We start from the raw sequence: 71,105 nt of genomic DNA, 5'->3' as shown, positions 1-71,105 counted from the left end.
ATCTGACAAACCTTAGTTTTAGGATCTCTTCTTTTTCTTTCTTTTTATTTAACGTTGTTTTATTTAAACTCTGTTTCTTTTTATTTACTTATTCTATTTTATTCGTTTGTGATTCTATATGCATATCTATATATATATTTGTATCACATATGTTTGCAAAAATCTTTTTTATTCATCATATTTCTATGTTTACATCATATTTCTTTACATCATAATATCTAGAATGGAGGATCCCTCCTCATTCTTCTGCACTCCTGGCGCTGCTCTGACCTATCTTTCTCCAGACGCTCCAGTCCATGCTGGATGTTGTTAAGGCTGACCTTTAGCTCATCCCTCTCCAGACTCTCTTCTGAAGTCTTGAGCTTCTCTTCCAAGATCTCTTTTTCTTCCAGCAGCTTGAGTTCAAGCCGGCTGAGTTCTTGCACCTCCTCCACGAAGGCAAGAAATTCCTTCAGGTCTCTCTCCAACTCTGGACGCAGGTCCTCTTCCAGCAGTGTCCGTGTTAGCTCCGAGATGGTCGTTGTACCCTCTGGATGCCTGATGTTCAGGAACAAGTCCTCTTCAAAGGCCTTCTTCCTCAGCTCTTCTAGTGCTACGTTGTATGATGCCATTTTTTTTAACTGAAAATTGTTCGAGGTGTGAAGCTTACCTTTCTCTCCAACGCTTTATATAGGCTTCACTTTCTCTCTGAAAGTTAATGCTCCTACGGTTTCTCGAGGTTAAGTTCTTGGTAACTGACCCTTCTCTTTACTCACTTGACCGGTGGTAAACGTTCTTCTCTTGCATTAACTCTTCTATTTATTTCGCCTAACTCTGATTCTTGCATCGTTTTCATTTTCTTTAAACTTAGACCTTCTCTAAGGGGGAGTACCTTGTACTTCAAGCTAAGTTTTTCACACCCCAAGCTTTTTGCTTATGAAAAAAAGGGGGAGTAAACCCAGTTTTTGATGTGTAAGATGTGTTAGTGTGATTTATTTTTCTTTTGGAGAATTTAAGAGTTCCACCTTCATGACCATAGATATGTCACTGGGCAAATACAAGGAATACATTTCACTTCTTCTGAAGTGATTATAAGTTGACTCTGATACCCAAGACTCTGATACCTTGTCCATGACTCTGATTACTTATGCGCTCTGTTTACTCGATTTTCATCTATGTCATAAGTTTTTCACTCTGAACTCTTATATTATTTAGCTCAGAATCTAGACTTTACTAACGTTTTCATCAAGTATTAGATTCAGGGGGAGCTAAGCTCAGAATCAAGCAGTGGCTTGAATGCAGAATGAGCAAGATAAACTATTCACATCAGGATAAGTATTATTCTATATCTCTAAACTCTGAGTGAATTCAGTTTAATGTTTAAGAATTGTTCATCAAAAATCTTAGTTTTGTCATCATCAAAAAGGGGGAGATTGTAAGATCAAGTTTTGATCTAGTAGTACAACTCTATGTTTTGATGATTACAAGTTAACCTTTTGATATGAACAATTGTGGTACTCTAACGTGTTTTTCTGAGTGTGCTATTTACAGGCTCTGACCTCAACTCAATCTCACACAAATCAGAAGCACTGTGTATAAAGAGTGACCCAAGCAACGCTTTCGCATTCACCATGTTCAGTATGAACAGTGGAAAAGCTTCAGAAGTTCTGAAGTTATACAAACTCTGATGAGGACTCAGTCACTAGAAGCTCTGAAGATCCAGAAGTTCTGATAACCAAGAAACACTGAAGGTTCAGATGTTCTGATGGTGTAGAAGACTCTGAAGATCCAGAAGCTGAATAGTGGAAACTCTGAAGTCCAGAAGCAAGAAACTCTGAAGGCCATGTTCTTCCCTCTGAGTTCAGAATCAGAAGAAACAATGGTCAGAGGATCTGTGCTTTCCCTCTGACTCTGATCAACCGGCTTCACAAGTTCCAATACGAAGCATTCCTCTGATCAGAAGTCTCCTAGGTTAAAAGGTCAAGTCGCTATCCAAGTACAAAAGCAAGTGTACCTTCCTGACGACCTACCTAACGTTCTCAGCCACAGCAGAAGCTGGATTTTCCAGAACTGCCCTCCAACGGTAGCATTTCCCATGCATTGCTCAACCCTAATCCTTGGAGTATATATAGAGGCTGAAGATTGAAAGAAGCGGCTAGAAGCAATACATACGCGCAAGACATATTCAAATTATTCTAAGCTTTCTTTCATCTGAAATTCATTGAGTTTACTATTAGCTTTTTAGAAGCAAATCTCTAGTAAACAATTCTTTGATAAACAGTTTGTTTAGTTCCTTTAGGAGATCAAGGTTGATCGGATCCTAGAGAAGACTAAGAGAGTGAATCTTAGTGTGAGCTAAGTCAGTGTAATTGTTAGTCACTTGTAGGTTTCAAGTGCAGTTGTAACTCTTACCTGATTAGTGGATTGCCTTCATTCTAAGAAGGAAGAAATCACCTTAACGGGTGGACTGGAGTAGCTTGAGTGATTTATCAAGTGAACCAGGATAAAATCCTTGTGTGCTTTTCTATCTCTTATCTTTTGCACTTAAGTTCTCGAAAGATTTGTCAAAATCTTTAAGGTGGAAGTTTTGTACTGAAAACGTTATTCAAACCCCCCCTTTCTACCGTTTTTCATACCTTCAGCACTGACATACATCTTTTAAAGTTATCTTTCGTCTGACTAAAATCACTCATGCCTTCTTCATTTTATGAGAGTTATGATTCTCTCTCATTTCCCTTCTGATGGAAAAAATTAAATTCTACACTATTATATCTTTCATTATCTTCTAATGAATGTACCTTTATTTAAACTTTTTTACGCACATATGATTTAATAATAAACTTATTCATTTTTCACTTATTTGTTTAGAAATAGCTACTCTTGAGAGGGTCGTTGATTGGATCAGGGTCGTTTATTGCATCTCCAATGTTATTGGCTTTTGCCCTTCTTTCCAACGTTAATTTCTCTTCCTCTTCCACATTCAGCAGTTACAACTTCTCATCAACCTTTTGGGCTTCAAAAATCTTCCACCGTCCAAACAATTTAATTCGCATAGTTTCTTCATCTTCCATCTTCCCATGTTCCACTTTATCACCCACCTCTTCATCTTCAACTATCTCCCTATAAAATCTCTTAAACAAGTTTTCCTCACATCAAAGCAGACACACAATAGAGAAACACTATTCTACCATCCCTCCGCACCACCTGCGTTAATTTCGACATCAAGGTATGACTCAGTCACCTATGCTTTAGTCAATTGATTATTTTCAGTTTCCTATCTCAATAATCTTTCTCACATCAAAACCATATTTGCCATCAATTGCATTCTTTTATTCTTGGTTTATGTATTTACTTTTTAACTTCCTTGCTTGCTGAATTACTATTTTTTCCCTTGGCATTTAATCATAATTGCAAGCCCTACTCTCAACGAAGGAAGCTGTGGTTTACTTGATGATGTTCAACTTTAGGTATCACCTTAATGTTTGATAATTTTCTTTGTTCATTTCATATATTTTAATACTAATGTCTTTCCTTTGTTTCCTTTATCTTTTGTCATCATCAAGTTTTAGTTTTACTTATTCCCCTTTTATAGCTTTTAATTTTCAATGGGGTGTATATGCATGATGATGATGATGTGAAAAGTTGATGTCATATAAAAAAGCAACTTGCAGGATGACTGAATCAAAACAATTCATTAACAAAAAATAGTTCATCTAACATTATTCATGTAAAATAGAGGATTTATAGAATACCTGTCCAAGCAGAAACTTCACTTCTGAACCATCGGGTCCCAATTTAAACTTGGGGTACTTAATTCTTTCTTGGACATCTTCATCATTTTCATCACAACCAGGGGTGTATTCAAGTCACCTGAACTCCCATCTTCATTCTCAAAATCATCAAATTGAGTAGGTTCAAATTCATCTTGGTCATCTTCATCTTGATCTTCTATGCCACCCTCATCATCTTCATAGTTGGACACAAATGCCATCCAATCCCACCTCTCATCAAAATCACTGTCATCTAATGACACATCACTGTCATCCTTTTCTCCTTCCCTCTCATCTTTTCCATCTGTATCAACACTTCCCTCAGCAACAACCACATCCTCCTTACTTCTCTCAGCAACAACCACAACTTCATCACTTCCTTCACCCACAACCACATCTTAACCAGCCCTTTCACCCTCTTTAACAGCTTCAAGACCCTTCCACCTCTTGAATAGCTTCACCAGCCCTTTCACCCTCTTTAACAGCTTCACCAGACCCTTCCACCTCTTGAATATATTCATCAGCCCTTTCACCCTCTTTAACAGCTTCACCAGACCCACTTCCCTCTTTTATTATCTCACCCAACACTGCCTCAGCATCATTAACCCCAATATCAGTCCTTTCTTTCTCCACTAAAGGTACTAAATGTTCAACATACAAAGTGTGTTCATTATGTCCCTTCACATCATTAAGGAATTGGATTACATCCTTGTCATTGTTGAATGGTCTACATCCATTCAAAAGACCTATTCGAGGGTGTTTATACCACAACTTAAAGTCACAGTCATTATACCCCAAATTCTTCACAATATTACCCACATCAATTGAGTTAATATTGTCTATATCCCACCCAGGTAATGTGATACATTCTCCATTTACATACCTAGCGGAACGATTTTTAACAAACTTATCCCCATGCCAAATATGAACAGTAGATACATTCTCATCATAACTGGACCTACACATAAACAAATTTACAAAAATGTCATAAGTCCTAAATAAACAACTCATTCATACATGCCTCACTACCAGAAAGTAACAACCAAACTGAAATAAGTCTAAAATAAACAAGGCTACTCATCTGTGCATCACTTTCAGAAATAGACAACCAAAATGAGTAAAAGATTCATGAAATTACCTTATCTGGGTGTCATTATTTTCAGGGACCACAACTATCCCTTTCTCGTTCCCACCAAATGTTCCATTCTCCCATGTGCTTTCTTCCTGGACCACAACGTTCCCTTTTCCATTCCCCTTTGTTTTTTCCACGATTCCCTATCCCTGTACTCGCTGTCGGGTTCCCTTTCTCCTTGTTCTGCCTCGGTTTTCCTCCACTTCCTTTGCCTCCTCGACCACCACGCGTTGAGGACCCTGCCATGTGAGAATCTCGTCGGAGAATCGGGGGCAAGAATCAGTCGATGGTTGTTCTTCTAGGGTATACAACCGCAACCTTCAAGCTTTGTCTCTCTGAATTGGATAAGGTGTTGAAATTAGGGTTGAAGATAATTTGGGGATTTATTTTAGGCTGCAGCACGTGCATGTCACGTAAGCTCTATTTTTGTTTTAATTTTTTTTATTCCCTTTTATCCACGTGGAATTCCAGGAAAGTGGGTTCCGTTAAGTTTTTGACGGATTTGACGGAAGGGTAAGCGGTGCAACGTTTTGAAAGATTAGGGTCTCGGTTCGTAGAAAAATAAGAACAGGGTCAACAAGCAAAAATGTAAACTTGGGGGGTCCAAAAGTGCATTTAAGCCAAAATTAAATTACTATTCTTAAAATGAACTTATTTTGTTTGTAAAATAAATATCAATTCGAGAATCAGTTAATTTATAAACTAACAATATTATTTTTAAAATAAAAAAACAAAAAGAAAAATTGATAAAAATATTAATATAAAACAAAAATCTTAAGTATAAAGGAAAAAAAACACAAAATATATGAGCTCCAAACCAGAAGCTCTAATTCTTAAGTTGCTGAGCTAAGCAATTTCATAGTGGATACTAAGCATAGCGGACGGAAACATAAGCGAAAAACTAGACAATAAAATTAGACAAAACATCTGTCACAATTTTTTCATCTCACATTCAGGTTATCCGGAGATTTCTGTAGTCCAATCTACTTATATGTCTACTTATTTGTCTTTCCCATATATGAAAGCTAAGGGATCATGAAAGTTGGGAGGTAAAAAATGACGTGTGACTTAATCACTCAAGTGCAAGTTGAAATGCTTCTTATGCTGCTAGCTACTATCAGGGACTTCATACCATTGTATTTTTATGATAATCTTTACAATTCTATATTGCTTAAATTGCATATCAATATTACCAGTCTTAATGCTAAATCAATTGGTTCAACTGTAAAAAATATTTCCTCTCCAATTGTGTCATTTAAATGTATTTAAGTATATAATTTAGTGGTGACATATTATGAATTAATTAAATATCAATTAGGGAATTACAAAGTACATGATTGTCGTAAGATTTGAGTAAGTCATGCAAATGGATAATAAAGGCACATAAGTTGAAGGAGAGTATTTTAATATTAAATATGATATCGATGCAAAAATGACCTTCTCACTATCCCTTCCACTTGAAATTCTATTTGGCAGTTTCAATCCTCCCTTAAATGTCTGTATTTTCTGAGATCTTCCCCTAATGGATGCCTTTCTTGGTCGTGTTCTGGTTGATTTACTACCCCATCATTCGCTTCTACCTTCAGCTGAGGCGGTTGACTCGGTTCATCCTAGTGCTGTTGTTGAGGTGCTTGGTTTGTCCCCCTCTATGTCCGAGTGTCTGGTCCCGGTTGGAGTTGGTGGGGTAGCTCAACTTCGGCCCTTTGATGTGGCAGTTGGTTTGGTTGCACCGTCTTTGGATGCTTTTGTTCCTGATGCACCTTCTATTTCTCTTCCTCGTCAGATAGGTCGTCCAAAAAAGGTTAAGAGAGGTCGCAAGCCCCGTCAGGTGCCCTCGGTTACTTGTGAGAGTTTGGTTGCGGATGATGGTGGAGGTACCTCCTCGAGTGTGATCATGCCCTCGGTTTTTCCTGCTCCATTGGATTCAGGGAGCGCTCCAAGGAGTCGCTACTAGACGCGTGCCACGAAGGCGTGGTTGGTCGACAAGCTTGTGGGTTGTACTTTTGATGATGGGGACGAGGCGGCTATTCGCGGCCTGTCACATGAGATGGAGGAGTGGTGGCCACCTTGATTGTTGTTTTGCTCTTGGTGTTGTCTTCTGGTTTAGCTCTTCGGTTTAACTTTCGTTGGTTCTTTCTCTTTTGTTCTAGAAGTTCTTTTTGTCTATACTTTTTAGGGTGGTTAAGTGGTTGTATATCTCTATAGATGTTTGAGGTTTTTTTGTTTTTGTTATCCTCAGACACTTTTTCTCGAGCTTATCCTCTTCTTTCCTTATTATAATTAATATATTTGGATTTCCAAAAAATATCCTCACATACATGTCACACTATCTCCTTCTTCTATTTACCTCAAAATACATAAAAAAAAATAGTTATTATTTGGTTCATATGAGTTAGGAGATTCCACAAGGCACATGTTTTAAATAAGGTTGGAGGGGTTTTATGTTCTTTTGACAAGATTGGTGATGATGCTGAAGGACATTTACATGGTGTGGCTGGTCAACGTGCTCATGGGCTGGTATTAGATAATTATTCTTTAGAAAGTGATAATTTATTGGCTCATGATTTGGCCGAAGTTGGTTGCAATTCTGGTTAGGTTCAGGATGGCGATATTGTTGAAGATATGAATGCTGATCATGATTGCAGTTTAGCCAAATCTGATTCCGATTTTCTTGTTCCAAGGAGACGTGGTCGCCCTAGGAAATTGGATAATATAGGAAGAAAAAAGAAGACTCTAGTCGCTGTAATCGCACAAGATTCTGGGATGCCGGAGATACTGGTTGTTACTTCAATCAGAGAGAATTAGTTGATTTTGCTCTTCAGGATGTTGTGTGCTAGATCAGAACTAGTGCGCGGGAATGACATTTGAGGGCGTATGGTGATAAGCTAAATATTGGTGGGTGGTTTTGTATTTGTTGTTGGAAGGTTCAATTTTTCTATGTGGTTTTAGAATGTCTTAAAATTTCAGTGGTACAGGGATCGTAACAGGCTTGCCTTATTTGTTAAAATAAAAAGGTGCAGCAATGTAAAAGACTTGTGATAGTGGGGATGGCAGATTGCCTACTAAATTGCTTTGTTGTGCCAGTTTATGGGCTTTTTTTTAATAGTGGGTCTTGTATCTTGGGGGGTTTTGTTTCAAAGACATTCTTAGGGTATGTTTACTCTTTTTCCTTCACTAGATTTTCATCCTAAATGGTTTATTCTAGTAACGTTTTAATGAGGCACCTATAGTAAGTTTGGCCTTTCAAAGGGGAATTTTGTATTATCTGTGTGGATTGGTCTTGCATTGGTAATCTCATATGTATGAGAGGGTTGTTCTTATGCTTGTTTTCTCATTAAAAAAAAAAACTTTCCATTATCCCTTTGCCTTGAAAATTAAATGGTTTTTAATTCTATTAAGACTTTAATTATTTACCTAGAATTTTGGGTAAATGAGTTTATTATTGTTTAGTTCATTTAAGTTAGAGAATTCCCTAGTACACAATTAATATTATGTTTTTTTTTTTTTGGTAAATGAGATGAACAAAAAAAAGAGACTATCCTCAAATAGGAGAAACCCGACGCATCCGCGAGAAGAAGCAAACTCAATCCTGGAATCGGATCCTCAATCACAACCAACGCATCCCCTTGACCAGCTTCGTGCTTCGCCAAGAAATCCGCACAAGCATTACCTTCCCTCAAAGTATGATGAAGGTTCACCGTCCAAGCTCGGCCCAAAAGATCCTTAATATCCCAAATCAACGAAGCATAAAGATGAGTAGAGGGCGGCACCGACTCAACTAGCGTCACTGCAGCCAAAGAGTCAGATTGACAATCAACTCTTCTATAACCCTGCTCCCAAACGACGGTCAAACCATGGAAGAGAGCTTGCAGCTCAAGATGAAGAATACACGCGTCATCCATGAAGCCAAAGAAGCCGCTCTTCCACTGACCTTGGTCACTTCGAATGCAGCCGCCAAAGCTATCCCGACTCAGGACACCCATAACGCTGCCATCAACGTTCAACACCATGCAATTACTGAGAGCTGGCGTCCACCGCACCAGACGCAGAACTCGAACGGAAACACCCTCAGACGTGCCAAACCCACGCTCTATATCTGATGCCATTGCAATGATTCTCGAAACCATTCCCTGCCAAGAGACCGATTTCTGCTCCATGCACCAAATATTCCTTGCTCGCCACAACCACCATACCGTCGAAATCGCCAGAGGAGTAGCATCAAGTAGCAAGCCACGAAGCCAACCTCTCATATCAGGCAGCACAAACAAGCTACCACCAACATCAAATCCCATCCGCTGCTAGGTGCTCCGCGCCACGGGACAATCCCTGAGGCAATGCAAAACTGTCTCCCCACTGCCATGCCACGCCGGAAACGACACACATTCGTTGGTAAAGCTTCCTGATGCGCGAGCCAAAGGAACACCGAGCACTTGAGGGGAATTTTTAATTTCCAAATCCAAGAACAACTTGCATTAGGATCCACCGGCTCTATCACTGACGGAATTCTCTGCTCCATGAGCCAAAGATACCCTGTTGCTGTCGAGTACTGCCCTGACACATGTCCAGTCCACCGAAAACCATCCTGGACATGACCATTAGGTCGGCACGCAACACTATTTCAAGATTCCATCTCCAATTCTCCCATACATCATTGAGGCGGAGCTCACAATCATGTATGTCCATGAAAGGTACCGAGCAGCACAGCGGAGCAGGAGAGCACCAAGAAGATTACCAGAAACTGGACCTGTCGTTGCCAACCTGAAAATCGAAGCCGGGAAGAAGAATATCACGAGCCTTGACAAAAGCTTTCCAAACAGGGGACCCAATTCTATCACCAGTGAACAGAAACTCCTGTCCAGGAAAGTAAGAAGCTTTTATCATGTGCACCCACGGTTTGTCCTTATTAGTCACCATCTGCCAAACTTGTTTTCCCAAAAGCGCCACATTATGATCTCGAGCTTTCCGAAGGCCAAGGCCTCCAGCACGCTTCGGCCTCGCCACTTGATCCCAACCCACCAAATTAATTCCATGACCATGCCGATCTTTCCAAACGAAGTTTTTAACAACCGAGTCCAACCTATCACAGATGCCTTGGGATAACCACACTTGACTCATGCAATAAGTAGGCATAGAAGACACTACAGATTGATCAAGGGTTAAGCGGCCCGCTCGATTAAGAAGCTTGCACTTCCAATCCGCTAACCTCCCATTGATCCGATAAAAAATATAATCAAAGTCACTAGCTTTAACACGCCGTTGGAAAATGGGGAAGCCAAGGTACTTACCAATGACAGACGTAAACTGAATACCGGCAATGCTAGCCAAGGTGCTCTTCTTTCGATTACGCATGCCATTACACCCCAAGATTTTTGACTTGTCCTCATTAACTTTCATGCCAGAAGCTCGACAAAACAAATCCAAAAGCTCTTTCAACAGCCGCACCTGGTTGTTCCTAGCCTACACAAAGAGGAACACGTCATCTGCAAAGAAGAGGTGAGACAAACCAGGGACATTCTGAACAATACAAATAGGATCCCATCTCCCCTCCAACACAGCTGAAGAGATCGCCGAACTGAGCCTCTCCATGCAAAGCACAAACAAGTAGGGAGAAAGAGGATCACCTTTCCTAAGACCTCGCTTTGCAGCAAACGCGGCACTTCGCTCACCATTCCACAAGATAGATAACTGAGAAGCCTTCACACACTGCATAATCAAATTTATACAGACAACAGGAAAACTAAAAGCCAGAAGAGTCTCCTCTAAAAATCTCCAGTCAACACGATCATAGGCCTTCTCCAGATCCAGCTTGAACACCAAATTCCCCCCTTTTTTCCTCACCTTCCTCTGGTGATAAACAACCTCCTGCAGAGCAATTGCATTATCACTCGTGCACCTCCCTGGAATAAAATTGCTTTGCATAGGGTTAATTAATATTATGTTTTGATCTAGAGAATTATTACTCCCTCTGTTCCTAAATATAAGACCTAGTTTCAACATTTTGAAGTTCCTAAATATAAGACCTAGTTACAATAATCTAACAAAAGGTTTTGTACTCTTCCATTTTTACCCTCCACATTAATTATATGTTTTCAATTCCCAAGTTTTGATTACCACTTACCATTAATTAGTGAGAGAAAATGACAAAGGGTAAATATGGAGGAATGTATGCATTTTTAAAAAATCAATACACTAATTGAGCACATTTAATGTTTTCTTAATAAGCGCAATTTTTTGTATTAGGTCTTATATTTAGGAACGGACAAAGGGTAAATATGGTGTTTTTAATACTAATTATGTTATCACTCCAAAAAATAACCTTTTCACTAACCATTTTTCCTATAACTATATATATTAGTAACACTGCTCATTCAAAATGTGCACTCGTATAGTCTGTCCTGACGTATTTACATTGAATAAAAGCTTGAACTTCTAATCATTTTGCTGGTACATATACCTAGAGGTTAGATACTGACGTTTTAGCCTAAAATGTCTAAATGTGCCATAACTTGCTCTTTCATTTTGTAATGATTTCCTCTTGATTCCATCCTACTTTATTTCTTTTTTTTGAAAAATGAAAGATGATATTAATAACGGGCTTGGCCCAAGCTGATACAAACAATATACAAAAGAGAGGAAAAAAAAACAGCTAAAAGAAAATAGAGAAAAAACATGACGAAATAAATTAACAAGGGATGAATTCACACAGAAAGTAAACAACAGTTAACTAACGAACGCACTGTCGCGGGTGCGTGTCAAAGTATTCTGCTTTGAATGCAGTACAAGGTGTTGAACACCATGATCGATCTCACAAGAACTTGATGAAGTATTAATTGATATTAGAGTAAAACTAAAGCAAATAAAAAAGGGTTTGGTTGATTATCAAGTAGAAAAATAAAAGATTGAATTATCAGATAAAAGAAAACGTTAACCCTCGGATTATAACATTCAAGTGTAACAAACCTTCATTGATCATAAAAGATTAATTCAGCCTTTGAGTTGAATTCCAACTTACAATCGTGAGATGAAACCATGATTCTCCACTGAACAATCGTTCAGAATATGATTCGTTCAAGTTAAGAAGTTTGGCGATCGCCGCTTCAAAGTACAAGAACTATCTATGCTCACAGAATCCTCAACGCTAACAACCGATCAGCGTTAGAGATCTACGTTCTTAGAGAACAAATTCACGATCGCTTCATCGTCTCATCGTCAGTTAAAGAATCCTGTAACTGACTCAACTTGCTTGCATAATAACAATTAAAACACAATATTACTTGAATCCAAAATAATATTGAAAGCAAGAATTAAATAACATAAATAAGCTTGAATAAAAAGATGAAATATATTAAGAACGGAACCTAAGGTTTGCAAACACAAGAATATTAAAAATCCTAAGACTAACTAAGGACTTTAGTAACTCATACTAAAAAAAAGGGAGAGATGAGGTTAGATCTTAACAAGAGCCTCAACTAGTCTATTTATACTAATAGATAAACTTGTATATCAAGTAACAATCTTTGTTTTTTCTTAATCTTTCCTAAATCTTCTCTAAATCTTCACAAAATCGGGCACAAGGGAGGAGTGAGCTGCTAAAGACTCAGGTGTTCGCGAGACAGAGAATAAGGCCGATTCTTCAATTGAGGTAAACATGAGAGTTGTAGAACTTTAAGTGAGCTTCGCGGGCCTTTAAGCGGATCCTAATTCGGAGTTCTGTAGCCCAGGATATGATTATTTAAGTGCAGACTATTCCAGACTCGCAAGATTAGCGACAGTAACTTTGTAAGGGAATTATAACCAAGTTAGAGGTTGATTCTTGAATTTAGATGAACATGAAAGTTGTAGGGCTTCAAGTTATCTTTCCAACGACATATTAGACGTCCCATTCGGATCACTTTAACTCGAGATTCAACCTGTTCTAGAAAAACAATCTCAGAAACTAAAAGTGTAGAATTAAGCACATTTCTATGAATAATCCAAATAAGCACTAATAGTCAAAACATGACTAAGACATAAGAATTAAGCACAAGGATATATATAATGAAGCTTAGAAAGACACACATAAAGTGCATCAATTATGCGTTTATAATTAACACAACACGCATCATTCAAAAACCCCTTCATTCCTCAGTCTCGATGTCAACATAGAAAGCTATTGAGGCAGGTTCTCAGTGCACCAACAAAGGTTGTTGATGTTAAGTTCAAACGCATCATAACGTTTTTAAAATCTTATTTTGATCATAACAATTTTATAAATAGAAGGCTTATTTAAAATTCATTCACTAACAATATCTTTTATTTCAGGAGAACATTGTAATATGAAATAGGCTACAACGTTCAATCATTTACCAAGAAGGATTTTGTGACTATCGTACCATCTCACCATTTAATGACACATCACTAGTCAGATTTGCCAAGCAATATTTCGAGCGCCAAAGAATCAATTTGATTTCAAGCAATTGTCTCACATTCATATCTAATAACAATAGTTCGAATCTCGTTCAAGTTGAATCAGATGAAGACAAGCTTGCTTTAGCAAAAGGCACGCTGACCAACGAGGAAAAAGGACAAGTCGTTAACATCAAATTGCCAAATTGTCTCTTATCTGAAAAGTAGCCCAAAGTCTATCACCACCTACTAGCTGACAAACATCACCTTTTGAGCTAAAGGATAGACTTGCTTCAGAAGTAACATTTAATGAAGCCACCAACCAAGCTTTTGAATCAACGGTCCGATCTCACCTTACAACGGCTATCTCAACGGTTGGAAATAATCTCACAATGGCTACAACACTAGCAAGCGAGTATTTAAGCCACTCTTGAAGATCTGAAGAAAGAGGAATTAACTCTGAGAATCCAAGCATTCAAGCATTCATTTCAAACTTCTCAACAGCATTCAAAGCTAAAGCAGAAATTCCCAAGTGTCAAACACAAGCCATAAATTCTGCCAAGTGAAAGAGAGGAACCTCGTAGCTTAAAAGTGTCATATCTTTTATTCTCTTCTCACTTTTGTAGTAACTCTGAAGTGATCTCAATAGTCAAATATGAATCCAAACACTTAGAGTTCCAGTGCCATATAGTCTCTACCTTCACTCTTGAAAGAAGATAAACCTTGTAGAGTGTAATAAATGTTTGTAAGATTTAGGAGAAGTCATGTACAATACTTATAGGAGGAGTACTGCAGAATACTTGGAGAAGTCCGTGATAATACTTGGAGAAGTCCTGGCTAATACTTGTATTGGAGAAGTCCTTGATACTTGCTAGTGAAAATCTTGGTGGTGGCCAAGTACTAGACGTAGCCCAATCGTTTAGGGTGAACCAGTATAAATCTCTGTGTGCCGATCGTTCTGTTTTGTTTACTGTTTTACTTCCGCTGCACTAAACAGTTTGTGAAAAGTCACTCTTAAACGTTTTGCCTAAGAACTAATATTCTTTTCATAAAACAAAGTTTAAAAAGTAATTTCCAAGAACACAATTCAAACCCCCCCTTTCTTGTGTTACTTTATTGCATCTCAGTTGATTCTGTTGCAACCCGCTTTGGCCAAAGTGTCTGCTTCAGTGTTTGATTCCCTGAAGATATGAGACACACTGGTACAATTAACCTCCTGGATTAACTGGTGCATGTGATTCAGTTCATTTGGCAGTTTCCATGGCCGATTGCTCTTGGAATTAATCCACCCCATTGATAAAGCAGAATCACTTTCCAGCACAATGTTTCTCAACAAGAAATGGTGGCAGAAAATCAAGGCCCTTAAGATGGCTTTAATTTCTGCCTCAAATGCCCAGCAATTACCAATGTTCATGGAAAAGAATCCCAGAATATGATTCCTTGAGTCTCGAACCATACCTCCAATTCCGCTTGGCCCTGAATTTCCTTGAGATGCTCCACCTACATTGAATTTTAAGACGCCTATTGAAGTAGGAGAGCAGGAAGATGTTCTTGTACGCACGCGGATTGTCTCTTTTAAATTTGATACTGTAGAAATTTCTGGAGAATTGATCCATGTTATAGGGGCATCCTTTCCACCAGATTGTTCTGAGAATGTGAAGATCTCATACCTCTTAAGAATCAAATTTAAGATCCCTGAATACCACATTGTTGCGGGCCAACCAAATGGACCAGATAAGGGAGTATGAAATTAATTTCCACAGGGTACTATCTGTTAGGACACCATGTATAATTGAGTTTTCCTAATTTTTCATGGTTTACAAATAGAATTTTTCTTTTCATGTTTTTTTTATGGAAAAAAACTTTCAAATTTATGATTTATTTATCAAAATTTATTTTTATACTTTAAATTCATAAAATTTATTTTGATAAATGTAGCAAAAAAACATAGAGAAATTAAAGGCTATAAAAAATTGAATATTGTCTGAGGTTATTGCTAAATTTTACAAAGGGACTCATTCATTTCCAAACTTAAGAAAAGTATATGAAGTTACATATGACACATTAAGGACGTGTACTATACGATGAGCTTACTTGAAGATGATAAAGAATACATTGGTGAAGTAATAGAAACTTTGCATTGCAGTACTGCTAACAATCTTAGAGGACTTTTTGCTACTTTACTATTATCATATCAGCTTTTAAGGGCATAATTGGTTTTTATTAGAGCAAAAGAGAAATTATTCATTAATAATCAAAAGAGGGAACAACCCAAAAAAACAGGGCAAAGACAACCGCCAATCCAAACAAGAAGGAAAAGGAAAAAAAAAAAAAAAAACCACCCAGCAAATAAAAGAACAAACTACCTAATCCCTAGAGGGAACGTTCTCTTTAATAACTTCTGTCAACCCTTGAACAACCTCCTCATCACTATCCGGGAAAGACAAGCCTACAGACTTAGCAAGACACAAAATATGCATAGCTCTTGTGAAATAGGTACCCGAAGGAGAAGGAGGACTAGGCGGCACCGACGCAATAGCTAGATCCAAACTCTGAGATTTACGAGGACGCCCCCTAAGCCGCCGAGAACTCTCCAAGTTGCGCTTAATTTTCTTAGGCCGACCACGGGGACGAGCACTACTAGAAAAAGGACTTTTCACATCAGGGTTTTCACAACGGTGGAAGAAATACCTGATGTGAAAGATAACGCGGTGGCAATATTGAAATTATAGTGAACTTTTATGATAGTTTTCACATCAGTTGGGAATATGTCTGATGTGGAAAATAATTAGTAAAGACTTTTTTACAACGGTGAATATAATAACCGATGTGAAAGCTAAACACGGTGGCATTTTTGAAATTTTGATGAAATATATTTAACATCAGTGGTAGTATAACCGTTGGGAAAAGTCTTTCAAGATATCACAAATTCACAAACAAACACTGAATCCCTAATTTGCTTTCACGACCTAAACACCAATTCTCTGAAGCTCTCCTTCCTTCCTTCCACGGCCTCACTTTCAGACCACCGATTCTCTGAAGCTCTCCATCGCCGTCGTCCTCGCCTTCCCATGAATCCTCCTCTAATCCTCGCCTAATCCGCCCGAGTGGCCCGCGATCGTTGGCCACACCGGCACCGATGACGCGAACGAGTTCTGATTCAGAGGGTTGCTGCCCTAATCCAAACCCCTCTTCTCCCTCCTCTCCGCCGTCGACCGCCTCTCCCTCGCTCAACAATTTCAAAGGTTTGTCAAGAGCTCACTGACCGCGTCGAGGATCTGGGGCTATAGAAGCTAGGGCATCTTGTTCACAGTGGTGGTGGAAGCGAGCGAAAGAGAAGAAGAATGGAGGGAGCAGAAGAAGGAGTGGAGATGATGCTGGATTCCAAGGACATGCAACAACAGAGCAAAGCCTTCGACAAGCTCACTGAGGGCGTCGAGGATCGCCAGGTCGATTCCACTCGCGTTCAAAAGGTACCTTTCATTCAATCCAACAATACCCTTTTCCCATTCACCTCGCAAAATCGATTCCCTTTTGTTGTTTATGTGTGTTGCGTGTAATGGGTATGCGGTGATTTTGCAGGCCATGGCTTCCATTGCTACACCTGCTGAAGTTGATTGGAACGATTCAGTGTTTTAATGTCCATGTGATTGCAATACATAGTAATATAATCATTATTCGACAACTTAGTGTAGGGTAAAACTGCTGAGTCATAATAGTTCAATTTGTACCTGTGCTATTTCATTTTGGCCTTATGTTTGAAATCCTTTCATCAGAGAATGAAGAAGATCTTTTCATCGGAGACCATGGACATCCCCGATGGCGTGAGCATCAAGGTTGAAGGCCCTCGTGGGGATTTCCAGCTCATCACCGATGAGAACGGCAAGAAGAAGCTCAAGATCGAGGCCTGGTTCGGTACCCACAAGATGAGGCTCATCTATGCCCATTTTCCCATCAATGCTAGCATCACTAATCACAACAAGGGCATCAAGATCCATAGCTTTCTACTTTTCGTTCACCCTAAACCATATGTTCAACTCCTTTGATGATTTCCGTTAAGATTGGTATATGGGTCAGATAACAATGTTCATTTTCAGTCATCTTAGTTTCTCATTTGCTTGCTTGTTTAACTGGTTAAGTGCTGATCATTTTTTATTTTTTATTAACTTTGAACTGTGCATTTGTGTCAATAATGTGCTTTTTTTCAAGTAATTTAATTTTGCATTCGTTTGTTCGTTTAGTTGGGTAATTCAAGTCTGATTTTTCTTGTTGATTAATTGAACTATGGATTTTGTCATTGTGCGATTAGGTGAGGAAAGTGGATATGCTTGATGGAGTTTCCATTGTGCAATCTGAGAAGGTGAAGGATGAGTTGGTTTTCGATGGAAATGACATTGAGCTTGTTTCTAGGTCATGTGCCCTTATCAATCAGGTACAGTTTTTTTTCATTCTATGGATACATGCTAATGCCTGACTTTGTTGTTGTCTAATTTTTGTCTTGCTTGGATTTTAATTTTGGTTATTTTGTTGTTTTTGTTACATAAATGCCATGTTAAGAACAAGGATATCAGGAAGTTTCTTGATGGTATTTATGTTAGTGAGAAGGGGACCGCATTAATAAAGAAGGTACTTTTTTATCACCTTTTAAGTTCATTGATGATTTCTGTAAAGATTGTAATATATGATAGATAGTAATATTCATTTTCAGTGATCTTAATTTCTAATTTGCTTGTTTGTTTAACTGCTCATTTTGAATTCCTTGCTTTTTTCCTAGCTAGAGAATGATTTTTTGAAGAGAGATAAAAGTGGTGGTTATTTGAAAAGAGTTGTGTGTGAGAGTTATTTCTAGAACTGTTAAGAATCATGGCTAGTTTCATTTAGCTGGAAAACATGTGTATGATCTGAACAAATTCTGGATTTGTTGCTGGAAGGGTAGGCTGGTGTAAAGGCATCCCTATGCTTTTCTGAGACATGTATCTGTATATTTGATTCTATATAGTACTTGATACTTGTTGATAAAGTTAAGAAGAGTAATGTGTATGTTGTGCTTGCCTGTTAGGAAGCCTGAAAGATACTCAAGCGTTTATGTGATATACTCACCCGTTGGCTTAAAAATAAACCTTTGGAGAACCCATTGATGTGGAGATTATAGGAAGCCTGAGAGATGCTCAAGCTTTTTCTCGTAATCATGCTCACAAAGACACTGGTAATTGAGAGTTGATACATGAATTTTAGCATTCTTTGTATAGAAATTATGTTATCAGTACTATTGCAGCTGGACTTGATGGAATTCGTTTAGCTATTTCTACTGCCACTCGTTTAGCTATATTGATATTGATTCCTCTCCCACATCGGTGACTGTCTCTGGCCAGATTATTTTATGAGGTCTCACATTTACCCAAATCTTTTCTCTTTTTTTTTTATTTGCAAAAACAAGCACTCCTTCATGCTGCTAATTCTGATTACCAAAGTTTCATAATCATCGTTTGCTCATAAAATTCACAGAGCCTCATCCATGTCCATAAAAGCATGATCTGAGTTTTTTTATTGTTGCAGGCCTCAATTGTCATTTTAGAAATTCACATCCCTCACTCCTTAACTGTTTACCTACATCATTTTGTATTTGGCTTTTCATTTTTCTGTCATTTAACAATTTCAGTGTTAGCTGCTTCTTGCTTTTCAATTTTTTATTCTCTTTTAGCCATCCTGATTTAACTCCTGTTTTTAATTTTCAATTGTTTAACCTGCATCTATGTAGAAAAGTTAAGTTTGCAATGGATCAATGTAAATAAATGAGAAAGCTGAAGTTTGTTGATTTAGTTCTCTATTTCTCCCTCATCTTTATTCTTATATTCTTCCATATGTAGGTGGTGAAAAAGATCGTTATGGGGAAAAAGATTGGAGCATGTATTTAGTAGAAAGTCTAAATTAAGGGTATGTGTTTATCTAATATCTATACTTGCAGTTTTTGTGCATCAGATTCATTATGTAATGAATGAGCTAGTTATACTGGTTGAGAGATAGTTAGTGCAATGTACTAATGAAGGGTTAGCTAATGAAAATAATATTCATCCACTTTCTCTCATTTCCTTCTATGTTAGGTTAACAGTGTGTGCTACTTCACTTTCTGTAACTAGAACTTTGGAAAGTTAAATTAGTTATGACCTAATTATATGAGCTATTTCTGAATGGAAAATGTGCTAGGTATGACTTTTTAATTGATTCCAAACATAACTGGTTTTGTTTTTTTTTTTAAAAAAAAAAGACTTTTCACATCGGTTTTGGAATAAACCGATGTGAAATGTGTAGTTTTCACATCAGGTATTTGATTCCACCGATGTGAAATACACGTACAGATTTAAAAAAGAAATTACTAAACAGACTTTTCACATCGGTTGCGGCATAAACCGATGTGAAATGTGTAGTTTTCACATCGGGTATTTGATTCCACCGATGTGAAATACACGTGCAGATTTGAAAAAGAAATTACTAAACATACTTTTAACATCGGTTGCGGCATAAACCGATGTGAAATGTGTAGTTTTCACATCGGCTGTGTACCCGATGTGAAAAGGTGTGGACATACCACATCACCTTTGCTTACATCGGTTGTATACCCGATGTGAAAAGTACTTTTCGCCCGATGTGAAAAGTACTTTTTGTAGTAGTGGAGGCCTCGGGGGGGGGGATCAAGAGCAGGATCAACATCAACACCAGCACCATCCAACTCAAGGACAACATCCTCCCTCCTTAAAACCGGACACACTTCCACAAAATCATGAGCACCACAGTGGTGAGTAAATTTTAGATCAAAACTCATAAAAAAGGTAAGGACAAAAACCATTAAAAAAAATTATTGTGCTTCTGAAAAAAAAAATCATTCATCACTTGAAATAGAATGCAAATTTACGTTCGCTTATATCTAAAATTAATTTTGTTTTTTAATTCATAATAAAATTTCTTTTTATAAACACTAAAAAAACATAAATTTAGAAAGAAAAAATACACGCAATAAAAAAAATGAATAACCCCCGTGCATCGCACGGGTAAAAATACTAGTATATTGATAAATATGGATATTTTACTACTTTTATAAAAAAAAATTACCATACATTCACACTTACTTTTTTCTAATTTCATTTTAACTCACTTTTTCTACACATATTTCTCTAATTTGTTATCATTTTTTTTTAGAACAATCCTCTCATGTAGATAGATTGTTCCAGACTTTCAGGAGGAGCCATTTCTAAACAAATAAGATAATAACAAACAGGTTTATTAATAAATCATATGCGCGTAAAAGAGTTCAAATAAATGTACCTACACTAGAAGACTATGATAGATATGAAGGTGTAGAATTTAATTTTTTCCATTAGAAGGGAAATGAGAGAGATGCATAACTCTCATAAAATGAGTAAGTCATGGAGTGTTTTTCATCAGGCGAAAGACAACTTTAAAAGATGTATGTCAGTGCTCAACACAAACATTTTTTTTTTATAGGAAAATGTTAATTAGTTGTTAGAAATGTTAGTAAATTAATCTTTCCTCCGGGTTCGAACCCGGGACCCTTCACCCTTCATCCCACTCAACCCTTATGTCCCTAGCTCTTACCACTTGAGCTATCCTTCGGGGACGTCAACACAAACATTAAAAATATAACTAATACAGAGAGAGAAAGAGACAAACTTGTATCCTCTTCATCGCAATCTTTGTCAATCCATTTGCATCTAAGATCTTCGCCTTTAATTTTATATCCAACCAGTGGCGGATCTACCACTTGGCTTGGTAGGTCCAATGCCCTGACTCAAAGAAAAAAAATAAAAATTTCTTTGGACTAGGTAGGTTTTTTGGCCCAAAAAAAATTAGAGAAAAGGCAAAATTTATAAAGAAAGGCAAAGTTTAGGGACTTAATCATAAAAATTTGCCTAGGCTTCTTAAAATTTCTAGTTCCGCCACTGTATCCAACAATCTACAAATTTCATGACATAAACTCTACCTTGTGATCCAAGCCCCTTATTTAAGTTCTGAAGTTTTGTTGATTGTTAGATAAAATAAATGGTTCGTATTTCTAATATTGGGGAATGACGTGAATCATAATCATAGAGAAAGAGAGAGGGAGGAAGGAAAGAGAATACGAGTATAAATCTCCACAGGTAAAAATAAAATATGCAGAGACTCATATGAATATTTAGAGGAGAAAATGGAAAATATTTTTAAAATTACAATTATATCTTTCTCTTTATTAATATACTATTTTATTAAAAAGGATATAAATTTTATTGTACAAAATATACATTCCTATTTCACTCACCCTTTTTTCCAAATAAATAAGAGAACGTTTTATTTTTTCCTTTCCTAGTCAAAATACCATATATATTTAATCTTAATTTTTTGTAAAAGAGAAAATATTATTGAATAAAAGTGTTTTTTTTTTGGTCAAAGGAAACAAACTCTCCCCAATGAGCACATATATTTTACAACTCAAATCACAGCTATAATCCCATCCATGAGGCCCAAGAACCATGTCTGAACCACAAAAACAACAATTAGTAGCAATCATTAGCAAAAAAAAATTCTATTTATTTTTATCCTTTAAGATTTAAGAATATTCTTTTCAATTTCAAAAAAATAATTGTATAGATTTCAACTTTGTTATCATCTTAAATATACTAAATTTATATCCTTAAGTGAATCAATATAACATTAATGTATACTGTATAGTATGAGTTACTTAAAAAAATGACTCACCATAGTAATGACTAGAAAAATTACCGAAATACCCTGCTCTTCCTTTTCTCATATTTGTCCACCTAACCGCCACCAACTTCCCCATTTTCATCACAGGCTTCCTATTTTTTCTCTTGGCCACCTTCATTGTATAATGTATATGAAAAAACACAACAATGGCAGCACATTGAGCCATTCATGCGCAGCATCTGCATCACGTAAGAGCAAGCAAGGAAGTTGAGGAAAAACATGTCCAGTTGTTGGCGCTCTTCATGTTGGTGAGGGTATAAGTCAAACGATATACAACATTTCCCAAAAGGAAGAAAAAGTCAACAATATTAAAAATAACCCAAATCAAAGATGATAAACCCCAGAAGCCAGAAACACATCAGAGAGGAAACGAAGCCCTCAAAGCCACTAGAGAAACCCCAAAAGACACCCAAAACACACCCACTCCAATCCTAAGAAGACCTACACGCCATGATCTAAGATGGAATTTAGGAGAGGGCTACAAAATCCGAGCAATCATATTACATGTTTTCCCTATCAATTATTAACAATTTGTACGAATAAAACCTTGATCATTGGTGACAAAGATTTAATTTTATTGCACTGACTGTGTAATTAAAGAGTTTTACACATGCATCCAATCAAGTCTCTTCATTTTTTGTTTTAAAATTTTTTATCAAATTTAATTATGACATGACAAATTAATGGATTATAATTAGATGATTGTGTAAAACTTTTTTACAATGTTAGTGCATAGTAATTAAACTCCAACAATAACTTAAGGAAAACATTAGAAAATAATAAAATAACATTAGTAGTCATACAATATTTTTGTTTAAGTATTAATAAAATTGACTAGAACAATCAATAATAAGATAATTAATTGTTGCTAGCTTTAGAATATATAAATTCACTTTATAATATTTACAATATACATATAGTATAATAGATTTGACCGTCCCCGTAGAATAGCTCGAGTGGTAGGAGTTGGGGGATATATGGGGAGGTCCAGGGATCAATTTCTGGTGTGTGCAATTTATCTTTCCGATGTATAAAAAAAATAGAATTGACAAGGCATTAATGAGAACATCATTTACGAATTAATTAAAATTTTAAATTTATAAGAAAACAATTATCTTACTCTTATAAGCAATAAATTTTATTGAAATATTAAATGTTAAAAGCTTTATGATTAATAATCATGAATAGCTTGATAAAAAAAGTATATGCAAAACTCACTTGAACCCTTGCACTAAGTACATTGAGAAATGATTTTTACTTGTAATAAATACATTAAATAATAAAATTGAAAATTGAAAAAAATACCTCCATTATATTATTCATTATATTAATTACAAATTGTAAAAATAAATTTCTCATATTTAAAATTAATATTTGATATTATTTAAAATTTAATTCTGAATCACACAACTTGAGGGAATTTTCAAAAATATAATACCCCCACCGCCAATAATGATATACTCACACCTTATTTTTTTTCTTCACTTTATTTTCACCTATTTTTATTTTTATCTCTCTCCTCTTATAATCTATCACATCTTATACTTTCTCTGTCTTACATTTTCTTTTCTTCATATATCTCTCCTCCTCCACCTCTTTCCACCTCAAAAATGAGGTGTGAAAGAATAATTATTCTTTAAGTTCCACTTAAGGCAATTAAAATTTTTTAAAAAAACATATAGAGAAGATTGATTGTTGGTCAAGATAAAAGGTAATGTGTGAGACAAATTTTATCAGATAAGGGTATAAATGGGAAATAAAGGACACATGTTTAGAATTTATAAAACAACAAACATTTTGAAAAAAAAAATGGAAAAACATAAAACAAATAAACATTCTCGAACCCTAGGTAGTATGTTGAAGTTTTGTGCATATCTCTTTCTTCATATGCAATGAATAGATGGAAAGTACGAGCCTTTGAATATTCATGAAGAGAAAGATAGATGCAATGTTTAACTTGACATTATTATCAACATGAAATGATCTAAATTTGGCTAAAAGCCTATTACCACACAGGCGCTCAATTTTGAAATGTAATGAAATAATAGAATAAGGGGGTTGAATTGTGTTGTTTTAAAACTTTGGTTATTCAAAAGATTATTAGTTTCAAAACGTTTTCGCAATCTTTTGTAGTAGCGGATAAATGAGCAAAATAGTACACGATAGAAACACAATTTTTTTATCCTAGTTCACCCCTAAACGATAGGGCTACTTCTAGTTCTTGGCTTTACCAAGATTTCATTATGCAAGTATCAAGGGCTTCTCCAACAAGTATTATCAATGACTTCTCCCACAAGTAATGTTAAGGACTTCTCCTACAAGTATTCTCAAGGACTTCTTCCAAACAATCTTTTGCAAGATTATTTTCTTCTACAAAGGATCTCTTCTTACAAGAGTGATAGTTGAAGCTTTCAAGCTCAGGAACTATAGAGTATTGAATATGAGATTTGAATCTGAGGATATACTTTATGTTCTGATTCTAGAGAGAGTTAGGTAAAGATATTTGACTCTCAGGAAAGGTTCTCTCTTTCTAAGAGCATCTCCAATGGTGAGATCTTATTTTGGGACTTTACTCTCTTTTTGTGGGCTCAGACTGCCACATAAGATTTAATACACTCTTAAGGTCTCATAGACATTTTGCTCCAGTGGTTGAGATCTTATTTTACTTTTGATTGGACCCACGGTACCCTATATATATATATATATATATATATATTATTTATTTCCACGTTGAATTAAATTTAATTATAAATTAAAAACAACTTAATCATTATTTAAAAAAATATAATATAATTAAAATTCAACATGATTAGACAAATTAGAAAAAATTTCAAGCTTGAACTATTTATATTGTAAATTATTTTAGTATAGTGAAAAATGACCAAAAAATGGCTAAATGGGCTCTAATTGCATTGCAGCTTTTCCTGAACCTTCTGGCAAAAAAAACGGATTTTTTTAAAAACAAAAGGCACAATCGGGCAGAAAATGACCGGCCCGGCCGGTCAAAGTGAATAAATGTATATACCCTCCATTCACCAAAACCGGCCAAGCCCTTCATTCTTCCCTTTCTCTCCTCCTTCTCCCTCTGATACTTTCTCTCCTCCCTCACACAAACCCTAATTTCCAAACGGCACCTCCTTCACAACCGGCATCACCGCCCCACTTCTCTACCACCGCACCTTTGTTCCTTCCTCTCCCTTCCTCTGTCCACCCAAAACGCGATTCGCACTCTACTCCTCTCTCCACCGCGACCTCATCTCCTCTCCTCCACCACCGTACATCCACCTCCGATCTCCGACGATGAAGCCACAGTGAGGACACGATGAAGCCAGCCACAGTGAGGAGAAGATGGAAGACACAATCATGATAGATCTAGGGTTTGATTTTAATTTTAATTTTTAGGAATTTTAGGGTTTTTTTCCATTTCCTAATCTTTGTATTCTGATCTTTGTAATATGATGTTTGTAATCTATATATCATTCTTTGTTAATGAAATTGATTCAGTTTCTTTCCCTATTTTTCACTTTGGATCTGGTACTGAAGGAGAGAAAAAAATACTATTTTATTTAAGATTCCAGATTTGAGAGTACCTGAGCTAAGGCACGGATCTTAGCAAAAACTAAGATCTCATGCCATGTAGGATAGCTCCAACGGTGGGATCTAACAATATCCGGATCTTATTTTAAGGTCCCAAAATAAGGACTTCATTGGAGATGCTCTAAAGCAGACGATGTCAAAGGATTTGACTTTAAGGCTTGTGTAGATGTCTTGCTTTTTCTCTCGTTGATTTTGATAGTTGAGTTGTGTTCAATGGAGATCAGATTGTTAAAAGCATAAATCTTAAAGTCTTGCTTTTATACTTCAGGGTCTTTGTGAGAGAGATAATAGTCGTTGGAGCTTGTACTTCACAAAGATTATATCCATTGGATCAAACGGTACTTATGTCAGATGTCTTAAATGCATGGTACTGTTTGACGAAGACCTTTTGCCATAAAGATGTAATTGGTCAGCTGGTAGGTAGCATTGGTTTTTGCTTCTACCAATTGATGTGAAGATTTGGCCACTTGATAGTGATAGTGTTGTACTTCAGCTTTGGTCATTATGCTTTGTCAGATCACACGATATTGCCTCGAAGCTTCTTCACCAAGTTTGTCTGAGATCTTTTCTAATTTGAAGATGGAGCACATTCTTCAGATAGTGCAACTTTCTTTATTGGATAGACTTCTTCCTTCGTATGATCTTCTTTCTTTCTATTCATTGGTCAGTTTGAACTAGACGATAAGATTTGACCAAACAGTTGTAGCTTCTTCCCAGGGATTGAACTGTCTTTCACATATATTGCTTGGCTTGGACAGAAAAATGTAGGTATAGATGATTAGTAGTATTCTTGAAATATGAAATTTAGTTCCACTTATACCTTTAATATTGATATCATTCGAAATATGATAAACAATATGAATATATGTTTGAACTTAACAAATTTTGGTCTCATTGTCAAGTTTGCTTAACAAATTTTGGTCTCATTGTCAAGTTTGCATGTATGCTGAGGTGGCTATTCTTTGTTTACATGGCAGGTGTAAGATCAAGTTTTGATCATGTAGTACAACTCTATGTTTTGATGATTACAAGTTAACATTTTAGTATGAACAATTATGGTACTCTAACGTGTTTTCTGAGTGTGCTCTTAACAGGCTCTGACCTTAACATAATCTCACACAAATCAGAAGCACTTTTCTTAAAGAGTGACCCTAGCAACGCTTTCGCAATATCTATGTTCAATCTGAACAGTAGAAAAGCTTCAGAAGATCTGAAGTTAATCAAGCTCTGATGTGGACTCAACTCACTTAAAGTTCTGAAGATCCAGACGTTCTGATAACCCAGACACTCTGAAGGCTCAGAAGTTCTGATGGTGTAGAAGACTCTGAAGATCCAGAAGCTGAAAAGTGAAGACTCTGAAGTCCAGAAGCAAAATGGCTCTGAAGACCAAGTTCTTCTCCTCTGAGTTCAGAATCAGAAGGTACAACGGTCAGAGGATCCATGCTTCCCTCTGACTCTGATCAACAAGCTTCACAAGTTCCAACACGAAGCATTCCTCTGATCAGAAGTCAACAAGGTTAAAGGTCACGTCACTATCCAAAGTACAAAAGCAAGTGTACTATCCTGACGACCTAACCTAGCATTCTCAGCCACAACAGAAGCTGGAAATCCCAGATCTGCCCTCCAACGGTAGCATTCCCATGCAATGTTCAAACCCTAATCATTGGAGTATATATAGAGGCTGAAGACTGAAAGATGCCGTTGGAAGAAACTTATACGCCCAAGCAATATTCAAATCTTCTAAGCATTCTTTCTTCATTGAATTCATTGTGTTTACTACAAGCTTTTTAGAAGCAATTTCTTTGTAAACAATATTTCTTAAACAGTTGTTTAGTTTACCTTTAGGAGATCAAGGTTGATCGGATCCTAGAGAAAACTAAGAGAGTGAATCTTAGTGTGAGCTAAGTCAGTGTATTGTTAGTCACTTGTAGGTTTCAAGTGCAGTTGTAACAAATCTCTGATTAGTGGATTGCCTTCATTCTAAGAAGGAAGAAATCACCTTCACGGGTGGACTGGACTAGCTTGAGTGATTCATCAAGTGAACCAGGATAAAATCCTTGTGTGCTTTTCTCATCTCTTATCTTAAGCACTTTATTTGTGTTTCGGAAGATTTGTTAAAATCTTAAGTGAGAAGTTTTTATTCTGAAAACGCTATTCAAACCCCCCTTTTTATCGTTTTTCATACCTTCAGCAGGAATTATTTGGATGGGAAATTTTTTTCTGAATTTTTCTTTTGTCCCTTGACCATTAATTATGTGGATTTGTTTACCTAGTATTTTGTTTCCAACAATTATCGTTACCTGCACCAATATATTTTGATAGATATATTGATTATATTCACTCACCCTGTAGGCCTGACCTTGCTCTGTTTATTATTATTATTTTTTTCTCTGGTGCTTCTTTTTTTCCTTTGGCTTGTTTTGGTAGCCTCATCCAGTTAGTAGAGTGTCTTTTATCACTTCCTAACTGGTTTACTTGTACATGGTTTAAATACCCTTTTCAAATATGTAGAAGAGACAAAATTACAATGATTAACTAGTCATCAAAATATGGTTTATTGAGATCAATGTCAATTCCTTTTGAGAATTGACCTGGTTCTACATCTGCTACTGTTGCTTCACTCACATAATTCATTTTACAAGAGTACTTAGAGTTCTCCTGATCAGTTACCTTGTTCTTCAGTTCATGAAAGTATCTGTACCCCTAAGCCTTGGAAAGTTGAAAAGGTTTCGTCACAAGTGCCACATGTATATTTGTGAGCCTCATTCTCTCATGAGATGTTGATGAAATCTTTCAAACATTGAATACCCTTACTCTTTTGATGATGCCGTTTACTCAAACAGCCCACCTTCTTGCCACAAGATGTTATTAAGAAGATTAAAAAAAAAAAACTCTTTAACTTTTTCTGAAACTCTTTAAATTTGCTTTTCCTTCCTATCGTTATCTCTTTTCTTTTTCTATATTTTTATGCAGTAATTTTTTTTTACAAGAGAAAGAATATATTATGATACAGTATTGAATGTGGGTGAAATGGATACCAACAAAAATATTCAAAATGTATTAAAATTGAATATTAGTGGAATAGATGTCAATAAATTAAAAAAAAATCCAAAATGTACTAAGCCTGAATTTGAACTTAAATGCATGTGTTTGATTGGTTAGACGGTAAAAATCACAAATTTCACGGCACAAGCTGAAAAGTAGGATTCTGACTCATATTAAGTTCAACGTGGATAATTAGCATTCAACAAAAATTCAACGTACCAGTTTATAGCATAATAATTTGTATAACCTTTGCAAATTCATTTCTGATCATGAATGAACTTTTCAAGCTCTTAAACATGGAAAATCAACAGATATTAAAACCATCACTGATTTTATTTAACAACAAATTTTTCATTGCTATATAGTTGGTGCTTACAGAACTCTCATAAAATGACAAAACATAGAACTCAAGCCCAATTAGTCCTGTCACCAAAACATAATTGGTAAAATTGATATCATCAAATTCTGAAGGTAGTCAAATAGGTAGAAGAGACAAAATTACAATGATTAATCATCAAAATATGGCTCATTGAGATCAATGTCAAGTCCTTTTGGACCTCTAGGTTGACCGGGTTCTTCATCTGCTACTGTTGCTTCACCCACGGGAGGAGTCTCATGATCCATTTTACGAGAGCTAGAATTCTCCTGATCTTCAGTTACCTTATTCTTCAGCTTATGAATGGATCTGTGTCCCCCTAAGCCTTGAAAAGTAGAAAAAGTTTTCCCACAAGTGTCACATGTATATTTCTGAGCCTCATTTTCATGAGATGTTGATGAATCTTTCGAACACTCAATGCTCTTATTCTTCTGATCATGACATTTACTCAAAAAGCTCACCTTCCTTTCATCAAAATAATCACCACCATCATCATGATCATGCAACAACTTAACAGGACTAAACTCAGTTTTTACTGACTCATCACCACCACCTGCAGCCCCATTCTCAGTTTTGTTGTTCCCCAAATTGAATGACCCACTAAGAACAAACTTGATCTTCTTCACTGAATTTCCTTCAGCAGATTCACCAATCTCCCTTTTCTTACATGGAAGTAACAATTCAGGAGGAGTAGTAGTAGTACTCTTTGCCTTTGAAGTGACATGAAGATCATTACAAGAAAACTGAGCAACACAACAATCAGCAGCTGAAATGTACATCAAATTCCTAGCAGCCTCATAATTACCAATACACTTTCTACCTCTTCTATCAGTCTTTCTCCAACTTGGTGATGTGAGCTTTGAAAGATCAATGGAGGGTGGTGCAACATCATTAACATTCACCCTCCAATCTTCTTCTTCCGAATCTTCCTCAGATGAAGCCGAAGAAGAACTTGGAGGAGGGTGAAGACCAGTCCAATCTCTAGGGTGAGATCTCATGTGACCAAACAAAGCATTCTTCGTAGGGAACTCTTTTTTACAAACATAACATGTGCGATTATCAACATCAACAACACCACCAACACCGCCACAATTGTTATTACTACTAGCCCTATTATTATGAACAACTTTTGATAAGTGATTTGGGGGTTTATTCACCTTGTTGATGTTCTTCTTCAATGCTTGAAAGTGCGATCTCCGGTGACCGCCAAGCGCTTTTCCGTTCGTGAATGTCTTGCCGCAGATGTTGCACTCGCGCAGCGCCGGCGGTGGAGAAGGATTCTCAACAGCAACAGCCTCATCAACGTGAATTGCACCACCACCACCCCGAGGTGAAGAAGATCGCTTCACGTTCTCGGCGTCTTCGCCGCCGTGATCGGAACCTTCATGCTTGTGTTTACGTCGATCTTGGTCCATCTGAAGAAAAAAAACATCAAATTGAAGCTCAGGAAAAGAAGATGAAGAAATTGAATATGGACTTTAAGAAGATGAAGAAAGAAAATAGAAGAATAGAAAATTTCTACCTGATCGTTGTTCAGCGTTACGAGAGAGAAATCAACGCGAGAAACGGAGGAGAAAGAAGAAGAAAGAAGAGAAACTGGTGAAGAGAAGAGAAGTTTGAAAGTGAGAGTGAAAAAGTGAGTGTTGTTAGGAGAAAATATCTGAATAGGGGAGAGGGAAGGGTGTGATGTGTTTGGAATTGGGGTAGAGAAAGAAAGAAATAATATTCTCTTATTCTTCTTCTCCCCTGAAAGACATGTGTTGAGATTTCCAATAAGATAATAACAGATTTTATACTGCCAATTAACTCTATTATTATTTATTGCCAATCAATTCTATTCCCTTCTTATATATGGAAATCAAATTATTGCTTACTTTTTAGTCTTCTTCAAATGGTTGGACTTAGTGTGTTAATTAATGATATTGATATTTAGTAATTTCTTTTATGGAAAGGTATTGATGATATTTTTTACAATATATATTTACTATGAATAGCTTCCTATAAAAAAATATTAAAATATTAAAATTAATTTTTTGAAATAAAATATTATAAAGTAGTATAACTGAAAATTAAAGGGGTACATTAATAGCTAACTTTTAAAGAAAATATGAGATAACTACAAAAATAAATAAATATTAATTACTACATTTTTTATTTCAAAAACAAATGGCCATCTTAATTGTGTACTAATTATTCTGAAAACAAAAAACTATACTTTTGACTTTATTATACAAACTAAATAAAAATATATATGGTATGTCAATACACACGTATGTAACTTATTGAGTTTAGTTACTTTCAAAAAAAAAAAAAAAAACTTATTGAGTTTAGTTGGCGTTACAGCACAGAACAAGATATACCCATTATATTTAGTGTTTGTTAATTATATTTTGAGATTAATTTCTATGCATCGACGGTGTAAATAAGTTTTACACCATCATTCAATTACATCCCTCCATTTTATTAGCTCACAATTAATTTTGAATTTAATAAAATTTAAAATATAAAATGGAAGGTTGTGATTAAATGATGGTGTAAAACTTTTTACACCGTCGGTGCATAGAAATTAAAACACCGTAAGATGAAATATAATGAGACATTATAAGGTTTTTCAATTTAAAAAAAAATACATTATTAATAATAATTAAATATTAAAAAAATTACACAAATAAAAATATCTTAATTTACATATGAAACCATTTTGTTATAAAATAATAAAAAATATTTTGAAAAATATATCTTTATAAATTAATATGATCTATTACAATTATATATTTATTACATTAATAGTTAATATTTTTTTAACAATTATTAATTAATATATGTTTAACAATTATTAGTTTCATTTTCCTTCTGTCAAATCTGTTTTCATTTGTTTTTTGCTTGGATCCCATGCAAGGTCAAAATTTTGCTCCCGTTTATACTATATAGTCAATTTCTTTTGTCAATGGTCAAAGACCATGAAATACAAGTCAGGGAGTTTGTTGTTTGTACCTTTTTTTTTTTTATACATCGGAAGAGATTTGTCTGTACCTATTAAGAATGAATTTTTCACTTTCAAAAAAAAAGAATAAATTTTTCTTTTTGGTATTATTTCACTCTTCTTTAAATTAATGTCACTTACACTTCATAATAAAATATACTATTAGTTTAAAATACAATAGAGTAGATGTAAAATTGACTTGACTAACTTTTCAAAAAAAAAACAAAAAATTGACTTGACTTATTTCAAAAAATATTGACTTGACTTTTGTATTATTAATAAGAATACTTTTTGAAAGATAAATATATTAATTATTATTTTTTGGTTTATAGAATACTAATTAGTTATTCATGATCATTTGAACTATTAATGATATTGACTAATATCAATTTATTAAATATATAATTTAAATAATAAACATTAAAAATATTAACATATTAACTATCAATAACAACTTACAAAATAAATTTAATAATAAAAAATAAATAAACTATTATTAATTATTTATCAATGACCATTTTATTTTAACTATAAAATTAGTTATTAGTGACCATTTGTATTATTAATAATTTTAACTATTAATTGTTAATGTAAAAAAACTATCAATTATAAAACTCATAAATTTCTTATATATAAATTAAAATAATAAATATTAAAATAATATTAAATATTAATAGAATTATCAACAAAAAATAAATTCGATAATAATAAAATTAAAATAAGTAATATTATTTACAAAAATAGTTTAACTATTGTATAATGAAAATGTAACCATGTTTTAATATGTTCTTTCAAAAAAAAAGTTTTAATATGTAATATATTTATAAAAATTCAAAAATAGTAATAACTAATATTTTTAATAACTATTTCAAAGATTTTAAATGATTTTATTTGTTATTCACTACTGTAGGGTGTTCTGTTTGAGAAAAATACATTGATTATCTATATGTTAGTAAAATACACTTGAGGAAGCATAAAACTAGGGAGACAATTTTTTTTAAAATAATTCTACTTAGTTATGTTTTATGTTATTTCATAATAATTATTTGAATTGTGAATGTTAAAATTTATTTATTGTTGATGAAAAATATGAATGAGGTCACAGTCTAGAGCTGGGTAAGCGGGTCGAAGTCCGCGGGCCGGCCCGCGAAACCGCGGACTAGTGCGGGCTATAGCCCGAAAAATAGAGGACCGCTAAAATGCGGGCCTACGCAGAGCGGGCCAGCGCGGGGCGGGTCAATGCGGGGCGGTCCTACAAAGGCAAAAAAGGGGTAAGAGAGGCCAAAGTCCGCGGACCGGCCCGCGAAACCGCGGACTAGTGCGGGCCATAGCCCGGAAAATAGAGGACCGCTAAAATGCGGGCCTACGCGGGGCGAGTCTACGCGGGGCGGGCTTTTGCGGGCCTACGCGGGGCGGGCCACCCGCGTACCCAGCTCTAGGTCACACCATTAATAGTGATTAGTAATCACTGATTACCTAATCATAAAAGTCAATACAAACAACTCAATCAACGGTGTGATACCTTAATTTACCCCTAAAGTGAGTTGATTCACTTTAGAGGAGCTTAACCCTCTTTTAAAAGGAATGTAAAGTCCATGGCAATTAAACTAAGTACGTAGTTTAACAAACTAGATTCAAAGAATTTGAAATGACTCAAAAAATAAAGGATTTTTAAATTCCTCTCTTTATCTCTTCATTAATCTCTCCCCTCCCTCTCTTCACTCACTCTCTCTCATCCCTCTCTCCCATTTTTAGCTTTGAACTATTATAATCCTTGAACTAGACTTGAACTCATCAGGCTGATTTGAACTAGTTGGGTCAACCATGAGCTAGCCAAGTTGACCTGAACGGGTAGGAGCAACCTCGGGCACATAGAAACCTGAAAACCAGTCATACCCTAATTCCTAAATCCTTAACTTTAAAGTTGTCCTAAATGAGTTAGGCCAACCTAAACCCTAAAGTTGGCCCTAAACCCGACCTGAACGGGTCAAACCGATCCTGAACTGGTAATTTCAACCTGAATGGGTCCAAAACCTCAAACTCGACAATCAGCCATAAGCCTGAAACCCTGCCTAAACCTTAAAACCAGCTCTAAACCATGAATCTGGCCCATTCTAATTGGTGTCGAACTACCCCAACTTGTCGCTGACCTGAAGTTGACCCGATGCCAACACGTCATGTACCCTAAAGTCGACCTTAAGCCTTTCTTATACCCTAAAATCGACCCTAAACCTCAAACCCTAAATTCGCCTTTCCTGACTCATTGTTGACCTACTCAGCCCGGTGCCAACACAACCGACCGACTCTGAACCCTAGAATGTTAAGATACAAGAATGAATGGCATTAATAAAATTATTAGGCAAGTGAATGTCTCAAAGCGATTAGGCAAGTGAATGTCTCTAAGAGATTTCAAAATAAAATCTCATTTTACTCTATTATATGTGTTCCCCAAATCTATATTAACAACCACCCAACAAATTAAAGGTTTTTTTTTTTCTCTTCATGAATGAAACCTCTTGAGTAATAATTATGTTCTCACTACTCCTGTAACACCCTCTAAACCCCGCGTAATTATTATGGCATAAATCAGAGTAAAATTCATAACACATAGGGTGTCACATTTATTCTCCAGAAACATAAATCAAAACACCTGTCATGCGCATAATATATAAATATAATTTTCAACTTTGATGTCTCAACATCTTATGCATAGCACAGTGGATTTATTTCAACTTCAAAATTTAACATAATCCAAAAATAAATAAAGAGAGTGCACGAAATACCTCTTAACATCTAGGTACAATACTAAACGTTTCCCTATTCTACATAACAGAGCATGACTCCTATCACTAAAAACATATTTAAAGACTAGCTCCTCCGACTAACCCTTGCGAGAAGCTCCCCTATCCTCGGTACCTGAGCGTTGTCTCATAGAACATCATTCCAACATAAGGGTGAGAACTCATATCATATGGATAAGCATAATAATAAGTAATGCAAAAGCTTATAAAAATTATCCATAAATACCTCATACATAATTTAAGAAAATAGATCATGAAATTTAATATAATCAATTAATTTCACAATATGTCGATACTCCATAATTATAGCTCAGATAAAGAAAAGATAAATATCTCCAATTACCACAACAACAAATTCTCCAAAAATATTGCAGTTATCATTAATTAACATCAACAGCTCCCTACAGTAACATTTATGACTCAAGTGTGACTCTATGCAAATGTCTTTGGTACCAAAGTTGTTTTCCTTAGCGGTATCACCGTATCCACTCTAGACAGATAACCACCAATAAAGCCCTCGCTCTAAGCTTTCAAAACCACTCCAGTTTTGAGACAAGTCACTAGCCTCCACGAGAACTAGCAAACATTGCATTTTGACAACTATGCAGTGTATTGTGCAAAACTCAACTAACATATACATATTCAGACCATCTCCAAGTCTTAATTATTTTAGCATATTCATCACCAATTCAACAATACGAATCATCTCCAATTTCACACAACATAGCTTACATGTTATCAATTACACAACTAGCAATCACAGTAACTTAGCAACACAACACATAACATCAATTCATAAACAGCACCATATAATGAAATTCAAAGTAACACCCTCCAAAAATTATAATATTTTTACCATGTGTTCTTTTACAAGTTTTTTAAATCCCTGTAAAATTTCAAGTCGAAATTCCAAGTATAAAATTCAGGAAAAATCTAACACTAACACTAGTTCGTGAGAAACGGGACAACTTAACCCATCCTCACTAAAATGCATATAACTTGAGCTACAGACGTCGGAACGACGTGAAAACAGCGAAAAAAGTTTTATAACAGAAAAGGCTACAACCTTTATGAAGACTACTTCTTCAAATTCGATCACTAACACAGCTCAAAAAAAAGTTCAAGAGCTCGTAAATTTCTGCTGAGTTTTCCTTTTCAAAACCGCGCCATGCTCCACGCGTTGCGCCACCCGCGCGCAACCCGCGCATCAAGCGCGCGCATGGCGCGCTACCCCCTTCTCTTCCTCCCACCATTCATAACCCTAAATTCAAACTATCCACTTTCAGTTTAGAAAAATCTGCATCCTAGGGTTCCTAAATCATGCTTTCAATCACTACCCACTACTATACCAATCCAAAAAATATGAATTCAAACCCTTATCTCTTGTAGATCAGTTCTAGGTTTTCTCCACTTTTTCTCCTCTCCTTCCCTTTTCACGTGTTCTGTTCTGTTCTTCTAATTTTCTTTCTTTCTTTCTATTTATTTCACTCTTAATCCCTTATCTAGTAGTACTAATGGCCTCACTCCAGATATCACCTAAACCCAACAACCTTATCTAATTTAATCTAATCTCACTCAAATACAAATTAAATAAATTACTCACTCCATATCTCACATAGTCACTTAATTATCTAATAAAATCACATAATTACCACATATCATAATAATAATTAAAATACAATAGTAAATAATCTAATAAAGGAAAAAAATGGGATGTTACAATACCTTCTTGGGAGAAAACTACATTGAGTTGGTCTAATAAGCATAGGCATAATGTTCTCAATTTCCTTGTGCTAACAACATGTTCCACTTTATCCATAAGAATGATTAAAAGTTTCATTCAATTCACTCACTCTGTAAGGACATGCAAAAACAATAGATTTGACCAGGCTGCTGAGGGGCATGGTCACCTACTATGTTGCACGGATATGGGTACGTCCAGTATTAGGTATGGGTACGGGGTACGACATTTTTTGAGAAAACAGGGTACGGGTACGCAAGTTATATATATATTTATTTAAATAAATATATATATATATAAATAGAAATAAAATGTTTTCTACCACAATATTATTAATTAAAAATATCAAATCTCCTAGTGTTCAATATTCATATTTCTTGGCCAATACTCATATCAAAGACCAACATGAAAACCATCACAGAACTGTGGATTCAATGGTGGCATGATGGGAGGAAGAAGAACGTGAGCGGCTCTCTCCCTTCATTCTTCATAACAATTGTATGTTAGAAATAGTGAAAGGTAAATTAGGTTTTGGTCTTTTGAATAAATAAATTGATAATGATTTTTTTAATTTTTAAAATTAAATAAAAAAGAGTTTAATGGATATGCACTGACAGTGTAAAATAGTTTTACACAGTCATCCAATCAAAGCATGCCACATAGGAGAGATAATTACATTTCACTTTAATTTTAATTAAAAGAATAAGATATTTTCTGATTTGGCGGAATTCAATTGGATGTCTGTGTAAAACTATTTTACACTGTCAGTGCATATCCATTAAACTCAATAAAAAACTACAAAACGATATAGTTTTGAACATTTTTTTCATTTATTTAAAAAAAAAACTTATTCAGCGTACCCAAAACGTACCCACAGCGTACCAACGGCGTACCCAAAACGTACCCAATTTTTTTTTTGGCGATGCATTTAGGTATGTACCTAGTAGTGTTGTATGTACCCACGGCGTACCCGCGTACCCGGTACCGATACTCCGCCAATTTTGGCGTACCCGTGCACCATAGATCAGCTACCATTCCAAATACTTTGATAAAAGATGGCTTGAAGACCATCCTCCCTCTCCTTCTCTCGATTCACCCCTCTCTCTCTCTCTTACTCGTGTAACCCATGTATGCACAATTAGAATCTTACAAAATTTGAGGGCACAAAAGTGTTGGGGTGAAAATTGAACTGAAGTTTAGGTAACCCGTTTAATAGGTTGCAGGTTACCCATGCTGTTGTTAGGCGGTGGGTCTCCTGCAATAGATTTAGTCCCACATAATTTTGATCATAGGGATTTGAATACACTCGGTGTGTATTGCCACTATGTCTAGATTTTATTTTTCATAATTGGTTTCAACTTTCAATTCAAATAGATTATAGATGTGAAGCAAATGAATCAGATTGTAAAACTTCCAAAGCCAGTTAGGACGTAAATCCTTTTAATCAAAGTATTGTTTCATAAACCAATCTACATGTTTCAAATGTTCTTAGGCATACATGCTCAGAAATGCTATTATTTAGTATATTTGGATCCATTTATGTTTGTTGGATCCATGGAATCGTTTTCTTTTCTGAGATTGTGAAAAAAAGAATGTGTAAATAGTGAATGTAACTGAAATACTCAAGAAGTTGAATCAATCAAGGTAAAGAATTCTTGGCATACTGTGTACTCTTGAGCCCCTTGAAGAAAAAAGTCTTTAGCTCCACCATAAGATTCGCGCCTTTTCCTTCGTTGACATAACTTGCTGCTTGTTCTTTCTTCTCCTTGTGTATGCTTACAACTCTCACATTGTGTTGTGTAGGCAGTGCTGCTATCAGGGTTTATATGTGCAATCTTTCGATTACGGATAGTCATCTCTCCTGAAATTTCCTCTCTGTGAGGCCTTCTCTGCATCTCTTCCGCATCTTGTATCAGCTGATCAGCACTCTGACCTATCATGTGATTAGTTTTTGTTTCTAATCTGCTTCTCTCTTCCAAGTATGTGTTTCTGTCAATCTGTTCTTGTTCCCAGCTCACCAGATCATCCTCCATTTGACCTGTCATTTGGATATTGTTAAGTCTCTCCTGCCTCCTTTAAGGAAAAAAACTAACAAAGATAGCAGAAATTTAACTTAACTAGTTTTAATTCAGTGAATGTGTATCTACCATTTTGTCTTTGGGGATGGATTTTTCATGTAACAAGTAACAACAGAAAAGTATTCAACAATTATGACTAATGATTAACTGGATCGGTTTTTCTTTTCTATATTTACTCACTTTTGGGGATAATTGTCAGATGCTGAAAGATCCTCTTCATCTAGAGATCATGTTACCATGTTAGCTTAAGCTGTCGAGCTAATACATTATTCTTTCATGGTGATTTGCTAGTTTTAATCTCTTCTTGTCCTCTCATATGTCCTATCCTCATCAACCACTCAATTGACTAGCAAGTTGTAATCGTGTTAAATATGAATTATTTGTGAAATAAAATGTTTGCGCTACGATAGTTTCACATCGATATTCTTCTAAGTTAAAAACAAAACATTTTGAAGTCGAACATTATTTTAAGCTTTTCTGATCTACCTTTATCCTTAGGCTTTCTAGTTCTAGATCTTCTTATTACTTTCACCAATATGTTTTGCTTTCTAATCTTTTCTGTATGGTTAACCCTCTTGCTGTAGTTTGCTAAATTACCTTGTGAATTAGTGATGTCAGGCTCATCGGATGGTAAAGATGACTTTTCTGGAGATGAATCTTCAATTATACTGCTCTCTGTTGATTCGGCTATGCCTTGTAAAGAAGATACAACCTGAAATATCCCAAATAAGTTTATGTAAGTTTCCAATAATATGCTGTTGACAATGAATATCACAAAATTGTCCATCTATTCCTGTGAGCCAATGAGATGGGTAAAACTATCTTCTTTTCTGCACTTAATTACCTTGTGAATTTCTCATGACTGGTTTATTTGCTTTAACCTTTCTTTTCTTAACTAACTTGTCAACTGTATACCTAGGCTTTTACGTTCCGTTTGATTAAGCACCTTCAACAAAGAGTAAATACTTTTTCATAATGTTATCTCGGTTTTAACTTCTACAATAACCACATATTTTATATTGGTTTGACAGTTTAAGCTTTTATGACATGCAGGGCTTCGGCATATATAGTTTTCTATATTAGTTATTTATGCTCTACTGAATGAATTAGCATGTCATCTTCTTGTGGTCCTATGCACTTTATGATTGCCATATTCTACACCATTTAGACTTACCATATTCATTGTAAATCTTTCCTTAGGATTCTTTTTGAGACATTTTTCTGTAACTTGGACCAACCATTGGAGTTGTTCTTCATCATAGGAGTTACTGATTTTTGGATCCAGTAACTGTGGGTACTTCTTTCCTCCCAGAAGGGGCCTTGCCTAGAAGTGGGAAAATACAAAATTTGGTGTGATGCATATAAGCAACAAAATTTGAATAATATGGGCAGTATACATGCAATTAATGATATATGCTCAAACAACATTTAGTTTGCTGAAGTTATTGTTTTACGTGACTCTATGGCCTAATAAAATGAATCATTGATTAACAAAAACAGGATGTGAACCAAATTTTGCTAGCAAAGTGACCACTCCACTGCATTCACACGTAGAAATATGACTAAGTATGGACGTCAATAAGACATTAAGACCCCTCTCACCCCAACCATGTACTTATTTAGTATGTCATTGGACAATCACATGCTATTTTTACAAGTCACGTGTATATCATGTTTATTTTGTTGCTAATTTGGAAAATTATGAAGAAAATAACAAGCAAGATTAATACAGATTTTATTTCTGCTGCAGAAAGAGGAGCATGCCTGAAAATATATCAGAGATGTCATGTTGACTTCAGTATTATCACAAGAAAATATAATGCCCTGATGACATTTTGTAGAAACAACCTAGGAATGAGAAGGAACATCTCTTTGAGATATCCCCACATACCTTCTTTTGGAAAAACATACATTATTCATTTGCATACTAATAGATCATATTATTAACATGTGCTTCTTACCCATCCAATAAGTTTTTTGCCTCCTGGTAGTTTGTCCGTGGCCCTCCTGCCAGTTATCAACTCTAAAAGAAGCACTCCAAAGGAGAACACATCTGTCTTAGTTGATGGTTTCCCACTTTCCAGATACTCAGGTGCTGTATATCCAGAATCCCGTGCATTTTTATCTTGGTTGGATTTCTTTGACTCAAGTTTCACTTTTCCAAAGCCAAAATCTCCAATCTAAAGATAATCAAATAAAAATAGAAGTTTGTATGTTAAAGATAATATAATGTACTGAAACTTAGGCAGACAGTAAAAAGCTTCAAATCCTCCAAGGTTCAGGTAAGTACCAGTGGCTCAAAGTTATGTGTGAGAAGAACGTTACTTGCTTTAATATTTCCATGAATTACATGATTCTCATGTAAATACTTTAAACCTCTGGCAGTACCTATTGCTACTTTCGTCCTTTCTATCCAAGTCAATGACTGGAAACTTCCCCCTGCATAATGTTTAAATTTATTTCTTTTATGTTCACGTCAATAGAAAATTCAATTCCCTAATGAAGTTTCAAGCATAAAGTGATAAAACTTCATCTGTTGATAAGAAGTGCCAGGTCATATGTTAGCCCTTACTTGATAGGTAATGGTCAAGTGAACCATTGCATACTTGCTCATACACAATCATCAATTGGTTTTTATCTGTACATAACCCCAACAGCATGATCACATTTTTATGTCTTGCATTGATGAGCAACTGGACTTCTGGCTGGAATATCTTCTCTTCCTCGGACCTGGTAAATTGATATTTTTTAACAACTACTTTCACATTATTCTTTAGCCGGCCTTTGAAAGTAGGTCCATCTTCAGTTTCAGATAGAGAGTTCATAACTGAAAATCCTTCTGTTGCTTCTAGGAGTTCCTCGTAAGGAAAGTGTTTCATCCGTGCAATTTTCGGGCGTTTACTTTTGCAAATAGAGCATGCAGAGGATTTTGAATTCTCCAAAACGGTATCATCTTGATGTCCATCCAGTAAATTCCCATGGTAGCTGCTCTGAAGCTGTGTTTTCTCCTGGATCAGATGATCTTCTTTTGTTTCATCTGTCATTCCACTAAAAGGTTCTGGTCTTGATTCTCTCTTTTTTTTAACAGACCTCATCTCCTCTTCTTGATCCTGGCTCAGCTGGTCAACTTTTGTCTGACCTGTCATGTGGTTAATGCTTATTTTCTGTGTTTTTCCATCCCCATGGCTCTTCATATGTTCTTCAAACTCACTCAGCTGATCAGGTACTGCCTCATCCATGATGTGGTTATTTATCATCTTTTCTGGGCTGCTCTCCACCCCTTGGGGCCTGATATGCATTTGGTCTTCAATCTGGTTCAGTGTATCAGAGTTGCTATTGCCTATCATGTAAAAGTGACTATTTTCAATTATTAGTCTTAACCTCCCTTCCTCCAAAAAGGAGCTGCTCTCTATCTCCTCCTCATTCTGACTTGGCTGGTCAGCTTCTGTTGGACCTACATTAATTATAAATAGTTTTTTCACAAATATGTCTGTGGGGATTCAGTTTGAACAAAAAAACTAAACAAAAAAATGTTTGTTATTAGTTGTGGTTAACTGGTTTGAAATATGTTGGCTTTTGTTACTCTTTAAGAACTTTAAATGCTGAAATATCCTCATATCTTTTCAATATTAGTTACATGGATGTTATATTGTATTTCTACTTGGATTTTGACACTCCTAATTGTTTTTAGTCCTCTTAGGCATTTTATCCTGACATCATTTAATAAACTAACACGTGACAGTTTAATGCATTAATAAATCAAAACACTGATGCCAATGATAGTTGCTCAACTATGAGGATCTAACTGCATGAAAAAATGGTCTTGGTTTGATTTTTAAAATGGTGATTCTGTGGTGTATTATTTGTAAATACCATGTAAGAGTTTACTTTGTGGCATGCCCTAACCTTCCTATCCCTAAACTTATTTTACCTAAAAATACAAATTTATTAGTAATGGTCTTTATGGGATATCCACCCTTCCTTTCTTGGAGGCTTTTCTTCTAGCTCTCCTAACGATATAACTTATTCCCCTAACTTTCAATTTCTATAATTTTCCTATAAGTCCACCACAATTATGCTTTCCTAACTAATATATGCCTATTCTGTCTTGTTCTAGACTTTCTTTGTTACCTTGTGAACCATTTATGCCAGGCAGAAATCCTGAATGTGATACAGCTTGAGTAGAGTCTTCTGTCATGTAGCACTGTCTGCTGTCTTCTGTGCCTTGTGATGTAGGAGCCTGAATTTGTGAACCATTCATGTCAGGCACAAATCTTGAACATGATGAAGCCGAAGTGAAGTTTTCTGTATTGTGGCATTCTTCACTACCTGCTATGCCTTGTAATGCAGAAACCACCTGAAATTACCGAAGTGTGTACTTGTTATGTAGATTTGTTTTTAACAATGTATGACTAAAATTGGACATCTGAACAAGTAAGGCAATTATAGACAAGAGAGCATTTTTGTCTTCTTGCAGTGAATCCAATTCTGAGTCATATTTCTTTCTAACTCAATTATTCATCAGCATACTTGAGTAGCAGGTAATAGTTTAAGCTCAGTTATAAAATCTTTGGTTCTTTGCTTAATAGTTTAAGCTTTTAAGTCAAGTAGCGGGTAATAGATATTACACTGAATGGGATATCATGCTTCTTTATGTACTTTGCAGTTTATGATTTACATTGTAAATTATTGGGACTAACCATATTCATGGATAATCTTTCCTTAGGACTCTTTTTCAGACATTGCGCTGTTACTTTTCCCAGCCAACGAAGTTGGTCGTCTTCACATGAGTTTCTGATTGTGGGATCCAACAACTCAGAGTACTTCTTTCCTCCAAGAAAAGGCTTTGCCTGAGAGGAAAGAAGAAAACAATATAAATTTTCTCTGATGCTCATAAGAAACAAAGTGTAGATTTTGAAATTTGCTCTGAAAGTTTATATGCAGTAAATTATATCACAAGATAATAAAACATTGTGATAATTATGTATGTAAACATAAAAGGTTGGTGAATTAAACCTTTTCTTCAAATACACCCAACCATAAGCTTTCAGAAAATTAAATGTGCCATTGAATGCCATTTCAATATTCATTTTACCAACAGCTGCTTGTAGTATGTGAAAGTTATGTGGCTCTTACCCATCCAACAAGGCTTTTCACTCCTGATATTTTATCTGTAGCTTTACGTCCAGTGATCAACTCTAAAATAACCACCCCAAACGAGTATACATCTGACTTAGTTGATAATTTCCCCTTCTCCTGAAACTCGGGGGCTATGTATTCAGAATTCCCCAAGTTTTTATTCTTATAGGACTTAAATTCATGTTTTTTTCCAAAGCCAAAATCTCCAAGCTGAACAAATGTTTATCATTATGAATAAAAGTCAGTTCCATGCAATGACAAAATTAATATTCATAATAAAAATTAGTCAGGTAGGAGAAATAGATTGACATCAGTCAAGGTTCAAGTATTTACCAGGGGTTTGAAATCATGCGTTAGAAGAATGTTACTTGGTTTTATATTTCCATGTATAATGTCATTATCATGCAAGTACTTTAGACCTCTGGCGAGGCCCATTGCAACTCTCAACCTCTCAATCCAAGTCAATGGCCTACAGCTTTCCCCTGCATAATACAACAAGTGCCTTTAGTATCAAATTCTGCATGTATCATTGATCATAGTAATCAAATTGAGGAGTTCTTTATTAATATATATCAAATTCCACATGTACAGTTGAATCATAAATCTTACTTGATAGATACTTGTCAAGTGAACCATTGCAAGCATACTCATACACACTCAACAGAAAATGGTCTTTTGTAAATGAGCCCAATAGCATGACGACATTCTTATGTCTAGCTTTGAGGATAGTTTGGACTTCCGACTTGATTTTTTCCCTTAATTGAGTGTTTGTTATTTCATGCTGCTTAACTACTATTTTCAGCTCTCCCTCCAGCTGGCCTTTGAAAGTGGAAAATAGATATCCACGTTCAGAGAGACTGTTCTTCAATGAGAATCCATCTGTGGCTGCTTGGAGTTCTTCATAAGTGAATTCCTTATGCCATTCAACATTAGGTCTTCTACTTTTACAGACAGAGCATATAGAACACATAGATTTTTCCAGATTGCTGTTCTCTTGCCCTCCATCCAATATACCCCCATGGGAAAAAAATTCTGTCTGTTTTGCTGGATTCTGGCTCAGCTGATCATCTTTCGTTTGATAAATAAGTTCACTCTTTTTTGGATGCCTTAAGTCCCACTCCTCATCCTGGAAGAACATTTGTGTCTTTTCTACTTCCTGGCTGGGTTGATCAGATATTTCCTGAGCAGTTTCTTGATAATTGTTAAGTACAAGTGTGGTGTTCTCATCATCATGGGGAATGTTTTGTGTCTGATTGCGATTCTGGCATTGCTTATCTCCTTCCTGGCTAGGCTGATTAGCTATTTCTTGAGCAGTTGCTCGATAATTGTTAATTTCAAAAGTTGTGTCCTCATCATCATGGAACATGTTTTGTTCCTGTTCAAGATCCTGGCATGGTTTATATCCTTCTGTTTCACCTATCATTTGGTCACTGTTTATGTCCCTTTCATGCATGCTTTGGTGATCAGGACCTGTCTGACATGCGTTTTCATTAATGTTAGTAGTAAACCCCACTTCCTCATCAAGCATGTATTGTACCAGGTTCACCCCATCAACTTTAATTAAACCTGTATGCAGTGAAACAAGAACAGGAGATCTTTTATCTTAGTGGAATATTTAAAATAGTTAAAAATTGAAACTAGAAAAGGTCAGAAGTTATAAGAGTAAATGAGCTCAAATGTACAGATGTTCCAGTACTCACCCTTGGGAACTATATCAATGCTGAAGGGATTTTCTGGCAAACTATCTTCATAATCTCTTTCATGGCTGTTACATGGTATTTCATCTGGTTGATTTAAAGGTCCTCTTACGCGTACTATCTGATTTTTACGCTTTAATCTTGATATGCCACAAGAAAGCCTTTGCAAGAAGAACTCCTCATCTTTCTTCATTTGCCTGTGAACCAGGTGCAGGTTTTTTGGCATATTAATGAGATTTTCTTGAGATAACTGATACGCCATGTGTTTTGATTTGACAATTATACACTTCGAATTCAAAAATGTATATTTCAACTTTCATGCATGATACATTTACATTTATTTCTAGCTCCTCATTTAAGAATGCTTCACTATATGCATTGGTTTGTATGGATTCAGCAAATGTATTATTTTCTGGTTAAGTGTAACTAGGCCATACTTGTAAGATAACCTTCAAAACAAATAGTTATCACCAATGCAAGCATTCAAATTTCATGTATCCAACACTACACTAATTCATCTTTTCTCTGTCTTTATTATTGTGTTCATTGTTAACTGCATTTCATTTTTTTTTGTCTATTTTTCATTTTCATTTTGTTCAATTATGACTTCACTAAAATCAATGCAAATATATTTGACATTTCTCGGCTCACGCCAATAGTTATATACATGGTAGCTGAATTATCCAAATAGTGTGTCTCCTAGTGTGACATGCTTATGCTTTTTAGCTGGTACCTGGATTCATTACCTAGGATTGAGTGAGATTTCAACTGCTATACATGACCATAGTTAAAATGCTTGCCCTCTACTGATATTTTACTAAAAGAGGTTCTGACAAGAAAAATTATTTAATCAATGGTAGTATCAATTTTGTCTTGAAACTTTGTTACATGCTTGAAGCAGCACTTGAAGCTAAAATCTCAAACATCCCTTTAACTGAGTGTGTTTAGAGACTATGAAGGTTTCCACATGGGGGAGAAGTGATTAGAGAGAAGCGCGCTACCATGAGTAACTTTTGTGAGTGAAGAAATGATTCTGAGAGGTTTAACAGTGAACCCAAATACGATGCTAGTCATTTTATGCTGTTACTTGAAATTTAAGGAAAAGCTTGTTTCAATTGGATCTGGTTTCTACATGCAATTTCACTTCATTTGACTGTGCTCTAGATATAATAAAAATATCACAAGAGAATTTTGATTATCAGTTTGATTTTTCCTGACCTGTCAAGTATCAACCAAGTTGCCTTTAAGTTTATGACTGCTTTAAAAGCAACATCTTTCAGTGAAGATCCTGTAAACAACTTTATCTTAAAAGTAACCTGAAAATGTTATGCACGATTTTATTATCTCTTTTACAAATCAAAATTGAAATAAAGTTTATTGATTGGTATTGATATTACCTCATTGGATTCGTATAGCTTAGCAACCGTAGAAAGCTCCTCATGGTTCTGATACTCTTCCTTCTTCCTTTCAAGTTCTTCACTAATGATCCGGTGGTTCACTCCAACCATTGCCCTGTCATCAACAGCGACTTTGTACCCCACTGCATAAGAATTGGTGGAAAGGGAAACAGAAAAAAAAAATGATTGATTAGTAAAATGAAAATGTTGTGCATAAGGGTGACAATGTTCTTCATCCTGCATCACTCAACACTGATAAAATTTTCTGTTCTTTGATTTTAACTTTCTTTACATTCCAGGTTTTTTCATGGATAATTACGTACTTGGAGTGTAAATCTCATGCAGAATTGCAATTAGGGTGACTGTATCTCCTGGCTTAAGTGATAATCCATTTAGAGCCCATTCAAAAACTCTCGAATTTAGTTCTTTAGATGCATCCTGTATCACCACGACGTGACTCGGTTTAGTGGCCATGACTTATCAGGTTTGAGCTCTCAATATCTGATCTTTATGTGGTAAATAAGTGAAAGTCTCAAGCATGACATTGCCTATTGCCTATGGAAAATCATGTTGAGCAGAAGAAGAGCAGATTCAAAGCAAGAGTCTCTGTATATATGGAACTTGTAGGGACTAGGGACATAATATGTACATACAAACTGTGATGTCTCATTTCTTGACCATATTGGGTCCTAAGTAAATGTCCCTCCTTAAAAATGGTGATTGGCTTTAATATCACAGCTGAAACTATGATGTTTTTGTAAAAATCTAAGCTCATTAGAAAACAGTGGAGACAGGACAATATATTTTGACAAAAATTGACGATGATAACCAAGCATTCTTAGTTGTAATGAAACTACTATGTTCCAGCTACAAGTACTATGCCTAGGGGATAATGTTTATATGACAGGACAAGGGTCTATTATGTCTTTTCTATACGGATGTATTGAAATGAATATAAATCTTACAATACTATTTTTAGTTAAAAACCATTCTCCCTGAAGGCTACAAAGGTTGGGTACATAAAGCTTGGTAAGTAAGACAAAATGGCTATGTTTGATGCAGCTAGCCAGCATAGTGCATACAAAACACAGAACAGGCTAGTACAAAATTGTCTTCAGCCGATACAAAAAATGACATGGTCTTTTCTGTTTACATTTTATATTTATGAATATTTCACCTTTACCAAAGTTATTAAATTTAAGGGTTAAATAAGTTTTTGGTCCCTAACCTTTACTAAATGCTTGGTTTTCGTCTCTCACCGGAGCAAAGGTGGGCTTTAATCCCTAACCTTTGATGATACACTTTCCCGCCATTAGTGATGTGTTGCACTCGCCACACAAAACCTTTTACTATTTTTGTCACATGAAATCTTCCACCACTGTCACCATTGTTTCTACCAATGAACTTCCCGAATAGAGGGTGGAATGTATCGAGGGGTCGTGGAGGATCTTGATTGATGGTGGTGGTGGATGTTAGGTGGCAATGAAGTCAATGGACGATGGTGATGATGGTGATGATGGTGGTGATGGTGGTAGATGGTGGAAGGTATAATATTGATAACAATACTTGTGAAATTTATATGATTGATAATAATTTTTTAAAATTACAAATCATAAAAACAATTGAAACTTTGATTGTAAAATTGAAACTAGTTTTGTATTTTAAAACTTCAAAGCTTAAATATAAAACCATACTAAAGAAGACTTTTGTAAGTACCCTCATCATTCTCAACAACGGGAGTGTTCAATCAATCATCATTAGAGCACAATCGCTGGCTCAAGGATTGACATCACTTCTGTATGAGTATCAAATTTTAGTCTTGATTATCTTGATTAAGATATTAGCATTTTTCTTTTTTGAAATACTGATATATAAGCTCCTATTGAATGGACCATTTATGAGTCGATGCTAATGCGTATAAAAAATTGTAGGTATGATGAAGTGTCCTAAACATAGTCAAAGAATCGCTATTAATAGAAGCCTGTGGAAACTAGCAGTGACTGCCTGACCTGACTGGTTGATAGTTCCATTTGGGTTCTTCTTGACCCAGTAGTATATTACTATATTTTCAGCCAAAGCCCGTTAGGCCGTATAGCAAGATACACATCCTTCATAGTAACGAACCAAATCCTCATACATGCCATATAATTTTTATTCTAACTACTAGAAGCTTATTTAACCATGTAACAGAGTCATTATTACAAATACCAATGAGGTGTAGCACAAATGCACAATGTAGATAGTTGGGCTCCTTAACCATCTAGTTCATGACTGTCGATAACTGTCGGCTGTGGAATACCTTGGAAAACAAAAAAAGAGTCATTATAAAAAATTTCAAATTCAAATTAATTAGAAGTAAATTACAATCAACAATCATAACAATTCTTGCAGGTTGATTCTTATATATGTCCTCGAGTGGTAAAAGTTGGAGAACATATAGTTAAGAGGGAAATGTCTTGAGATTAAATCCTAGAAAGTGTAATTTATATTTCTATATAATATAAAAAAATTCTTATATATAAATGAACCTTACCAAGAATTCTACAATTGAGGCTCACACCATGAATCTACAACAATCACAATAATTCTTTTCCACAAGTGTTATCGTGTGGAATAACTCAGACTCTCAAAGTGACAGTGAGAGTCTACACTCTACACCTATTGAAAAAGAAATGAGGAATATAATCCAATTTATTAAATTAAACAATTAAACAGCTTTCCCATTCACAAAAAATTTAAACAATTAAATTGATAAACTTGATGTTCAAAGAAAAGAGTTTAATATTTACACATTACAGTACATTTTATTTTTTGGTACATCTGAAAATATTAAATTCTCTTTCCAAATATTGATTACTAAACTTTCTCCTACCTAACTCATATGTCTCGAGTTCTTACCACTTGAGCTATTTTTTCGGAGATAAAGAGTATACTTACTTCAAATACTTTTACGCCCTTTAAGAAAATAGTTTTAGGCCACATTACATGTGATAAATATTTTGGGTGCTACAGGAGGAGTATTGAACGCTAGCAACTCTCCTATGCTCTTGTTTGTTTCTAGTTGGGATTGATTTTGAGTTGAAAATAACGTTCCTCATTGTTTGGATATGTGAAAATTGAAAAATTACATGTGCAGCTCACATAACATTTTTTACATAAACATTTTTTTTTTGTCAATGGACAAAGTTTACTAGAAACAAAGCCCAAATGGGTAGGGCAGGGTAGTACATTCCTCACACATGCGGGAAGAAAACATGGACATGCTAGCAATTGGGGGTGCACACGAGCTGGTTTGGGTCGGGTTTGTTGTGGTTTTGATCCAAATCGATCAATCGAAACCGGGTTCAGTTGGATACTTAAATTAGTTTTTTAGTTTTTCATATACCAGCCCGAACCAAATCAAAGGTGGCCAATTTGCATCGGTTTGAATCTTCGGCTCTTGCATTTTTTAAAAAAAATCCTGAATTGGTTCTACAAGCACTAACGTTAACAAATCACATATATATATAGGCCCCGTTTGGGAAAATAGCTTAAACAACTTAGTTGAAAGGTTTTCAGGTGCATTTCATACTGACACACAACAACATAGTCATTGTTCTACATACCTAAATGCTTAATCAAAAGGAGAGTGATGCACATTTATTCACATAAGTAGAACAAAATGTTATCTCCACTTCACCATACTTAATCATAAATCAGAGAAGTAAACAATGTTCATTCTAAAGAAATAAAATAGAATAACAGAACCATTCTCGTTCATTTTACTAAAGTAGATCATTTTTTTAAACTGATCGAAAATCCAAGAAACCCCTAATACTTGATACTTGAAGAGTCCATGACAACTAAATGTTCACGACGAAGGACGAGGTGTGCTCATGATGGACGAGCGATTGGTGCTCATGAAATCGCGGCAGAATAAGGCGATAAAGGAATGCAGAGATGCAAAAGTCTTGACGGAGGAAGAATTGTGACGAAGAACCTCTGAACACAAGGTACAATAAAGCTCGGTCCTCGACGTGAGGGCTTGGACTCATGTTGAACTCGTCGGTGGCATGCAGTGGCGTGAGGGTAGGGCGACGAGATCAGGGGCCACTAGAGAAGGTGAAATCCTGAGTGATAAGGCAAAAAAATTAGGGCAAACAGAGTGTGGTGTGTCACCAAGGTCTTGTACCCATCAAACATTTAGAAATACTCATTTCGGGTCGAGTTTGTTCAGATTTCAAACCAAATATTCGATACCCGAACAATTTGATATGTCCTTTTGTAAATCCAACCCAACCCAATAGTATGAACCAACCCGCTAATTTGTGTTTAGGATCAGGTCAAATTGGTCGAGTTAATTCGACCTATTTGCACCCCTACTAGCAATACATACAAAAATACCAATTTGCCCTAATAGTCATGTTGAATTTACCTTTCTATTTTAAATATTATAAATTTTAATATACTTCATATTTTACAATTTATTATATTTAAAAAATATGTTAATTTGATATGGATTAAAGAAAGTGGGATGTAACTATTTTAAAGATTTATATAATAAGGGTAATATAATAATTATGTAATTATCAGTCTCACTTTTTTTCATTCTTCATTATTTTTTTCTCCAAACAACTTGAAAACTATCTCATTTTTTTTCATTTATTACATCCCCTTATATTCTTTCTTTTCATTTTTCACTCGCACATTCAAACAATTAATGTGCGAGTAAAAATGAAAATAACGAATGTAAGGGATGTGATTAGAATATAAGAAAAATAATATCATGATTATATCATTGAGTGTTCTAATCATATCTTAATTTTATTTTTTATTAAGGTATTATAGAATTTCTTTTTCAAAATATTTTTGTGAATAATTGATATATCTAAAGATAAAATACTTACTCATGTCATATCATATCATCATAGTATATAAAAGAGTCACATCTTTGAGTAGGCCATTAAACCTAAAATAAGATCAAGATATGATACAGTGCCTATAGTGTTACACAGAACCATACGAAGATGGGCGGATTATTCGAGATTCTCACGGGACTTGGCAGCTTGGCTTCCTTGCAAGCATGTAGGGTGACGACCCCCTCCTTGCAGAGTTGCAGGCCATGCGGGTGGATCTCCAATTGTTGTGGGAGCTGAATGTTAGGAAGGCGTTTTGTGAGACAAACTCCTTGGATATTGCGGAGATTCTTATGCATGAGCGGTTTCGAATCAATTTGTGCGCAAGTATCTTTATGGACATCCACCTTTCTCCTTGCGTGCAATTGGGATATCCGACTTCATCATATTCTTGGTGAGACTAATGACCCTGCAGACTGTCTTGCGGGTTTGAGCGCTAACCGACAAGTGGAGCTGACCAGCCTTGATGATCCCACAAACGCAGTTGTTCCGCTATTGTCTAGGATTTCTTTTGCTTCGTAATCTTTGCGGTTTTATCTCCCATTCACCAAAAGATATGGTTTTTTTTTGAAACTAAGATATGATTAAAATAACTTTTTGATATTTTTGTAACATATATATGACCCAATTATTTTCCGATTGAAAGAGAATATACCTTTATTCACTCACCAGTCACCACTCACTCAGCTAGGGTTTATTCATTCATATTATAAATACCGATAATTGACCACCGAAACCCCTCTCTCTGTTGCAACCCTTCTCTTCCGCTTCCACAATCCAACCTCAAGGTTTCAACATGGCCGTGACCTTCTCAAATCTCCACACCGATTCAGGCCTCGAATCCCTCGACGGCCACCTCTCCGGCAAGACCTACGTTTCTGGGTAAACACAATAACACTAGCATCTCAATTTCTCTCCTATTTTTCATTCAATTTTTGTTTGTTAATTGAAAGTTTCAATTTTTTCATCTGGGGTTTCTCTGATTTGTGTTTCTCTGATTGGGATTTCAGGGATCAGTTCACCAAGGATGACATCAAAGTGTTTGGTTTTGTTTTGGAGAAGCCAGGTGACAATTTCCCCAATGCGGCCAAGTGGTACGATGCTGTCTCTTCTCACCTTGCTGCCAGGTTTGTTGATTGTTCCTCTACAGATTTCTGCAACTGGGTCTGTTTTGTTTTGCTCATTGTGATTCAAATCTGGGTTTTTTATATTGAATTTGGCTGATATACTCTAGGGAGTAAAAGTAATGAGTTATATTTATTGATTGGAATTGAACATTAGAGAATTTGAACAATTTACAGTGTGATTTTTCTATTAAATTTATTACTGAATCCTTTGAAGTGAATCACTTGCTCTAGAGAAGGCTAATCGTTTTAGTTGATTTTGTTATAAATTTATTACTGAATCCTATGAAGTGAATCACTTGCTCTAGAGAAGCGGCTAATCGTTTTAGTTGATTTTGTTATTGATGTACAGCATTTTTCTTCTTGTTTATTCACTAATTTACCTGCCTTTTTGTATGTTAAGCTTCCCTGGCAATGCTCAAGGAGTAAGATTCAGTGGCAAAGCTGCTGCTAAACTGGTATGCATGCATATATTTTATTTGTTTTTGGTTGCTTCATGTTTGTGAATTCTATTGCCTTCATTTCAAATATATTAAAAAAATTTGTGATTCTTAACTTATTGGGGGTGATGTGTGTGCAAATAGAAAAAACATTGGATGAAATCTGTAAATTGCTTGTACATCAGAGTGATTATTTGTAATTTAGGTGATTATAAACTACAAATGATATGCTTTGCAATCTAACTTTTTTCATTTTCATTTGCACCTATGACAATGTTGTAACTACTTCTAAGGAATATTCTCAGTAGTTAAAATGGAAGCATTCAAGGTAGTGGGCACATTATATATTTGTGTGCTATTTATTGACTTTGGAGTTTTGATTGTCTGTTGTTACTGACTAATGTTGGCTGAATGTAGTGGTTTTAAGTAATGGGCAGTGGTTTGTGATGGGTTGGGTAGAAATTGGAAAATTGTTTGAATGAGTCCATGATAGGGTGTACCACAATGGATGGTGGTTTGATGATACTTCGTATGTTTTATATTGAAGAAAGAGAGTGTAGAGGGCTGTGATAAAATAATCTAGTAATTTGCTTCTTTTTAAGTAATGAATCTCTCTCCACTTTGTCCAAATCCAGTGATTTCTGTTGGCTGATGAGCCCTCCAAACCATTATACTCTCTTGAACAAAAGCTTCCCATGCAATGAATTTTGTATAAGTCATCCTACTTCATTGAGATAAATATACCTTAAGTTATGAATGTAAGATATTGTTTTAGTACTTTCGCCAAGGCCAATAAGCCTATTACTTTAAGTCTTCAACCAGTTTGATTATCTGGATTTCTTTGACCTTGACAGGATGCTTCTGCTGAAGATGATTTGAATAAGGATTTTCAAAAGGTTTCTTTGGACACTGCTGAAGATGATGATGACCTTGATCTTTTTGGCGATGAGACAGAGGAGGACAAAAAGGCAGCGGAGGAAAGGGAGGCTGCTAAAAAGCCTGCCAAGAAGAAAGAGAGTGAGATGTCTTTCGATTCTTGACTATAATTTGCAGTTCATGTAGCATTTAACATAAATAAAATATTGAGAAAAAGTTGCCGTTAAATTATACAACCCACTTTTTTGCTTGTTACATTGGAGCTAGAACATTCAGTTATATGGTGAAATTGCACTAGTTTATCTGCTCCTCTTTTCTTGTTCCCTACCAAATGTAGTTAAAACTGTTATCAATCTTTTAGGTGGGAAATCTTCTGTGTTGCTCGATGTTAAGCCTTGGGATGATGAGACAGACATGAAGAAGCTGGAAGAGGCTGTTCGCAGTGTTGAGATGCCTGGTCTATTTTGGGGAGCATGTATGTCAACTTTTCTTATATTTTTTGACATATGTCATGCATTTACCTTGCATAGATTCTAATATGAACAAAATTCTTTGTTGATGTTATGTTACACAGCCAAACTGGTTGCTGTTGGTTATGGCATCAAGAAGTTGCAGATCATGTTGACCATTGTTGATGACCTTGTATCTGTGGACACCCTCATCGAGGAGTGTCTGACTGCCGAGCCTCGTGACGAGTTTATCCAGAGCTGTGACATTGTTGCATTTAACAAAATCTAAGTTTTCTTTTCGAACTTCAGCATAGCCATTTTCAAGCGGCTGACAAGTCTGTTTTTATTTGATAAGCATTTATCCCCCACCCCTTTTCATCATTTGTGTCTAGCTTGTGCTTGAATGTTGCTTTTTTGTTTCTAGAATTATGGACGAAGTAAAAGAAATATATATTCTGAATATGTGATGGTGTTCCCTTAAGTGTTATTCTTGAGAACTGTTGAAGGGTTTCCATTTGTTTGTGGTCCCGACCACTTGATTTTTGTTGGCTCAACCTCAAACTTCAGTGTGCAATTTTGCTTCATGGCTTACTTCCTTCACCTCCGTTTGGTTTGCGATTCTTTATTATCTTTTGTCATGCTTGAGTTTTGACTATTGTAACGTCAATTTTGAAACGACGTTTTTGTTTGTATTTATGTTAAGTAGGAGAGACTTTAGTCCTTGAATTTTAGTATGTGTGAAAATCAAGTCCTTTTGGTAGAGGGATATTCAAATTTTGACGAGAAGTATGTGGCATGCTGGATCTTTGTGAGACTCTCCTCCGCAATTATCTCTCCAGCTTTAACTTCACCAAATTCCACCCAAGGTTAGGTCACTGGGTGGCTTAGTTTAAAAGAGAAATTAAAAAAGGCTTTAAATGATTCACATTGATGGGAATGACATTTTTATTCCAATTTTTTTGTAATTTTAAGGGTCCTTTTTATAAGAAACATTACATTTTCTCAAAAGTGTTCCTTATAAAAAGGACTGGAGGAAGTTAAAAAATGACCGGATAACAAAGTTGAAATAATTTTTAAAAGTAAAATAAAAAAATGTAAATACTAAAGTTTTAAGAGCAGAAATATTAAAAAAAAAAAATTGGGTGATCATTGTTCATTCAGGTTGAATAAAGATAAATTGGATAACCGAGCTAATTAAAATTGACTTTATTCAAATTCAATAACAAAGTAAATAAATTAACCAAATCAATTAGATGTTTAGAAGGGTTTTTTACGTTGTCATTTTTTCAACCAATCAAATTTTAAAGATGTGCAACAATCACAAATTAAATTAAATAAAATAATATTTTTCACAATTTTAAAATTTGATTAGTTGATAATGTAAAAAAAAAATATTTTCATGTGAGTGCATAGTGCATGTACCTTTTTTCTTCTTTTTCTTTTTAAACTTGTTTTTATAGTATCATTCTCAAACATGCATTTTTTTTCTCTCAAACTGAATTATTTTAAACTCAAGTTTACCTAATTTAATTTGTTCAAACTTTAAACCAAGTGGACTCAATGTATGTCATTGTCATGCGAAGTTATAAAATGGATGCATAAGAAATTAAGAATGTTATGTTGAACTTGAAATATGAAATACTATTGTAAAGTTGAGAGTACCAAAGTTTCTTAGAGGCGTGTTGTCAGAAAAGCTTCCTTAACTAACTAGATAGATTAATAAAACAAAGTAACGCCTGCAACATGAACAAAATATGCAATAATAACCCATATAAAAACTAGGTTTCCACTCACGATCCACGTAACAAGCTATACCAAGTAAGAAGCGTAAAACAATTACTTCATAAGCACGCAATATAAATCCTAATCCATTTGATTTGTGATAATACAACACACAATTACAACTTTGTGCGTATTATATCAAATGAAACAAGAATATAAATATTTTTCTAGTTATATTACAAAATACACACAATAACTAATTTTGTATAAGTTAAAGTGTGTTTAAGTGACTACAAAATTTCATTCACTCAATATTTTACCGCTTAATGCGCTGAACGATAATATGGTGAAATATTATATTCACAATGACTATCTATATGAAATATATAGAGATAGTAATTGATGTAGTAGATGTATGATTAAAAAAGAAGAAAAATATAGGTTAAGCCAAAATTGGGTTCCATTTTAGTTGAACAGAAAGCAACTAAGAAGCAAAAGTCAAACTTGTTAACCTGTGAAAATCACTAAACTTTTCCCTCGAACCTCAAGTGGGAAGACCCCATCAAATACTATGATAGATCATTAGATTTGGCACCCCAATCATTAGAAATGTCACCCCACTTAGGAAACTCAGTTTCCGAAATATTTCGGAAATAAGGTTTCCGAAGCACTTTTTTACTCAAAAGTGTGGTTTTTTACTCAAAAGTGTGGTGCTAGATGTATTTTGAACTAAAAATCACGAATTAATTTCGGAATCTAAGATTCCGAAATAATTCGGAACTTGAAAATCCGAAAATTAGGGGTGTGAAATCTAATGGTTGGGGCTCTCACTATGATACTATGTAAGTTTCGGTGTTTTTTTTAATCTATTTGCTCACAATCTCACGTTATCATGCTTTGAATTTTCCTTCCTTCATTGTACTTTTGTCTTTGGTTTTCTCTCCGGTAATTTCACTCTCATGAATCCTGAATATTTTTTCTCCCTTTCATTGGGTTTTTTCTTTCTCTTATCATTTTGTTTGCTGCTTTTGAATTTGAATTTCTTCAGTGGATTTTACCTGGGTATGAACTTAATTTCGTAATTGCAATTATGGGTTTTTTGTTTTACTGAAACCCCATTTCAAAGTTTTGTGCTTTGATGAGAATATGATGATGTGTTTATTTCTAATATTAATTTTTAGTTGGAATTTTGCTGTGCTTTTTCTCTCTAGTATTTTTTGCATGTATTATGTTTCTCAATTTATCTGAAGTAATTGATTGTTATTTTTCAATTTGCTTGTGGGAACTGGGAATTTAGAGAGTTTTGTTGCCTTTCTGTAAATGTTGCACTTCACCTGTTTGCTTTATTGTCTGATGATGATAACAGAAGAATCCAAAATTCATTTGATTTTTTTTTTTTGCCTTTCTGTAAAATTCATTTGATTGCTCAGTATTATTTCTGAATCTTTCTCTATTTGATGCAGAAGGAAAGTGAAAGAGAAAGGATGTCAAGTGTAGCAACATATTGGTGTTACACATGCAGGCAGCCAATCTTGTTAGCAGGGAGAGATGTCACTTGCCCTTATTGTGATGGAAGCTTTGTGCAAGAACTTAATGAGAGGCAAGGCATTGCACCCCAACATGGCTTTTCATCATTAGATCCTCAAGCGCCTGACATATTCGATGCTATTCACTCTGTTATAGGTCAAAGAGGTTCTGCACCTAGAATTGGGCTTAGAGATGCTGTTGACAGTTATATGAGGCGGAGAATGGCTGGTAATAGAGACCCAAACTTTGATATTAGAAGGGGGTCTGGTTCTGGCCTAGTTCCTGAACAGACTTGGGGTGTTTTTAGTTCTGGTTCTTATCTGATAGTTCATGATCAAGGTCCTGGGTTCTCCTTGCCTACTGGTAGCTCAAGAGGTGTTCCTAGACGCGTCGAATTCGGTATGGGTCCTGGACTAGAACAACTTATTGAACAACTCAATGTCAATGATCGGCTTGGTCCGGCTCCTGCATCGCGCTCTTCGATTGATGCAATGCCGACTATTAAGATCGCGCAGGCACATCTTCGCTCTGATTCGCACTGTCCGGTTTGTCAAGAAAGATTCGAGCTGGGCTCTAAGGCCAGGGAGATGCCGTGTAACCATATTTATCACTCGGACTGTATTGTTCCTTGGTTAGTTCAGCATAACTCGTGTCCTGTTTGCCGAATTGAGCTGCCACCTGAAGGACGCAGTCGTTCTCGGGGTGGTCGAAATTGGGGACGAAGAAGGAATGCCAATAGCAATGAGAATAGCCAGCTGAACCATAGAAGGAGAAATCCACTATCGTTTTTGTGGCCATTTCGTTCTTCCAGTTCAAATGCTAATTAATCATTGTGCTGAGAATGGGGGAAGCAGCTCTTACGTGATCAGAACAAAGGAAGAAGTTCTAGTGGATGGCCCTCTGATACTAAAGGTTTCATTTCTCTCCTGGATAAGTATACTTGGCCGTAAAATAATGCTTGTAAATTTGAATGATATGAATTAAAATTTCTGAAGATTGTACATTGAACTTAAGTCTCACTGGATACTAGATAGAAGTTTGTGAAAATCTTTGTAAATGTAATTTACTTGGAAGCATCTTAAACTATTTGTAACTCAGTTTACATTTTGTATCTTAGACTCTTAGTAACTCAATTTACCTTTTGATTTAGTATCTTAGACATTTTAGCTTTGGTGCATTGGCCTTCTAGCTGTTTGTTTGATTTAGGTGATTTTGGAGAACGAGTTTAAGAGAGAAGATTTTGGAGGTGAAGATGTCTTTTCTGTAGTTTGGTCTGCGATTAAAATTGAGGGTTAAGACTAAAATATGTGGGCTCTATTCCTCTAAGTGATGGCAATTTTGTGCTCATGTGCACATAAAAGTGGTAGAAAATATGAAATTTTCAACTTTGGATGAAAAGGGAAAAATGGCCCTTTTGAATGAACTATATTTTATGTACTTTTTTTTCCTAAAAAATGGCAAACATACTCATCATTTGTTTTCTTTTGTTCCCTTTCTATTTAACCAAATATTTTGAGAGAAAACTTTCCTTTTTTATTGATGTAAATCACTCACATGTGCTAAAGCAACCTTGACAAATACTCTTTTGTCTCACTTTTACTTGAGGGGGAGGTGGCTTCACCTGATGGGCTATAAATACGATCACCAGACAATACATACCCCACCATGTTCTAATCAACCATTCCTTTACAATTATTGACAATGTAACCTTTCTTACTCTCAAGGTTTATCACCATCCACAAAGCCTGCAAGTTTCGTACTAACACTCCTTACCTTTGATCCTCTCTTTGCCCAATAACAGTGATGGGGTTTTATGTTGACAAACATCCTCCCTGTAAAACACCAGCAACGGTTCATAGAGTAGCCATCCACAACCGTGTCATCGGAACCATAGTCACCTCATGTCCAACACTAGCTGCCTCATGGATCAAAAGTCATCTTCAAGCAAGCCGTCATCACCAGAAAGTTGTTGGCCTCGACATCGAATGGCGTCCGAGTTTTACTCGTGGGGTTCAGAACCCAGTTGCCACCATACAACTCTGCATCAAACACTGTTGCCTCATCTTCCAGCTCTACCGAGCACCGTGTATCCCAAAAGCTCTTTACAAGGCCCTTTACAACCCAAACATAACCTACACAGGGGTCAAAATACGTGGCGACGCGAAGAAGCTCTTGGAAGATTACGGGTTGCTGATAGCGAATTTTGCAGATATTGGTCATATGGCAGCTGAGGAGTTTGATGAAAAAGGGTTCAAAAGAGCAGGGTTGAAGACTTTGGTGAAAAATCTTATAGGGGAAGAAATGGACAAGCCAAAACATGTTGCTTTAAGTAACTGGGAAGCCAAGGAACTCACTTGTGTGCAAGCGCACTATGCTTGTGCTGATGCTTATTACTCTTATAAGTTGGGGAAGGGACTCGTTTTCGGCAAGTTGTCATCATAACTCATCAAGTATTGTAGATTATTGGTAACTACTAGTAGAATTTGGTTGAATATGTTTGCATATGTTGTACTAGTCTCTGTAAATTTTACTGTTGTTGTTGTTGCTGTTCTGTTTTCTGGTGTACTTGGCACAGATGCTAGATGTGCAATGCTTGCTGCTGTTTGTTAAATGAATAATTGAGTTGGTACATAATGTTGTTTTTGTACCAGTTGAGTCTATAGACATCATTAGCGCATAATCTGATAATCCATGACAGTGATTGTTTCCTTTCGAATCAAGTGTTCCATTCTTTCGTTGTAACACAAACAATATACATTAATTGAATGAAATTTTCCAGACTGAAGCACAGTGATGGCTTTGTATGTGGCTGAAATTTTTCCTACTTATCATGCATTGGTTGAGAAACAATTTGGAAAGGAAATCATAGGGCCTGTTTGTTAACTGTTTTCAAAACAGTTTTCAGTTTTTAAAAACTGAAAACCTGTTTGGTAAGACCTGTTTTCAAAAACCCCAGTTTGGGGTTTTTGAAAACAGTTCTCATTTTCAGTTTTTAAAACTAAAAAACTAGAACAGCTAAAAGATGTTTTCAGTTTCAGTTTTTAGTTTTCAGATATCAGTTTTCTAAATATTTGAAAACATGTCATTCAAACTGTTTTCTTCTTCTGAAAATTGTTTTTAAGAATTGTTTCTGAAAACTGTTTTAAAAACTGAAAACAAGAACTGCAATCAAACAGATCCATAAATTTCTCTTTCAATAATGGTGGACAATTTTTAGGCCTACAAAATACTTGTCATCTCATGGTATCAGACTATCAGTTGCTAATTGCTATACACCAGCACCACACACTCCGCAGCAAAATGACATGACCGAGCATCGTCATCGCCAAATTGTTGCCCCTGGTCGCGCTCTTCTTCATTACACCTCACTCCCTCATGAATTTAGGCCTTTTTCAATGGAGATTGTTGCATATCTATATAATAGGCTACCTACTCCGAATCTGAACCGTCAATGTTCGTATACGATATTGTTTTTTTAGAAAATGAAAGATATAAGGATAGAGTTGAGAAATGTCTCCTCTCAACATGGGTATAGTAACCACGTCAACAAAAGCTGACAACAAGCTTAGCCACTGTGGCAGAAACCTCCCAAAAACCTAAAACCCACAAGCATTAGCACCAAAACCCTACCAATGACCTCAAAACACCCCACGTTGTATACGGTATTGTTTACAAAATTTTCGAACTATAAAACATTTTGGGCTTGCTTGCCTTAGTTAAAACATGAAACCATGCCCAGAGCATAAACTACTCTCTCAACTCAAGTACATCTGGACATCCTTCACCGCCACAAAATGGACCAGGCTAAGCCGTTGACCACACAAATGGAGCAATCTTCCATGGAGACTGCATCACTGCCTTGCCATGTGCATCTCTATCGCCAAGTCATAGGCGAACTACAATATCTTCCATTGACAAGACCTGAGATTGCTTTTACAGTGATCCACCTTACTCAATTTGTGTCTACTCCAACTGAGGAGCATAGGAGTGCAGTCAAGCACGCTTGGAGGCACCTTAAAGGTACTCTCATGCATGACCTATTGCTACAACGTTGCTCGTCTACTACTCTTAGAGCATACTCTAATAATTCATATTGGACTAGGAACTCTATTGGTTGCACGTTTACTCTAGTGTTTCTCATCATCTTAAGTGATAATCTGATTTCTCAGGGCTCCCAAAAGCAACATGTGGTTGCACGATCCTTTACGAATTATGACTTCTGCTTCGTTGTCCTAAACTGCCCTTCAATTATTTAGTGTGACAACATATGAACCACACGTGTAGCTCTCTGTTCTATCATGCACTCTTGCATGAAACACATCTCCCTCGACATCCACTTTGACTAGGTCATAGTTGGCAAGTACCTTTTCAAGGTCTTGTACGTCACTACACCAGTACGAAGGATCAACTTCCTAATTTATTCATAAAAACATTACATCAAACATGTTTTCAGCTTTTACAATTCAAAATTGTTATTCTCGACAACACCACACTTTAAAAAGACGTATAACAAAAATTGTGTACGGTCAATCTAAGGAGATTTAATTACATTAAATCCTCATTCAGATCATCTCATTTATTTGTCTTCACAATATAAGGAGATTTGATTGCATACAATTCTTATTCATATTCATCTCATTTATTTTATAATTAATTAGTCAATGATTGCATTATTTAATTTATTATTTCTTACCAAGAATAGAGCAAAGCTAATTTAAGAAAAGATTCTCTAGTCCAGCTATAAATATATATATGTATCAACTTCACAATTCAATCAAACTCCTCTATTCAGGTTTAAGGAATTGTTTTGACCTAGCTTGGTTTCTGGGGCTATGCCAAAACGTGTACCAGAGCCCTTGGAGGGAGAGTCGGCGGGGGAAGGAAGAAGAAACATGGGGATGTTGAGGAGGTGTAAAGGTTTGTGGCAGAGGCAATTGCTGCGGATCAAACTGCTGCGATTGCGGATCTATCTACATCAGACCCAACGACAACTGCAGAACCAAAGGCTGGAGAACCAAAGAAGGAGAATGGAAGTAGAACTTTATATGAGGGAACTCTTACGCAATGATCTGCATGGTAATTGGTCTCCGGCGTCACGGCGTTGTCGGTTAATGGATACAATGCCTGCTATGAAGATCACAGAGGAGCATCTTTGCTCTGATTTGTACTGTCCAGTTTGTCAAGAAAGATTTGAGCTGAGTTCCAAGGCCACGGAGATGCCATGCAAGCATATTTTCCACTTGGACTGTATTGTTCCTTGGTTAGTTGAGCAAAACTCATGTCCGGTTTGCCGAACTAAATTGCCACCACCGGAGAGAGTACGTGCTACACCTTCTCAAAACTGCCTTCCGCCTGAAGGAAGTTGTGCTACTCCTTCTCGTGGTAGTCCAAATCAGCCGCCGGTTGAACTTCCACGAGAAGGAGGTGTTAGTTCTCATGGTAGCAAAACCGTTGACCAAAATACATTGCCAATCTTCTGGTGTCTTTTATTCGTCTTTGTTTTGTGGATTTTAGGTATGACACAGGGGAAGCATGAAATTGGGGAGTGAAAGGAAATTGAGGCTAGCTTTTTTTTTTGAACTCGAGGCTAGCTTTATTACAACCTCTGTGTTTCTAGACCTAGGATTTTCTTTCATATTATTAAATTAAAAAGAAAAGTTAATAGAGTTTTCTGAATTTTTATGTTACTAAAAGTTTTATTTTATAGGCAGCGGTAATGGTACGTACATATGATATGATACAAGTGTCCATGTGAAGACACTCAATTGTTTTCTATCACATTAAAAAATATAATTTAAATAGAAGGGAAATGTAATAGTTTATCCTATGTGACATAAAATGATTTGATGTCATTGTAAAACTATTTTACACCCTTTTTATATTTTTGTTCATAGTTAAACCTAGCTAGCTAGCACAAACAATACACATCAATTGAATGAAATTTTCCAGGCTGAATAAAAGTGATGGACCTGATGGTAAGCATCCAACTTCGTATCACTTGGTTTTTCTTGCCTCCATTAATTGCAATATTTTGTTAGCGGTGGGAAAGGTATGTGTAGGTGCTACATTAACAGGTACCCAGGGTACAAAATTCACAATTAGTTTTTGTAATATTTTTACATTACAGCCTGATATGTCAGAAATTTATCTTCAGGAAAATGGGCTAGCTGCGCACATATGATAGTTTATATACTAGTTATATTAATGAGTATAATATCAAAAATATACGATCCTCTTTAAAAGGGAATACAAAAAATTAACAATACAACAAAGAATAATCCCCAAAGCCAGACAGAGAGAAAAAGCCCCCAAAAAATCAAAGCCCCGAAGCACCCCCCACCACCCCTCAAAAAACCCCAAAAGCCAAACAACAACCACAACACACTCACTCCTACTCTAAGAAGGTCTTTGAGCATACTCCATGTGTGTAAGCGCTTCCCCATCAACAAGGCACTCTGCGCCCTGGTTAAAACTTCATAAGACTCCGACAGCTCCGCAGAAAGAGGAACATGCTTAGAGGCAACCAAGAACATGCATTCAGCAACAAAAATCCCTGCGAAAAGCACCATAGGAGGGTAGCACAGGGGCGTAGAGCACTCTTTAAAAATGCCACATTGGATATCACACGGGGTTCATTAATCTTTTTATCTAAAATATATTACTGGACAATGACTATATCACACTTGGCGTAATAGTGTGATTTTTGAGGATTCTTCATGGAATGTGGAGTATGTCTTGCAGCAAATCACGACATCAATAACAGAGTGTGATGAGTTCCTAAGTCCTCTACCCATTTTTGGTTCCTCCGACTCCAGCAAGCTTCTTTGGTCTTGCCCTAGTGGGTTTGTTGTTAACTGAACACTGACGACAACTTTGATTCACGCAAGCCGTTAATGGGATTAGGTGGTCTTGTTCGTAATGCTTCTACTTCTTGGTTGGGGGTTTCTCGGGATCATCTATCGGGTCTTGTGCGCTCTTGGCTGAGTTGATGACCATCAAACATGGTTGGGTTTTCAACATGTCATTTGTGAGAGTGACTCGCTTGATGCTATTTAGATGCTGGATTCCCCTCTCTCCCATCACATTTTGGAGCTTTGTTAGTGGAGATTACTTATATTTCAAACTGTATGTGGCGTGTTAGTTTCAGACATGTCTCGCGTGAGGCTAATATGTATGCTGACAGACTTGCTTCTTTGGGCTTGCGTTATCAATTTGGTCTTCGGAATTAATCCTTACCCCACCTGTGTTGAGTTTGATGTTGGCTTCAAATCGGTGTTGTTAGGGGTGGGAATAGGTCAGGCCGTTCGTAGGGGTCTATGACCTAGCCTACCACAGGCCTAGGCCAGGCCATACCAAATTGGTAAATACTACATAGGCAAGGCTTAGACTTTTTGAAAAGCCTATTTAGTTAAAAAAACCTAGGCTCAGGCCATTCAAAAAGTCTTATAAACCTTATAGGCTAGCCTTTTTAAGTAAAAAGATTAGTATTTTTATGGTACATTGTAAATATGATTAGTGTAAATATATTTTACAATTAATGATGTCTATATATTAAAAATTTATCATAATATCTTGATATTATATACTTATTGACATTTTTATATATTTAAGAAAATTGACTTATATAATGACTCAAAGTTATAAGTCTATTTAGAAAATAGATATATAACGCATTTAAATATCTTAATATGAAGTGTGATTTTATATTGACTCTCTGACTCTAAGAAACCAACATAATCTCTCGTTTATTTTCATCTCTACCTAATATCTTATAATATTATGAGTCTGATTGTTGAAAAAAATATTTTAGTATAATTTAACACGTTAGTTTATAAGTTTGATAGCTTTTGTACAAATAAGTTTGTTAGCAAACGTAAAACTCTTGTTGTGAAATGGACATTTAAATAGGCTACCAGGCCATGCCAGACTCGAAAAAAAGTCTTTGACATGCCACAGGCCTTAAGATTTTTAAACAGGCTAGACCTATTTATGCAAAGTCTACCTAGGCCCAGCCTATTCCCACCCCTAGGCATTGGGCTGATTGTGTTTAGGCTGTTGCTTTTTTATTTGTAGTTTTCCTCTATTTACCAAAAAATATAACACTTGATTACCACACTGACAAAGTCAAAAATAACTTTTTTTTTTGTCACAAGAGGATGATCAAAATAACTTTAAAGGTAAAATAAAAATATAATTTTTTTTAAATATAAAATAAAAGTTTTTTTTACATCAAAAATAAAAGTTAAAGGTGTACATAAGGATATAAAGTATCACATTAAATATGGAAAAAATACCGGTAATCGGGTTGAAAAACAATAAATTTATGAATGTTACAATTGGTTTGGTTTGAATTCCATCTTTCAATCTTTCAAAAAAAATCCATCTTTCAAAAAATTTAACAAAGCCAATTAACTAGTAAATCCAAAGTATTTAATTTGGTTTAGTTTATGATGAGCACCCCTAGTTTCTAGGAATTTGTTTTTAGAAAGAGGATTTGTTTTTTAATTATTTTGGAAATTAAATTATATTAAAGAGGATTTTTTTTATAGTGTAATAGCTGCAATTAAGATTTAAGATAAAATATATAGATTTTGAGAGTTTGTTTTTATCTTTAGGCATTAATTTTTCAAATAGGGATAATATTAGTTATTTTTAAAATCAAAGTTACATTTAAATATATTTGATATCTTCTTAGTGACTTAATTTTAGGAATCAGGTTTTATATCAGTTAGTTTGTTAGTCGATTAAATATTTCTCTATTAAAGCATACAATAGAAGAATCAATAGAATAGCATTCTTCAAATATAAAATCTTGCGTATACCTTTTTCATTGATCAATAACCTTAATGGCTCCGATAAAACTCTACCCAGACCTTGAGCAGGGAGTGAACCGAGGGAGAAACATGGCGATGATGACCTATGCGGAGATGCTGGAAAAGCTGGATTATCTTTCGAAGGAGATCAAATTGCTCCGGAACCTATCAGCTGAATTCAACCGGCTTGGTCCGGTGGCTGGAGTCGACGGAGAGAGAAACATTGTGAAGGAGATACAGGAGAAGCGGGCTAATATTTTGGCAGAGACGAACTTGTTGGGGGAAGTTGTTGAATCCAATCGGCTTGGTCCGACCGGAGTTGGCGCAGCAAGAATGGCGAAGATCTATGTGGAGATGTTGAAAAAGATTGTTAATATTAAGAAGGAGATGGATCAATTGTTGCGAAACGAAGATGAAGATGCTGGATTCAATCAGCTTGGTCCCGTGGCTCCTGCACCATCACATGATACACTGGAGCCACATCTTGGTTCCGTTCAGCGCTGTCGAGTTTGTTACGGGATAGTTGAACTGGACAGCATGAATCAGAGCCAAGAAAGAGATGTACCGGGCTCTATGGTCATCGAGATGCCATGCAACCATATTTACCACTCGGATTGTATTGTTCCTTGGTTAGTCCAGAATAACGCAGGTCCTATTTCCCAAATTGATCATGAGCTGCAACCTAATAGTCGAAAGGACATAATTGTTGCAGCTTTTCTTGCAGCCGTAGAAGCAATCGTTTTGGGTCTTATAATTTTCCTAATTTTTAACTTCGGCAAAAAATAGTTTAAGTGGTAAAAGCTGAAGAACACATATATTAATGAGAAGGAGGTGGATCAAGTTATTGTTGGGGAAATGTGATTAATAAAAAAACTAGAAATTTGTCTATTTAACTTCCTTTGAATTTGGCCATAAGTGTTTGAATTGGTTTTGAGACCCTTTTTAATTTCCTTGTTTGTTCATATCAATCTTTATGGTGCACTTGAGAATGTTGTGTCAAGTACTGCGCTAGGTCCCATAAACACCTTAAGTGGGTAAAAAAAAATTTATAGGCAAGTGGGCAATGAGTTAATAGCATTATTCTGCAACGTAGAACTTTTTTTTTTATAAGCCTGCAACGTAGAACATAACCTGCAATTTTGATAATCCTTCAGGTCACGGTTGACAGTAAGAAAAGATTGAATTTATTTTTAACAATAATGATAATTCATTTAAGAAATAATAGAAGCAACATTTGAAGATAGGATCCCCTCAACACCTGAAGGGGTCTTATAATTTCTATCAAGACAAAACCTATACGGGAAAGAGCAAATTTAGTCAAGAAATTTGCGGCCAAATTTCTAAGAAAATATTAAATATTATGGCTATTGTTGTTGTTGTTAGAATATAATTTTATAGAATATTCTATCAAACATACTAGGATATTGTAAGGGATGGCAATAGAACCCAAACTCGCGGGTACCCGCCTAAATCCGACCCGATTTTACGGGTAAAATTCGATATGATTGAGTTTGAATCTGATATTAGTGAAACCTGCACTTGAATCCGAACAATATATATAAAATACAAAACTACTCATATATATATCATGTTAACAACTTGATTGGTTAACAATTCGGTCATATTTGAACAACAAGATACCAAATTTTATTCACAACAAAATAATATAATTTGCGTCTTGTTTTGCGAAAAAAGTCTATACATCAAGTTTGGTTAGGACATGGGTCTAAGGATACATCGGGTTTAGGTAAACCCGATGGGTTTGGGTTTGGGAAAGGCAAAACCCGAGCCCGACCCGACTCGTTGTCATCCCTTTGTACAACATTAACATGGTAAGGTTGGGTCTGTTTAATTTGATGTGTTGAACTAACCTCAACACATCGCATTTCACCCTTTGAGCCACCACAGTCGTGAAATTTCACCCAGTACCAGAATCTCAATCTCTTCTAAACCAAACTTCAAACTTGCCCTCGTTTTCATGCTTTGTATAGTAATGGTCGCACGGCTTCGTTGATGCTAACTCTAAACCAGCCCTCGTTGTCATCCTAAAAAAAATTAGGACTTTTATTTTCTCAAAAATTAATTCAATACATAAAAAATATTAAAGACTATTTTTGTAAAATTATTGAATTTCAATACTTTACTAAATTATGAGGTTTTATCCAAGAGGGATAGCTCAGTTGGCAACGCAGGATGAGTGTGCAGGAAGAGCTATCGGGTTCGATCCCCACACAATACGTTCTGGGGGAGGGATGAAGAGCCTTAACAGTGACTAAATCTCGAATCTGACGGCATCCAAAGGGTGACTGGTACCAGGTGTTTATACGAAAAAAAATTATGAGGCTTTTATATGACCATACTTGCATACCAAACGATAGAATTAGGAAATATATTACGGTTTTAATATAACAAATAAAATTAATAGACTTAATTGTAATTTTGGTCACATGCAATTGTATGAGTTTGGTCCCTGTGTTTTAAAACTAGAGATTTTGGTCCCTCTTGTTTGTTTGATATTACACTTTTGATCCTTCCATCACTTTTGCCTTAATACACTAAGTTAGGAAAATAATGAGTAATGTGTACATAAATGAACAACTACGGGTGTATTTATAGGCTCGTGTCCATCATAACGGTCTCTGAAAGTCTTTAGGAAGTTCCTTTAAAAGGCCTTCCAAGATCCTAGCTGCCCTTGGGCCGCCTTGCATAATCGCTAATGAATGAGTTGGTGTCTCGCCGCTTAATTGGCCTTAGCTCAAATGACATGTTCCTCATTAAGTCATCTCGTCTTCCGCTTGGGTGCTCACTTAGTTGTGAGACATTTAGGTCGGCTGAGATGATATAGGGTCTTGTTGCCTTTTTGGTTGGTCGGAGCAGAAGGCCACAGCTTGCCAAGCAATGGGTACAATGTCAAGTTTCTTCAACTCTGCCGAGCAATAATTACTCTAGGTATCACTTGGCTTTTGTTCAGAGTTCAAACTTTCAACTTCCAAAGTCTTTTGCAATTAATGAATATACATGTTTCCAACAATTGTATCTTTGATAATGATTGTGTGTCATAAAGTAACGCTTCTTTGTGTGAGAACTGGGAACTTTTCATTCTTCACACTTTATTCTAGGTTTCCAAATTGATCGAATTCTTTCACTTTTTTGAATTTCCCAATTGTTTTTTAGGGACCTCGACCACTGCGTCACCAAGATTTTCCTCCTCCCTCTGTTGTCGATCTTGAGTAACCTTCAGCGACTAGGCCTAGAGGACTTGATTATGTTGTCTTAGTTCGACAAGACCTGCAATTTGAGTATGCATATCCTTGTTTTCTCATTCACCGCGAAAAAAAAATGAACGATGTCATTAAGTACTCGATTGACTTGACGAGATCCCGAGCTATCAATTTGGTCGGCTGGTCTATGCCCAAAGGTCATCTCATTTTTAGAAAAAAAAATGCTTTAAGGGAAAAGGTATTTAAAAAAAGAGTTTAATTATTGTGCATTGTCGGTGTAAAACCGTTTTACATGGTCAACAAATTGGAATTCATTAATTTGTTATTTCATACTCCCTCCGTTTCTATATAACTGATACTTTAAGGTTGTGGCACAAATATTAAGAAGTAGCAATTAATATTCTTGTTTTACTAAAATTACTATCTAACTTCCTATTATACCCTTTATCTCTCTTATCAATTCTAACTTTTCAATTTTCCTACCAACAATAAATGAAGGGCACAATTGATAAAGTAGCATTAATGCTCTCTTGAAATTGTAAAAGTATCAGTTAAATAGGAACAAAAAAAAAGAACCAAATTAGTATCAGTTATTTAGGAACGGAGGGAGTAACTAAATTTGAGTTTAAGATATTTAAAATAAAATTGAAAGTGATATGATTGAGTGCATGCGTAAAACTCTTTACATTATTAATGCATACTCCTTAAAAAAAGACATTAACGAAAGTGACCATAATTCTTACAAATTACGAGGTTGAAAATTTTAATGGGTATAACTTTTGTGTACTCTCTACAAAAATAATTTTATATTAACATTTAATCATCCTATCCTATGATACCAAGACTATGTTTGGCATGCCATTTCAGCTAGCTTATAGCTTATTTGACTAGCTTAAAGCTTATTTGACTAGCTTAAAAGCTCTTCAAAAGTGTTTGGTGAATGAGCTTATTTCAGTAGCTTAAAGCTTTAAGTTATAAGCTATCTCAGGTAGCTTATAGCTTAAAATTTATAGCTTATTAAATTTATTCTCATTTTTATCCTTATTATTTTATTAAAATTCCACCATTACCCTTATATATTTATAAGAATACTAAACATATTTTCCTCTCACACTTACGTATACAGTTCCCGCCACACCGCTGCGCACCATAAGTATTAAA

At 35.6% G+C, this 71,105-nt stretch overlaps 8 protein-coding genes and 1 long non-coding RNA gene across 12 annotated transcripts; 6 read left to right on the top strand and 3 right to left on the bottom strand.

The window, feature by feature from the left end:
• Positions 1–8,287: 8,287 nt before the first annotated feature.
• Positions 8,288–9,173, bottom strand: LOC130725457 (uncharacterized). The gene is made up of 2 exons (XM_057576682.1): positions 8,438–9,173; positions 8,288–8,295 (listed from the first exon to the last, which is right to left on the bottom strand). The coding sequence occupies exons 1-2, from the start codon at positions 9,171–9,173 to the stop codon at positions 8,288–8,290; spliced, it is 744 nt and encodes a 247-aa protein (XP_057432665.1).
• A 7,872-nt stretch (positions 9,174–17,045) lies between these two features.
• LOC130724355 (60S ribosomal protein L9-like) lies at positions 17,046–18,363 on the top strand. The gene is made up of 4 exons (XM_057575562.1): positions 17,046–17,279; positions 17,576–17,698; positions 17,824–17,892; positions 18,041–18,363. Exons 1-4 carry the CDS (start codon positions 17,046–17,048, stop codon positions 18,113–18,115), a joined length of 501 nt encoding a protein of 166 aa, XP_057431545.1. The 3' UTR covers positions 18,116–18,363.
• Positions 18,364–18,376: 13 nt separating this feature from the next.
• Positions 18,377–19,463, top strand: LOC130724356 (uncharacterized). The gene is made up of 3 exons (XR_009014484.1): positions 18,377–18,651; positions 19,134–19,200; positions 19,368–19,463. It is a non-coding gene; the product is annotated as an uncharacterized LOC130724356 (long non-coding RNA).
• A 9,709-nt stretch (positions 19,464–29,172) lies between these two features.
• Positions 29,173–30,456, bottom strand: LOC130725456 (uncharacterized). Its single transcript, XM_057576681.1, has one exon. The coding sequence runs from the start codon at positions 30,454–30,456 to the stop codon at positions 29,173–29,175; it is 1,284 nt and encodes a 427-aa protein (XP_057432664.1).
• A 7,562-nt stretch (positions 30,457–38,018) lies between these two features.
• Positions 38,019–47,570, bottom strand: LOC130721966 (uncharacterized). The gene is made up of 15 exons (XM_057572554.1): positions 47,201–47,570; positions 46,878–47,020; positions 46,699–46,796; positions 45,484–45,677; positions 44,393–45,349; positions 44,117–44,265; positions 43,781–43,993; positions 43,345–43,494; positions 42,776–43,001; positions 41,217–42,098; positions 40,935–41,083; positions 40,606–40,824; positions 39,819–39,968; positions 39,242–39,356; positions 38,019–38,604 (listed from the first exon to the last, which is right to left on the bottom strand). The coding sequence occupies exons 1-15, from the start codon at positions 47,349–47,351 to the stop codon at positions 38,189–38,191; spliced, it is 4,212 nt and encodes a 1,403-aa protein (XP_057428537.1). The 5' UTR covers positions 47,352–47,570; the 3' UTR covers positions 38,019–38,188.
• Positions 47,571–52,466: 4,896 nt separating this feature from the next.
• LOC130722085 (elongation factor 1-beta-like) lies at positions 52,467–55,142 on the top strand. The gene is made up of 6 exons (XM_057572707.1): positions 52,467–52,654; positions 52,783–52,899; positions 53,300–53,354; positions 54,191–54,353; positions 54,574–54,687; positions 54,787–55,142. Exons 1-6 carry the CDS (start codon positions 52,569–52,571, stop codon positions 54,948–54,950), a joined length of 699 nt encoding a protein of 232 aa, XP_057428690.1. The 5' UTR covers positions 52,467–52,568; the 3' UTR covers positions 54,951–55,142.
• Positions 55,143–57,243: 2,101 nt separating this feature from the next.
• On the top strand, positions 57,244–59,062 carry LOC130722084 (E3 ubiquitin-protein ligase RZF1-like). 4 transcript variants are annotated; one of them, XM_057572705.1, is made up of 3 exons: positions 57,244–57,328; positions 57,847–57,983; positions 58,067–59,062. In XM_057572705.1, the coding sequence occupies exons 2-3, from the start codon at positions 57,932–57,934 to the stop codon at positions 58,735–58,737; spliced, it is 723 nt and encodes a 240-aa protein (XP_057428688.1). In that variant the 5' UTR covers positions 57,244–57,328; positions 57,847–57,931; the 3' UTR covers positions 58,738–59,062. The 4 variants fall into 4 exon arrangements, with proteins under 4 accessions (XP_057428688.1, XP_057428686.1, XP_057428689.1 ...); XM_057572706.1 differs by having other exon boundaries at positions 57,319–57,445; XM_057572703.1 differs by having other exon boundaries at positions 57,847–59,062.
• Positions 59,063–59,505: 443 nt separating this feature from the next.
• Positions 59,506–60,626, top strand: LOC130722086 (3'-5' exonuclease-like). Its single transcript, XM_057572708.1, has one exon. It carries the CDS (start codon positions 59,714–59,716, stop codon positions 60,350–60,352), a length of 639 nt encoding a protein of 212 aa, XP_057428691.1. The 5' UTR covers positions 59,506–59,713; the 3' UTR covers positions 60,353–60,626.
• Positions 60,627–66,813: 6,187 nt separating this feature from the next.
• LOC130725455 (uncharacterized) lies at positions 66,814–67,509 on the top strand. The gene has a single exon (XM_057576680.1). The coding sequence runs from the start codon at positions 66,814–66,816 to the stop codon at positions 67,507–67,509; it is 696 nt and encodes a 231-aa protein (XP_057432663.1).
• The last annotated feature ends 3,596 nt before the right edge of the window (positions 67,510–71,105 follow it).

Source organism: Lotus japonicus, chromosome 6 (genome assembly GCF_012489685.1).
Source record: "Lotus japonicus ecotype B-129 chromosome 6, LjGifu_v1.2".
Lineage (NCBI taxonomy): Eukaryota > Viridiplantae > Streptophyta > Magnoliopsida > Fabales > Fabaceae > Lotus > Lotus japonicus.
Note: the sequence above shows the minus strand (reverse complement) of the source record. Positions and strands in the feature narration are given on the sequence as shown.

Bases quoted from the DNA above. Each gene is read 5' to 3' on its own strand.
- LOC130725456 (XM_057576681.1), bottom strand. From the start codon at position 30,456: ATGGACCAAGATCGACGTAAACACAAGCATGAAGGTTCCGATCACGGC.
- LOC130724355 (XM_057575562.1), top strand. From the start codon at position 17,046: ATGAAGAAGATCTTTTCATCGGAGACCATGGACATCCCCGATGGCGTG. The intron at 17,699-17,823 runs GTACAGTTTTTT...TGCCATGTTAAG, and splicing joins CATGTGCCCTTATCAATCAG to AACAAGGATATCAGGAAGTT. The intron at 17,893-18,040 runs GTACTTTTTTAT...CTTTTTTCCTAG, and splicing joins GGACCGCATTAATAAAGAAG to CTAGAGAATGATTTTTTGAA.
- LOC130725457 (XM_057576682.1), bottom strand. From the start codon at position 9,173: ATGGGATTTGATGTTGGTGGTAGCTTGTTTGTGCTGCCTGATATGAGA.
- LOC130721966 (XM_057572554.1), bottom strand. From the start codon at position 47,351: ATGGCCACTAAACCGAGTCACGTCGTGGTGATACAGGATGCATCTAAA. The intron at 46,797-46,877 runs GTAATATCAATA...TAACATTTTCAG, and splicing joins AGCTATACGAATCCAATGAG to GTTACTTTTAAGATAAAGTT. The intron at 39,969-40,605 runs GTAAGAAGCACA...TCCCACTTCTAG, and splicing joins GCAAAAAACTTATTGGATGG to GCAAGGCCCCTTCTGGGAGG.
- LOC130722084 (XM_057572703.1), top strand. From the start codon at position 57,868: ATGTCAAGTGTAGCAACATATTGGTGTTACACATGCAGGCAGCCAATC.
- LOC130722085 (XM_057572707.1), top strand. From the start codon at position 52,569: ATGGCCGTGACCTTCTCAAATCTCCACACCGATTCAGGCCTCGAATCC. The intron at 52,900-53,299 runs GTTTGTTGATTG...TTGTATGTTAAG, and splicing joins TCTTCTCACCTTGCTGCCAG to CTTCCCTGGCAATGCTCAAG. The intron at 54,354-54,573 runs GTGAGATGTCTT...TCAATCTTTTAG, and splicing joins GCCTGCCAAGAAGAAAGAGA to GTGGGAAATCTTCTGTGTTG.
- LOC130722086 (XM_057572708.1), top strand. From the start codon at position 59,714: ATGGGGTTTTATGTTGACAAACATCCTCCCTGTAAAACACCAGCAACG.
- LOC130725455 (XM_057576680.1), top strand. From the start codon at position 66,814: ATGGCGATGATGACCTATGCGGAGATGCTGGAAAAGCTGGATTATCTT.